Below are 70,430 nucleotides of genomic sequence, written 5' to 3'. Positions count from 1 at the left end.
CTACTCCTTTCTATCTCCTTTTCCAAGTTTCTACTTAGTAAATCTGAGATAAACCTCCACATTTTACATTTCTAACAAGTTGCCAGACAATACTGATGCTACTAGTATAGCAAACAATGCCTTGGCTACGAATGGGTCTGCATATAATCCAATCCAGGTGTCCACATAGAAATAAACATCTGCATCAACGAGCTCCCACATTTATATTCAAACTATGTAAAGTGACCTGGAATCCACCTTCAGTTATTGTAACCACACTAAATATTTTCCGTGGAAGCAGTGTTACTGCGTTTTGGGATGCTGGAGTCTCCTTCTAGAGGTGGTTTCCAGGCTCTTTCTGTTCTGAGCAAAGAACTGGTCAAGACAAGCACAAATGGTAGCAAAGTTTTACTAATGGTAGGAAGAGAAACAGGATCTGCAGAGTAAGTTTGGGCCATGTAAAAGTAGAAAAATAAGTATGCTGTACAGGAGGGAGCAGGCTACCATAAGAGAATACAGTAGTGGAGATTTCAATGTGTACCGTCCTTTTTGTATCACCCACTCCTCAGGCCAACCTACCCCAAACTGCTGAAGTTTCATGGGAAGCCCACGTGCAGGGCTTTAGGAACTGTTCTGCTCATGTGTCCTGAGATCTTGTAATTAACAGTCACACCTACTTCCCCAGCCAGTTTTGCTGTGCCTCTGCAGGGTTAATTCTGATGTCTTTCAGAGTTTACCAGGAATGATTATAACTAATCAACAAAGTCATTTTTAATATATATATATATATTATTGCTTTAATTTGGGTTTTCTTGGCCAAATTTTGAAGAAGGAATGGAAATAAAACATACTATGCAGTGGGGAACTTGTATTCTTTTATTCTCTACAAAGACACCAAAAAAAAGGGAGGTTATACAAAATAATACCTACTTAGTAATTCATAAGTTCTCATCTAAAGTAAATATCACCAACAAAAAAGGGTTGTCTCTCACACATTAGTATAAAATAATTGATTTTTTTTACTATGATACCTGATTTTTTGCCATGAGAAAAATAATCTCAAATTAATAAAGATGGCACATGGTGTCTGTCTACCTTTGGGCATATCCTCCATCAGGCTGGTTTGATTTGGTGAATATTGGTCTTCACACTGAACTGTAAGTTCCGTAGGAACAGAACTCACATCTGTGTTCTACAGGATATCCGCTCACACTCAGCACAGTGCCTGATAGATATAAAGATGCAAACCAGACTCATTGGCTGGATGGAAAAAAGGAAGAGTTCATTTGGTTTTCATCATAGCTCATTTTCAAGAAAATTTTGTTCTCATCCGTTTCTCTTACTTCACATATTTCTCTCTGCCCACAATACTCCCACTTGTTTTCATGAAAATCATTATATCTAGCAAGGATAAAGTAATTTGGCAAGGCGCTAATTAAAAGGATGGTGATGACATAAAGCTATTAAACTGGGCTGTATCTTGGAGGACTTGTAAAAGAGCGCAATTGTATCATTCCCCAGACTAAAATAAGATACAATCTAGGAGTTATTTTTGATTTCTCTCCACTATCCTCCATTAGCAAGTCCTATGATCTTGTTTTTTTACAGATGTGTCTTAAATTAGCTTCACCGTGCCCTCCCACGAGGGCTCAGCTACCATCTTCTGTGACGTAAACTTCAGCCTGTAATCCCTGCTTCCATTATTGCCACCTTGAAGGGTTTTTTCCGCCCATATAATATGGGCAAGATGATCTTTTTTTAAAAGAAATAAAGGGGGCTGGGGATGTAGCTCAGTGGTTCCACCACCTGCCTCATAAGTGCGAGGTTCTGAGTTCAATCCCTGGTACCACACACACACACACAAAGGAGTAAAGGAAGGAAGGAATTTTTAAAATACGAAAAACATCAGGTCATGTTATTTAGAATCTGACCAATAATTTTAGAAAAAGCTCCAAATTCCTCACCCTCCTCCACCACATTCACCATCTCCTGCCCTCATCCCCTCCTCTTTCACTGGGTTCAAGTTCCCAGAATGCACACAAAGCATTCCCAGCCCAGTTCCTTTGCTCTCATATTCTTTTCCTGGAATAATACTTCTCAAAATCCATTTATTTATTTCTCTTTTTTTAGCTTACATATTTTTTACATCATTCAGGTCTTTGATCAAAATTTAATTCTGCAAAACATTATCTAAAATAATGCTCCCAGTCTGGGGATGTAGCTTGGTGGCAGAGCACTTGCTTAGCATGCACTAGGCCCTGGGTTCAATCCCCAATACCACAAACACGACAGAAAGCAAAGAACAACAACAAAAAAGAATATATTCGCCATGCAGGATACTGCTGACTTCTTCAAACAATATGTATGTTTAAATAAAATATTTTTAAATAAATAAAATAATGTTCCCTTGCCAGGGATTTAGCTCAGTGGTTTTACCACCTGCTGCACAAGCGCAAGGACCCGAGTTCGATCCTCCGTACCAAAAAAAAAAAAAATGTTCCCTTCACTGTGCTATGCCTTTTTCTATAAATATACTTACTCTATCTGAAATTACATATTTATTTATTGGTACTTTTTGTGATTTCTTTCCCACAGTAGCGTGCAAACTCCTCAGGGGCAGGGACATGACGTGGGGTGTTGAGGTTGATATCTAAAATGTCCCCACAAAGCCTCATGTGCTTGGAAGGGGATTGGATCAAGGTGGTGCTGTACTCATCAGTGATTACACCACCCTGAGTTCACAGCTAAATGTGCAGTCAGGAGGTGGGGCCTGGTCAGAAGGGCCACTTCCCTTGGGCTTGACCTGGAGGTGTCTATCTCCATCCTGGGTTCGTCCCTTCTCTTTCTGCTTCCTAACTGCCCAGGATTGAGCATATCCCTCCAGCAGGCCCTTCCACCACACTGTGCCTTTTTGCCTTGGAGCCAACAAGCTATGGACTAAACTGTGACTAAAATAAACCTCTTCTCCTTCAAGTTGTGGGTGTCTACTATTTTTTCCCAGAGACCAGGACAGACGAGAATACAAAGTCCTTGAGGACAGGCCTTTGTGTGTCTGGCTCACTCCCAAGTCCCAGAGTCTGCCTGGCAGAAGGCAAGTGTTGTGTAAGCATCTGTTGAATGAATGAAATACTGTATCCAGCAGAAAATATGCTTTAATCTAATTGAAAATAAAAGAAATTTACTTTTTCAGCTTCCCTTTTCTTGCCTCCTGAGTAGACAGCTGCCCATACCCACATATATACCATTTTATTGACTCAATAAATTAGCGTGCTGCTGTCTCTTGTGCCTCCATGAATAAAAAGACTATTGTTCTAGAATTCATTCCCAGTGTATGATATAAACGACTGGAAATCACATCAAAGTGTTATAGTTTCTAGCCAAGAGGGGTGGAGAACGATTGTACCCAGCACATGGGATGTTACCAGGTTTTCGGGTGCTGGAGTCTCCTTCTAGAGTTGGTTTTTAGGTTCTTTGTGTCCTGAGCAAAGAATTGGTCAAGACAAGCACAAAAGATAGCAATGTTTTATATTTACTAAAGGTAGGAAAAGAAACATGTTTTGGGCCAACTAAAAGTAAGAAAATAAGTACATTCTACAGGGTGAGATGGAACCACTGTGCAAGAGAACACATTGTTGGGGAGCTCAACAGACACTGTCCTTTTGTAGCTCCTGCTCCTTGGGCTGATATCAGGTCTAGGCCATCAAAAACCTGCTGGAGTTCTTGCGAGAGGAATTGAAGACTGCGCTCTCCGATTGGGTCCACGAGCAGGATTTTGGAACTGTTCCTGGGATTAACAAGCCTGGCCTACTTCCCCAGACAGTCCGCCATGACTTTATCTCCTGCCTCAGGGAGACTGAGGTAGGAGGATCCTAAATTCAAGTCTGATCTGGCCTACATAGTGAGTTCCAGGCCAACCTGAGCTTCCTAGGAGATCCTGTCTCAAAACAAAACAAAACACAGAGTAATAGTTTCCGGGCTTATTCACATGTTAATAAGGATTGTAAACTAAAACAATTAAACTCTTAAAATTTAGCATTTAGTACCACTTTAATCCCAAAATATTGAAAACAATTTAAATGTTCATAGATAGTAGATTAGCTGAATAAATTATGGTTCATATACTCATACCATGGAGTACTATGCAGTTATTAAAGAAATCTATGTAAGTTAAAGTGATTCTAGAGTATATTTTTAAAAAGCCAAAAAAATGCTGTTTTGTGTATAGAAGCAAGAATAATTTTATAAATGCTCATACATCTGGGTTTTTTTGTGCAAACAAACAGAAAAAAGAAGGGTAAATCATAAACTAATGAAACTTTGTTTTTGTTTTTCAGTTTTCTTTTTGAGACAAGGTCTTACTGTGTAGTTTAGGTCATTCTTACCCTCGCTATGTAGCCCAGGGTGTCTAGAACTCACAGCAGTCCTCCTGCCTCAGCCTTCTGAGTGCTGGGATTATAGGCGTGCACCACCACACCTGGCAGAGATTAATGAAATTTATTCCTGACAAAGGAAATCCTTTGAGAACTTTACTTCTGGATAGTTTTTTAGTTTTAGAATTATGTTAATATTTTTCATTGTAAAATTTAAATTAAACCAACAAGAATGGGGGAACAATGTCAGACATATATAAGCAGACACAAAGGATCATAACTATAATTCCAAGAAATAACAAATCCAAAGAGAGAGAAAAAAAGAAATAACAAATCCACTTTGAAGAAGTGAAAAAAGATCATTAAACCAAGTAACATTTGAATACGGAACTTTAATTATAAGTCCTCATTTTAAAAGCAAAAGAAACTTCAAAATTTGAACACTAGACGGTTTTGTTTTATTGACAAGATTAACCATCACAGCCAGTCATAGTGGTGTATGCCTGTAATCCTAGTGTTCAGGAGGCTGACGAAGTTGCCATGAGTTTGAGGCTAGCCTGGGCTAAATAGTGACTTCAAGTCCAGACTAAATCACATAGTGAGACCCAGTCTCAAACAACAAAAAAAAACCCAAAAGATTAACCATCACAGAAGCCATGAGAGGAGTTTGATCAGGAAAGTGACATAATCTGACTTGTACTTTGACAAGATCCCTGGGCTGCTGTCTCAGAAACCACAGGCCAGGAGGAGTGGAAATCAGGATCAGAAGAACTGTGTCAATAACAGAGGAAGATAATTGCACCTAGGACTACTGTCCTAGTGGTACAGGTAGCATGGAGCCAGGTAAATTACGACACACTGTACTTTGGAGCTCACAGGATCTTCTGGAGGAAGGAATAGGAGTAGGAGATTAAAAAAGAAGTCAAACACAACTGCAATGTTTTTGTACTGATTTACCAAAAGGATGGAGTAGGAATAAACATCAACAGAGAAAAGGAACACTGTGGGAGGAATGAGTCTGAGGGAGTTTGCTTATGAATTTGAGATGCAAGCGGAGAGGTCAGCGTGAGAACAGACAGAGGTGCAGTGAGCACGGAATCCAGGGACAGTTCCTCAGCCATGCTCCCCCAGAGCAGAGGCTGGTTCTCTGCTCTCTACCTCTGTGTCCCGCGTGGTTCTCTACATTTCAGTACACAGCATTTAAAAATGGAAACTAATGCAACGTGCTCTAAGCACATACAAAAATGGAAAGTTTAAAATGGATGTTCTCCCTGCACAATCTAATTTCCTGAGGAAATCAGAGAGAAAATATTTAAGCTATTTACATTTTCTGCTATCTAAAATTGAGTATAAATGTCAAATAGAAATCAACTACCACCACAACAAAACAATTACTTGGAATAATAGTACTCTAAACATTATCTGGAAAATGTTTATTGTAAACAGCATTGCATTCTCTCTCCCTCTCTCTCTCTCTCTCTCTCTCTCTCTCTCTCTCTCTCATCTCTGAAGTTCTGGTGACCATACAGGTGGCAAAATATCTGCATGTTGGGGTCAAGTGTGCAAACACTTTATAATGAAATTGATACATACATGTTTTAAAGCAGGATATGTTCTTTTTTCACTGTGAGATTTTTTTTCCTAAAAAGGCTCCTGCCTTCCCAGCTCAGTGGCTTGAGAGATGATCAGCTGTGATGAGGGAGCAAAGAGTGCCAGGTTTCTGGTGTGCGCGTGCACGTTGCCTTTGCACATAATTAATAGCCCCCGTGCTTGCGAAGGTTTTGGAAAGCAGCTAGAAGCCTACCCAGGTAATGCCTTCTGACAATGTTTTAAAGATCAGTTATGTCATATGGCTGCCTTTTAGAAAAAAAAAGTCATAATGCATAGCTGTGCCATATGGCATCTCTGAAGAATTTGCCGGATTGGACAGACATTCATTGGATAGGGTCCCACAGCACTTGGAAAAGAATGTAGTCCTGTTGCCAAAATGTGGCCTTTGTTAATCTCCTAACTATTATTGTGCAGAAACCAATTCATCTGTATTAATTATAAACAAATTTTAATTACTTCAGTAAAAGCCCATTATACCGATAACTGATGCCAAACAAGCTGTATTAACTCTTTGTAAGTCTCCAAAGCAAACACGAGGTGTTGGAACGTAGGTGTCTCATACGAGGCAGGAATTTCTCTGGCTGTGTGTGGAAAGGCAGTTCTGACATTTAGTTTTCCAGTTCTTTTAAGAGATCCCATGATGCTTTTGCTTTCTGCAGATGATCTCAAAAGGCAACTGATGCATGTAAATTGTTAAAGGCAGATTATTCCTAACGTCTGAGAGTGTTTAACTGCACTCTGTATTCTGTCGCTAAGATTTCAAAGTTATTTTGTCAAAAAAAAGCATCTGAATTGTAAAGTAATGATTTGTAGTAACACAAAACAACTTGACAAAATGTGACCTGATTTTGCTAAAACGTGTATCCACCAGCCATTTCTGAGGGTGCTCTGGGCCGAGTGGGACAAATGTATCTTGTACATCAAAGTAGAATATCCTTAAAAAACATGAAAATCAAAATCAGTTGTGTACTTTTTGGCAGCAGCTTGGCCAGGAAAGCAGGCCGGTCCTTCCTGCGCAGGGACTCTCTGGTTTGCAGATGACACATGGTGGCTACAGTGTGCCCAGCCGTTGGATTGGACGGAATCCAGCGGGAAGGCTCATCTGTGAGCAGCCACGTTGGAATCATCTTCGAGCTCGGTTTCACTAACGTGTAGTTTTATTTTATTAGGCCAACCATCAAAAGTTTCTGTTCCTCCTGGAAGTCATTCCTTTTGGTATTCATATCACTCCTTGGACCTAGAAAGTTAAACAATTTTAAACAAATAGAACCACATCCTGCCTTCTTCCATGAGTCTTTGAAGTTTCTCGTGTAAACCTCGTTATTTTTTTTCTTGTTTTATACAACAAAATAATTTATTTTTATATTCATAATGGGTGAATTCTAGAAGGCACTGTCCTTTGTACATTTTCATTGATGGACACATAGAAAATAGCTTTAAACTAAGTCATAAACATAATATGGGTCCAGAGCTGGCTGAGGATGTGGAAATGGATGAACATTTAAGTGAAACTGATTATCTCAAAGTCTGGATATTTTATGTGTACCAATTAAATGCATTATGTAATTGAGGATTTGCTAAGTTTTCTCTCCTACTCAAAGGCCATTATTATAAGTATCTGTCATATCCCTATGAAGTTTTTATTTCAAGTACAGTCATAATATTTTTCGCAGGGTGTGATGGTGCAATCCCAGAACTCAGGAGGCTGAGGCAGGAATATCATGGGTTCAAGGCCAGCCTGGGCTATGTGCTGAGATACTCCTCAAGACAAACAAATAAAGTCACAACATTCTTTTTTTTTGGATACCATACCAGGGATCGAACTTGGGTTCTTCAGCTTGCGAGGCAGGCAGCGGAACCACTGAGCTAAATCACCAGCCCAGTCACAACATTCTTAATTTTGGGGTCTGAAAATCTCCATAGAAATGTTTTAGGATATCTCCCTCACCGCTCACTTTATGGATGAGAAAATTCAGGTACAAAGTAAAATGGCTTATCCACAGACATAGAGTTAGGATTGGAAGCACAGGAACATATTTCTTAACTCCACTGCTAATATTATCTCCATTGTAGTCCATTGTCTCAATTTAGTTATTATTGATCAGCAGAGAATGGATTTACCTTGCATACTAAAAACGTGAAATGATGGCCATAAACTGCAGAGCTTCTGTACCTATAAATTGTTTTTAGCAAAATGTACCTGTAAATTAATTTCATGTTTTGTTTAGTTTTTTTTGTTTAGCTACTGTAGAGGTTTATTTCCTTCATTTGTGTTAGGCGTTAACACAGCAGATCCATGGGTTGGAGAGGATCTTGTGGATGGGATGGACGGAGTTTGGGATGGACGGAGGGCAAGATACTATGTGTCCTCGGGCACAGGACTCACCAGAAACTTACCATTCAGAGGAGCTACTTGGCTTCTCCCTAAATTAGAATTAAAAAGGATAGCTTCAATCTAAATTCACACCTGTAAGTTATCAGCCCCATACCATCATTATCATAATTATTAAAATAGGAAACCCTCAGACACAGATGAATAAATAAAGGGCAACTAAGCTCCAGAGAATACATGCAGAGCTTGTCCCTGTCGCAGAGCCTAAGTGTGTCCTGGCTGGAGCAGACCCTGCCGTGTGACTGATCATCACCCGTCATTAACTGTGGTACCTTAAAAGTGGGTAAATCTCCTACTCCCCTAACTTCTTAGCTGATATCATCAAAAAGTAAGGCTATCTGTAGAAACAATAAAAAATAATCGTGAAGAAGCTTGTTTCCAAATAGCACATTTTTATTTGTCCCAGAGGGATTCAAAAACACCATTTCTCCTCATCTTTAGCATTTTTAAGAACTCGGGATGATAACAGGAAAATACTGACAAAGGTATTCTAAATGCTAAAGCAATGATATAACTGTAATACTTACCAACACGTAGCCAGTGACCTGTCTGTAGTTGAGATGGCTCTGCCTTAGTCAGAACAGCACAGGGCTGTCTCCTTGAAAGGTTGTCTTCCTTTGCTCCAACCTCTGTCCACTCTGCAGGACACACAATTGAGGAATAGTGGGCAGAGGTGAGGGATGGGGTTAACCAGATGGAGACAGAATGAGGAGACGGAGTACAGGATGGAGCACCAAAGGAATTATAAAATTATGAACCACATATACATTTCTCTTTTCCTTTCTTCACTTTTTGTCTTAGACCATTTTGTGTCACAATAACAAAATATCTAAGACAAGACATTTTACAAAGAAAATAGGTAGCCAGGCATGGTGGCACACACCTGCAATCCCAGCACTCTGGGAGTCTGGGGGAGGAGGATCACAAATTTGAGACCAGCCTGGGCAATTTAGGGAATTAGTGAAATCCTATCTCAAAATAAAAAATAAAAAAGGGCTGGGGATGTAACTGAATACAAGGCCCTTGGTTCAATCCCAGTACATGCACGCATGCCCGCACAAACACATACACACTTACACACACACAGATTTATTTTGTGCCTGACTCTGGTGGCTGGAAAATCTAAACAGCGCAGAACCAGCACCTAGCAAGATCCCCTTCCCTCTCCTGCTGCAGCACCACATGGTAGAGAAGTGGAAAAGAATGGTCCTGAGAGAACTATATGAATCCTTCTCCAGGGTTGTAAGCCCGTGACGATATCACTTTCCAATAGGCCAGTGTTAGTCGGCTCTGCCCGTATAACAAACACCTGAGTTCATCATCTCATAAACACCAACATTTTCTCTTGGCTCAAGGTGGTAGAAGATTCAGTCCATGATTGTTGGCCCCGTTGCCTCACATCTGTGGAGGAAGACGAGGCAGGAGCACGTGGTGAGAAAAGCTCTCACCTCATAGTTCAGACATGAACAGGAATAGACAAGGGCTCCACAGTCCCTTTGATGGCACAAGCCCAGTACCCAAAGACCTCCCCACCTCTTAAAGGCTCTGCCATCTCCAGTAGCATCAGCTGGGGAGGCAAGCTCTCACCACGAGGACCTTCAGGGACACAGAAGATCCAAACTACAGCAAGGCTCCACCTCTCAGAGACCTGCCACTGGTGGTTCTATTGCCCTGGGACCAGGTTTCCAAAACAGGAACTCAAATCACATCCAGACCTCAGTACTTCCCACGTTGGATCTGAGTTAGAGTGCAAGTTGGCTCTGGGAAGCTAAGCGGAGTCATTGCAGGCTCCAGGAAGTAACAGAGAAGAAAGTTGGGAATGTACAGTAATGCCAAGGCACTGCAGGACTCAGGTTTTCCTTTTTAGAATTGATTTGGGTTTGGTGTTCACAGGATGAATGATGAGTGATTTAATTCATGAGATTTACGGAGGGAAAGTCTTCCAAGGAGTTAGCAGGACTGTCTCCTGGTCAAAATCTCTCAAGACCTAACTGTGTCTACCAACAACCAGAGGTAGAGAGATGTCAGTCAACATTGCTATTAATGATGCTTGAGGTTGGATAATTCTGTGTGTTTTTGTTGCTGTTTTGTCTTGATTAGTATATAGTTGCAGTACATAATTATTAACATTAATCATGGGGAGTTGGTACGTGTACATAAAGCATCCTGACAGATAATCTGTTTCAGAGCTCTGCTCTATATACTGAAGGGTGTTGGGGCATTCCTGACCTCTATGCAGTGACATCTCCCTTCCTCGTTGTAGCAAATAGAAACATCTCCAGACATTGCAAGTGACTGTTGAGAGGCAAGATTGTCTCTACTCACAAGTCAGTAGTATGGAGGTGTAATCCAGAAAAGGTGTCTATTGAACAGCATGACATGTAACTGTCATTCTCTGTCTTGCCTGCCCCCATGGCATCCATGATGACCTCCTGTTCTCTCGCTCCACTTTGCTGCCATAAAGATGGGGCAGGTGGTCTCCATCATTTCTCCGAGTTGGCATGGGCAGTTGCCGTGCACTTTTTAAAAATTGCAGACCCTCCTACTGGGCCACACTGCCTTTCATGGAAGAGACAGTTGCCTGGCTGGGTAGGGTATAGAGGAGAGAACATGGATGAGAGCTTATTAAAAGGTGTTACCTGTGCTGTGGTAAGAGTAAAAGGTTCCATATTCTAAGTAGAATCTAGGGGGACGATATAGGAACTACTGGGCGCAGCTAGAGGTGATGAGCATGGAGATGGCAGACCAATTCCCAGCTGGAAGGTAAGCTGAGCACATGCAGGAGCAGAGATTTAAGGCAGAACTTTGGCCAAGAGCAAGCCCTTCAGATTTCATTCCTTAAAAGGGCAGTCTCCACCGCCGAACATCCTTCCCATCCCACCTAAGATGCGCTCCCTGTAAGCAATGACACTGAAGTGTATGAAAACCAAGTTGATAGGAAAATGTTGCTTGTGCCTTTACAATCAATTCAGTCTCATTTTGCATCCTCTACGCAATTTCCCCTTCCCCCACCTGCTGCACCCCTCCCCTCAGGTCTGTCCCACATGGTGTCTTACAATTGGGCCTTGGAAAGTGGAGAGTTACAGCCAAAAGCAGCAAGAAAATGCCACAAACCTGGTGATGTTTGCTGTAGAAGCAGCCAGGGCATCTGCTTTCAAGCAGAGCTATGAAGTAGAGCCACAGGGGGAAGAAAGGCTATTAGGCCACCAGCAGCCAAGGGAGGAAAGCCACAGGAAGGCAGATTAAAAGTCTGAGGAGACTTGGAAATGGGTGTAATGGATCAGCGGAAAGAGGAGGAAAGCCAGGGCCGGCATATGGAACTACTTGAAGGACACTGGTTGGCAATCCAGCCAAATCTTTCACAGAGCCTGGGGTAAGGACAGCTGGAAATGGGTGACACGAGGGTCCTGAAGCACCTGCCCAGGGCCCATGGCAAGAGTCCTCAGAGGGGTCAGAGGCAGCAAAGGAGGCAGCACAAACTGCCATCGATGTCGGTTCATGGAGCTTGCTCTCCTGCCAAGCCACTTCCTAAAATACCCTCTGGGTCATTCAGCAGGTCGTTTTCAGAGGTATGCTCTGCCTCTCTTTCTTCTGGATTACTTGGGGATTGAAGCCAAGGGTGCTCTTAGCCCTTTTCATAATTTCTGATTTTGAGATAGGTTCTTGTTAAGTTGTCCAGGCAACACTCATGCTCACAATCCAGTCCTCCTGCCTCAGCCTCCCAGAGTGCTGGAAGGCATGTAAAGGCATGCACCACTACACCCAGCTTCTGTCTTATTTTTAAGAGGTCTCATTCACATTTCTCTGCCCTTACACACACTGAATGGAGAGCTTCCCAGACCCAGTAAATGCTAAACAAACAAAGCAATTATTGGTCCACTTGCCTTCTATTGGGAGTTGGTCAAGTCCCCTTTATTGATCCTTAGTTAGTGTACAGACTGGCTAATGTTCTCTAAATCCTGGTTTCTAGCGTCTCTTTTTTTCTTCTGTCCCCATTGGTGGAGTCTCTGATGCTATAAATTGACTAAAAGACAATCAGTAATTTCTAATTTGTAGAGCTTCAAGTATTCTTTCTGAGCCTTCCCCCACTTACAACACCTTGTTTATGGGAACTAATTTTCCAGTGCAACAAAATGAAGCAAATTTTCCAGAAGCTTCTTTGAAGGACTTCTTCCTTCTAAACGAACACAGTAACATAGGGGTGGGAATCAGTGCTGTGTGTAAGCTTCTCAGAGACAGAGCTAATGCAGAAGAGAGACCAAGCTCTTGCCTTCTCCAAACCCGGATCTTTGGGTGTGGGGCAAATACTGGGCGTGATCAGCCATGCCTGTTTAGCTGCGCTGAGGTGGTTTCTGATTCATGCAACAAAATTTAGCTATGCTTTGAGTTCAAGCAAAATGAAATCTTTTTCCCCCTCTCTGGGTAGTGTGTTTTCATTTATTTCTACAGGTTGGAAGAGAACTAATTGGGGTTCCTATCTAGCTACTATTTTAAACTGAACATCTTTGTAATATATATATATTTTTTTCTTACTTTTGGTTTTTTGAGACAGGGTCTTGGTATGTAACTCAAGCTGGCCTTGAACTTGCAATAAAGCCCAGGGTGAACTCAAACTCAAGAAGATCCTCCTGTCTCAGCCACCCAGGTGCTAGGATTACAGTTGTGTATGTGTACCACCATACCCCCCAGCTCATGTAAAATGTATTTTAGACATGTTGTTTCCTTTATCCTTAACAACCCGAGAACACAGTTATGGATATCTTTGTAAACGTCTGGGGCCTCCTGAGCTCATATCCTCTTCTTTTGTCAAAAGAATTGTGATTTCCTTTGACTGTAGTCTCAGAGGTGGGCATATGCCTCAATCAAAGTGCTCTGTTTTACCACTGAGTCCAGAGATGGTACATGCAGCCTGTGCTAGCCCAGCCATTCCTCTTTGGATCCCTAAGTGGAGGATAGGAAAGTCCCTGGAGTTTGTTTGTTGCTCGGCCATGCCCAGCTGAGACTCAAAGCTGTTTCATACTCTGCATCTTTAGTGCTGACCTATTTTTGTCATTTTTTTGAGAGAGAATTTTTCATGCCTTCCCTTTCATTCTTTGAGACCTATGGCTACTTTTCTCTAAACCCATTTCTCAAGATGGAGCCAGGATCCAGACCCAGCGTGTCTTTTTGTAATGTACCATATTGGTACTCCCACTCCAGTAAAATAGAAATCGGTGGGCAAAACTGTTTAGTAGATTTACAGGTCACAGGGATCCTCTTGCCACAGCCTCCCCAGGGCCGGGTGTACAGGCGCGCACCACCATGAGAGGTTTAGGAGGAACGTCAGGATGCAGAGCTGACAATGGCACCCTCGTTCAGCACAGTGGCGCTCCGGGTTTCCGAGAGAACTGCCATTGTGCCTGGGCTGGAATGAAAGTCTTCTGCATAAACCAGTGGCTCTTAAACATTTTGGGGCGCAGAGTCCTGAGAGAATCTAGTGACAATCACAGCCAGCCACTCTCCCAAGACACATTTGCTGAAACTTACATGCCCTCTACACTCCACACAAATTCCAGAGCTCATGAACTGCAGCATATTCAAACATAGACTCTAGGTCATGAGACCATGGCATGAGTTTGGAGTTAAACACTGAAGTGTTTGCTGTTGTTTTGTGTTGTTGCTGTGAAGTTGTGATCACACACCAATAACTAGTTCTCATGAAAAAAAATTCAGTACAAATCTATTTGGATCAACTATTCCCAGCATACAAGGAATGGGTGGTAGTTGCAGTTAATTTCTGATTTTAAATGTGCAGACTTGGGCCGGGGATTTAGCTCAGCGGTTTTGCCGTCTGATGCGCAAGCGCGAGGACCCAAGTTCGATCCCCGGTACCAAAAAAAAAAGAAAATGGAGTAAAATGTGCAGACTAGCCAGGGGCAGTGGCACACACCTGTAATCCCAGCACTCAGGAGGCTGAGGCAGGAGGGATTGCCAAGAGTTCAAGGCCAGCCTGAGCTACATAGCAAGGCCCTGTCTCACAAAAAGAAAAATTTAAAAACAAACAAAACAGGGCCAGAGATTTAGCTCAGTAGTGCCACAACCTGCCTCACAAGCTCAAGGTCCCAAGTTAGATCCCCGGTACAAAAAACAAAAAACAAGCGCAAGCTATAGATCTTGATAACTTTTTATCTAAAGTTACTTGTACTAATAGTGATTTTTTTCCTTTTTTTAATTGTGACTAAAATATTTATTCTTTGTGTCCCTCTGCATACATCCCACATTCTATATCTGCCAAGGATTTCCTTTGGCTTGTTGCTGAGACGATGGATAATAATGAGACTGACAGTGATGAAGTTGTTAACTGCAAGGACTCTAGAGTCAAGCTAAGTTCAAATCTTATTTTCCATTTACCATCTGTGTGAATCTGAGCAAGTCAGGGAAATATTTTGTGCTTTAGTTTGTTCATCTAAGTGAGGACAATAGTTGTCATCTTGTATTTATTGCTGGTACCAGGCACCAGATTCTGTTTCAGTACTTTCGTTTTCTCTGGTGTAATCATCACAACCCGGTAGGACTATTCCAATTGTCAGATGAGGAAACTAAGGCAGACAGCAAGCATTTTGTTACCACCAACAGTCACGTAACTACCAGTGGGTACAGTCAGGCTTTGGATCGTGTGGCCCAGATATAGTCCCTGCCTTTAATCACTCTGCTTCCATAACTCCCAAAGTATGCTTTATTGTAAAGACTGACCAGCTAATCCATATAAAAAGATGCATCACAGGACTGGATACGGATGACCCCTAGAAATACATGTAACTAGGCTGCATGATCTGAAGACGAAAATAGTCAGTGACAGTTTTAGCACAAAAGCACAATTTCAAAGGATCAAAAATAACAACAAGGAGCACACATGACAACTGCAGGAGATTCCAAGGGAGAATCCCTGTTCTGCTCACTGGAGTGGTGCCTTGTGTTGGGTAGAAGAGTGTACTTTCTGCAGTACGCTCATTTCCAGAAAGCATCCATTCCTGTCATGAGAAGAGGGCAGAAGAGGCATTATAACAGTCCTAGGTTAACTGGGAAGCCCATTCATTACCTTCCCAGCCAGTAATTCTGTTCCAGTATTAAGGTGGTCAGAAATTACCTTGATGTGATGATGCATACTTGTGACCCCAAAACTCAAGAGGCTGAGGCAGGAGGATTGCCATGAGTTTGAGGCTAGGCTGGGCTACATGATGAGTTCAAAGTCAGCCTGGTCTATATAGCAAGACCCTGTCTCTGAAAGAAAAAAAAAGCAGTAGAAGAAGAAGGAATCCCATAGAATAACATTGACACAATAGGGATTGAGATAAATGAACCTATTTCCCACTGATTATTGCCAGTTTTACTACTTTGGTCTGTCTTACCATTGTGACTCATATCTAGATGTCCTCAAGAGCCTCGTGCACTCATATGCAGGGCTTTTGGGAAATGATTGGATTATGGGGCTTATAGATGATGCCCTGATAGAAGGTACGGTCTGGCTCACAGAGCCAGGTCACTGGGTGTGACCTGGAAGAGTTTATCTCCTTCCTTGATCTCTCTCACTGCTTCCTGCCTACCTTGCCATGGACTGTTTCTCTTCTGTGGTGCTCCTCTGCCATGCCACCCTGCCTGTGAGCCAGCTATGGACTGAAACCTCTACGAACCGTGAGCCAAAATATACTTCTCCTTTTGAAAATTATGCATGTTACGTGTCGTGTCTCCACAATGAGAAAGTGACTAAGACACAGCAATTTTCGATTTCAAATGTTAGCTATTGTTCATACCTACTAAATGACACCCCCCGCCAAAAAAAAACCAAGAATTGTGGGTTGTGGTAATGTATTGCTGTAATCTCAGCAAGCACTCTGGGAGGCTGAAGCAGGAAGACTGCAAGCTCAAACCCAGCCTGGGCAATTTAGCAAGACCCTGTCTCTAAATAAATAAATAAATAAATAAAATAGAAAAGGGTTGTGGATGTAGCTCAGAGTGAAGGTCTTGGGTTTAATCCCTGGTGCTGAACCAGAAAAAGCAAAGAAAAATAAGGTTTAAAATATTAATAAAGCCAAAAAACCAAGCTAGTGCTCCAAATGTAGGAGGAAATGTTCAGATTGATCTTTTTTAATATTTCACTAGGGTATAAATACCCATCCAGCCTCATTATTTGTAGCCATCAAACTGCAATGCAAATCTGAAGCACTGTGATAACTGCCCTTGCTGAAGTCCTAACTCTGATTGGACTTCTCACACAGGGATGATGTTTTCTAGCAATGAAAACAACATGAAAAAAGAGGCAAATTCTGTGAAGCAGAGACAAGGGCCAAGAGTTAGAGTGGATTGTAGCGGATCAGAAAATCAGAAAAATTTAGATTGTCGAAGAGTTTATTTGAGGGTGCTTCCAAGGCACTGAGAGCTGAAAAAGAGAAAATAATTTCCACTAATCCTTCAGGTCTCAGTTTAGATGCCAGTTTAATCTCTCCTCCTTCCCAATCCAGATGAGGACCTTGATGTACAAGGACGTCACCACCCTTTACTTATTCTTTACTGTGATTATCAGTTCACCACCAGGTAAAGTTTATTGGAATGAATCTTTGTTAATATCTGTCTTTTCTTTTAGATCAGAAGTTGGTAAAATAGGGCCCATGGGTAAAACCAGGCCCTACACCTGTTTTTGTGTGGTCTGCAAATTAAGAACATCTTTACATAAAGAAGTGGTAAGAACTAGGTGTGGTGGCACATGCCTGCAATCCCAGCACTCTGAGATTGCTCCAGTATCAGTGGTTCCCAACAAATGCTATGCTTGTGCCACAAAATGTTCCCTGCCCTGATCTTGTCCTTCTTATTTGATTGATTGATGATTGACTGATTGATTTTTTAAATAGCAAAACATTTTTGGTCCATTTTAGGCATACATAATGCCAACACGCACCATAGGGAATTTGCGCTTTTACGTGCTCTTACTTGATTCAGCCGCCTTTCTACCCAACCCTGATCTTGGTTATCTTTAAGGACTCCAGCCTTAGACCAGTGCCCCTCTTCCAGTGGGCTAGCAAAGCCAGCTGGGTCTACAACCTGGGGTCATCTCCTTATACCCCATTATGGCTGGACGGGAAAGAACCCTGATGCTAGTGAAAATAAGTGGCCCCAGCACACAAGCCTGTGCGCACACACACACGTATGGAGCTGGTTTGTAAGTGGAGTGCGTGCTTCTCCTATTCTTGGCCAAGAACAAGTCTCCTTCATTGCTCACCAGTGCTCACTCTTGCTACTCGCTCTGCAGTTCTGAGAGAAAAAGGGGCACGGTTTGGGGTCAGAAAGTGGTAGCAGAGTCACTGGGAATGGTGTTAAAAGTTCAAAACGTCAGGATCCAATTCTTGAATTCTTGAAGATTTTAATTGAATAAATCTGAAAGGAAGTCAATAAATCTGGGGGTTCTGTTGTGTGTGTGAGTTGTTTGTTTATTTTGAGACAGGGTCTTGCATTCTTGCTTTGGCTGCACAGGTACTAAAAATGAGGCAGGGTCTTGCTGTAGCCCAGGCTGACCTTGAACTCTTGACCCACCTGCCTTATCAGGTGCCAGAGTCACAGGTATGCGTCACCACACCTGGCTCAAAATCTGTTTTGTTTTTATGCAGTCTTGCAGATTGAATCAGCCTCTTTGTAGTGAGCCAGATCACCAATCCTTTTTTATTTTTTATTTTGAGACGAGGCATCACTAAATCACTAAGTTGACCAGGGTAGGTTCTCCTGCCTCAGTCTCTCAGAATGCCAGGAGTACAAGTGTGTGGTACCACACCTTAAATCTATATTTTTAAGTACATCAATTGCCAACATAACTTACTTTAGTGTCTAAAAAGGAAGTTGAGTTGCAGGTTATTTTAGCTGCTCTGAAAAGTGAGACTATGGACATTACTCTTAATTTTCTTACCTTCTGAAGACAGTGCCTTGTACTTCTGGGAGAAGCAGCAGGCCAAGCCTTCTACCCATCTTTCACTGAACAGCTTAATGACAGTCAGTACATATTTAGCCAATTGACAGATTATGTGTGAAATCTGTAATTAGGCAGTTAATTTTTTTTTTAAATGCTATATTTTGAAGTACTAATATGTACATTTTCAAGAGACTAAATGGTAGGTAATATCTCTGAACACATTTTTGTCTCTTATCTTTTTCCCTAGAAAAGGCCCTTTAGCTAGAATAGTATTATAGAAGAAAATGAAAATGACTGGTTTTTTTTTATTTTTAAAACAGTCTCACTATGTGGTCCAGTCTGGCCTTGAACTCTTGGCAACCCTCCTGCCTCAGTCTCCCAAGTGCTAATATTTGATACTTTAGGGAAAATAAATAACACTGTAGAGATGAGGAATTATAAAAATACAAAAAGAAAATTGTGTTTAAAAATGTGTGTATAGCCAAGCATGGTGGCTAATGCCTGTAATCCTAGCACTTGGGAGGCTGAGGCAGGAGGATTGCCTCAATCAAGTTCTAGGCCAGCCTGGGCTACATAGTAAATTCAGAGTCAGCCTGAAGTACAAAGGGAGACCCTGTCTCAAAAAAAAAAAAAAGCAGCAAAACAAAAAATAATAAATAAAATATATGTATATAGCCTGGTGTGGTGAAACATGCTTGTGACCATAGAACTCTGAGAGGCTGGGGCAGGAGGATCCCAACTTCAAGTCCAACTTGAGCAGTTTAGCAAAACTTGATCTCAAAAGCCTGTAATGTAGCTCAGTGCAAAGACCTTGGGTGCCATCCTCACTTCCACCAATAATAATAATAATGACGATGATAATAAATATGAAAACAAAATAAAATGCCTGTAAATGTGGTACACATCCCATGTGCTTCTCGCTCTGCCTAACTCCCACACTGAGTAACTGTGTCACTTCCAAGGTGCCAGCCCTGACTTACCCTCAGCCCTGGGGAATGAGTGAGGCTGCCCTAGGGGAAGATCCTGAGGTCCCCACCCTGAAGCCCCACCCTGAAGCCCGGCTCAGGGTCTTGAACGAGAACAAAAGGAGCCAATGACAGAAGTCATCAGACTTCCTAGGGGAAGTGTTGTGCAGGGCAGGTCAGCTTCTGTCCAGAAACAAGCTCCAGAGTGGAAGCATCTTCCCCTCTGGCAAAGTGAGACTTGGTCACCTCGGAGCGCTGTTGTGACCAGGTAGATACAATGCCTGCATCTGCATTAAACTCAGCCCAGTTCTTCCTGAAAACCTAAGCAGAGACAATTGCACTTTTTTTTTTAAAGTGAAAGTAACTTTTTTGTTGTTTTTTTGAGCCAGGGTCTTGCTATATAGTTGAGGCTGGTCATGATGGTCTTTTTTTTTTTTTTTTTTTTTTTTTTTTTGAGGCAGGGTCTCCCTTTGTAGTTCAGCCTGGCCCTGAACTTACTATGTAGCCCAAGCTGGCCTCGAACTTGAAGCGATCCTCCTGCCTCAGCCTCCTGAGTGCTGGGATTACAGGCATGCACCACCACTCCTGGCAAAAGTAACTGAAAACTCCTAAAGCAGGGATCCTTTTCCTTACAAATCCCTGAGAAAGGGGAGACACTGCCTCTGCTATTGGAAGACCCCAAGTGTTTCTCTCTTCTGGTGAGCAGCCATCAGTGAACAGTTGTTTCCAAGCATTCTGCCAACGCCTTTTTAAGGAACTGAGACAGTTTCTAGCTGGGCACGGTGGCACATTCCCATAACTCCAGGGCCCTGGGAGGCTGGGGCAGGAGGATGGAAAGTTCGAGCCCATCTTGGGCAATTTAGGGACTCAGCAAGACCCTGTTTTAAAACATTAAAAAAGCCTGGGGATGTAGGTCAGTTTAAAGGCCCTGGGCTCATTTCCTGGTACCAAAAGGAAACAAACAAAGAGGAGGAAGAAGGGGGGCGGGGTGAGAAGGGCTTTAAAAGTCCATTGTTCAGTTTCTTGCCTTCACCGAGAGAGCTCCCACACACTGCCACGATCCTTTGCCATTTGATTCAAGAATGGCTTGCTCTTAGAATTAGATCTCAGGGGAACAGAGCTTGGAGACCTTCAAGTCTTCCGTTTTGCACTCACCCTACGGAATTGAGGGAGAGACAAGATTTCCAGGGGTGTTTACCTGCAACTCCGACCCCAGAGAGGAGCTCCAAATCGGGGCAGAGCGGCCAAGAGGGCCCCAGACTCAGGTGCGCTTTGACTTCCAGCTGGCAGGCCCTGCTTGTGGCATTTATAACCTCAGCCTTAGGCGATCACTCCAGCCAGGCTGGGGCCCTGGCACACGACAGTCCCCTCTCTCCAACTGGGGTTTAGACAGGCGACACTCAGGAAGCGCTGCTTAGAACAGGGCCTGGCACCAGGCAGCAGTCCCGATGAGGGAGCATTCCCCGGGTCCACAAGTACTGGAATCTCACGGCCAGCGGGGACAGGTGCGGTTTCCTGAGGCCAGTAAGATTCCGGTAAGAGGCGCTTCAGTGTGAATGAAAGCATGAACTGCCTTCTTCACCCCTTTTCTCAGTAAGTCTCGCAGGAGTCCTTTGAGTGAGACTGCAGAACCCGTAAGTGAGAAGGAAGACTGTCCTCTCCTTTGAGTTTCCGGACAAACCGGATGGGATAGACACTAGCATCAGTATAATGTGTTTTCCAGCACTGTGGATTTAACCTAGAGCCTTCACACTGAGCTGCATCCCCAGCCCTTTTAAGGTTTGTTTGTTTGTTTGTTTTTGAGACAGGGTCTCAATATGTCGATGAAGCTGGTCTTAAACTCACTGTGTGGCCCAGGCTGGTCTTGAACTTCAAGGGATTCTGCTACCTCAATCTCCTGAGTGCTGGAATTACAGGTGGGTACCACCATGCTAGGTTCATTTAAATTTTTATTTTGTGCCAGGTGTGATGGTGTACGCCTGTAATCCCAGCATGCAGGAGGCTGAGGTAGGAGGATCACTGAGTGCCAGTCCATCCTGCGTTACTTAGTGAGTTCAAGGCCAGCCTGAGCCAGGTAGTGAGACCCTGTCTCGAAAAACAAACAAACAACAACAACAAAACAGGTAAAAAATATTTTTGAGACAGGGTCTTGCTAAGTCACTAAACTGTCCAGGCTGGGATTAAACTTGTGATCCTTCTACCTCAGCCTCCCAGAGTGCTGAGGTTGTAGGCATGTGCCACCAGGCCCAGCTCAAATATAATTTTATTTTAAAACTATGAACACATGAAAGAAAATTTATATATAATGTACAAATATAAGCATGCATTAGGTGAACCACGTGAAATCGTCTGGGGGTATTTCTGTTCTTTGCACTTTGACCAAGCTTAATACATTGGCTTGCGATTTTATACAAAATGCTTAAATGTTACAATCGACAATTTATTGTCACTCATGGGGTCCGTCTAAAGACACTGTTCAAGCTGCTTCTATCTTCAAATAATTCTCTGACAAACTAGGTTTCCAAATCTAAAAATATAAAACTACATTAATATAGACAAAAAGGGGTTTAATTGGGTAACTATCAGATTGCATTATCTAAATGAATTTTCCACTCTATTAAAATAACAATGATTTAAACTTCAAAGTAAACTCTGCCTTGTTGTTTACCCTACCACTCTAAGTATGCCTGTAAAATAGCTAGATCTTTTGTTAGACGTATGTTACTGGGCTTAATTTGCCTTTGTTCCTTTTAAAAGTCTTGATTCACAAAAAGGACAGAATCATTTTGAATCTGCTTTCCAACAGAATCTTCATTTATACCTGTGTGCAGAAATGTCTAATTCTGACTGGGTACAAATAGATGGAACATACAGTGAATGTGGAGATGTTAAGAAGAGGTTGGAGGGGATTGGAATACCAAAAAGCTCTAAGGGAATTACAGAATATTTATGAAAATATGTGGCACATTTTGAAATGCAGATGTCTCTGGAACTGGAAATGTAATCATAGGAATGAAAACTGTCTTTAATAAATCTTCTTAATTAAAATCTATTGTTCGGGAAAAAAATATAAATCCTCCTCCAGTATTAGAAACAGTAGCAAGAGGTGGGAAAGGTGTGGATTCGATCAGATTGCAGCAGCAAAGAATTGCTATTAATATTAAGATTCCCTGGTTATGGCCCTTTTTTTGTTTTAAGGCAAAGAAATGGCATTTTGGTAGACTGAACATAAATTGTTTGCCATTATGGTACTCAATGAGGTGAAAACAATGGAGATTTGTAGCACAAAAATATAGCCAATTATTAATGGAAATAGAGAGTGTGTTAGAGTCACTGTCAAATCACATGAACTTCTTTCCCAGTCACAAGGGCTTTGAATGGGTGTTGCTTCTGTTCAAAAGACTGAAAATCAATTACAAGAAGTAAACTTGGTCTGGCCTTCTTCTCAATATTCAAATACCCTCAATCTGTTCAATCAAACAGATTACTTAAAAATAAATATTTTTGAGACAAGGTCTCATTGTACAGTCCAGGTTGGCCTTGAACTCACTATGTAGCCCAGGCTGGTCTTCAACTCATGGTGATCCTCCTGGCTCAGCCTCGAGTACTAAGATTGCAGGCATGTGCCATCAAGCCTGGCAAAAATAATCCTTTTTTTTTTTTTTGAAATAGGGTCTTGCTATGTAGTTCAGGCTGGCCTTGAACTCACTGTGAATTTCTGGCTTTGTATTTGTGGTGATCCTCCTGCTTCAGCCTCCCAAGTGTTGGGATCACAGGCATGCTCCATCACGATGGGCTTAAAAATCAAAATGTTTACATGACTACATTTATGAAAAAATATGCATAAATATTTCTCTTCTTCTTAGTCTTCAATTATCATTAAACTTTTTTTTTTTTTTTTCTTTTTTGGTACCAGGGATCAAACTCAGGACCTGTGCTTTCCGGGCAAGTGGCGGAACCACTAAGCTAAATCCCCAGCCCCTATCATTAAACTTTTAAATCACTGGATCTTTCAGTTAAGCCAATGTGGCCTAATTGTCATAACACATCAGTAAGTTGAAATAAGCTAATTCTAATTTGGGGGGTGGGGTAGGGTCCATGTAGTGTAGGCTGGCCTTGAACTCAGTATATAGCCCTGGCTGGCCTCGAACCCACAGCAATCCTCCTGCTTCAGCTTCTTGAGTCCTAGGATTACAGGCATGTGCCATCATGCCCAGCTAAAATAAACTAATTTCATAAGTAGGTGAGCTGAGGCAACCAGAGGTTGAGCCTCATAAGAGATGGGGCATAGCCAATCTCTGAAGACCCTCTCCTCAGTACTTTGGTGCATTCTGGAGCATAGGGTGGCCCCTGGTCATGAACGGCACACCTTGAAATCATTAGTATGCAGGGCCTTTTCCTGCTTACTTAATACAGGTGACAGATGTTCCTACACACAAGGCAGATATAGGCTTGGACTAAGGACAGCAACCCCTGACTTTGGGGGAAAAGTCACAAGGGAATGAACTATTCTACAGTAACCACCCACTCGGGGCTTGGTTTCAGAGGCGCTTCCAGTCTCCTTCCAGAGAGCTCCTTAGCTCTCCTTCTTTAGCTTCCAGATAAACAGTTCTGTGGGTGTTTATTTTATGTCTGTCAGGGAGGGGCCTCCATTGCTGATTGCAGGTGCCTGGACAACAGGTGGGGACGTTAGTTAGCAACCTCACTCCTGTGTGAGCAATGCTTCTCTCCTGTCGCCAGGACAGGGTCTGGGAGGGCGTTCTGCACATTTTGTGAGCACAAGGCTGGGAGTCTGTGTGCAAAAGACAGGTGTGGAGTTCTGTGTATAGAAGGAGGCTGTCACGTTCTCAATTCGCCCAGCAGCCTCTGCAGCCTCACTCCTGCCCGTGCAGAACAAGCACACTGGTGTTCTCTGGATGCTTCTTAGAAATGTAGATCCTCAGCCCCTAGCCCAAACCCCCTGACCCAGAGTTTGAAATTTAACACAACCCCCAGGCAGAGTATCTATGTGAAAGCTTGAGATGCACAGCTCTTAGGTCATATATTTGTGCTTCTCTATTAAAAAGAAGATCTTGTTTCTTTGAGATGGATCAAGAGTACAAACAACCCGTTTGCCATATACTGTATATCTTGTGATAATATTATATAGGGAACATGCTATCAAAAATAAAAAATAAATGTGAAGACATGAGAAACATTTTAGTCTAGAAATGACTTTTTTCCAGAAAACATGAATAGTTAAAATTCAGTGTCTTGTAAAAATTGTGGAAATTTTTTTCCTTTTAAGGAAGTTGGTTCGAATTGTTTAAGGCATGTAGAGCACATTGGGTGGTTGGCATCATCGGTCCCTAAAGGGCACACTGGACAGAAGACTCCCTCAAAGGCCCAGCAAGAGGCTGGGGAGAAGCTTGGGAAGGAGGCCTGAGCTGTACCCGGGGGTGGACATGCCTTCCTTTCCATGTTGCCCTCCAGAGGGACAATCAGACCACTCACCTGGTGGCTAGCCTACTGAGGAGAGCTACAGAAGAAAGAAAGAACTGCAAAAACCTTCCTACTGAGCATGATTAACAGCAGACTATATTTGCTACAGACTTGTTGGCCAGAAATTTCTTCTCTTGCTACTGCTGTGCCATGAGCCAGTTGGCTGCTGTCTTTCTTCCCAGAGGTGCTGCGGTGACAGGCGATCCTCCCATGAACACGCTGTGCAGAGGTGACGTGGGAGTCCAAAGACTGCAGTGCTCTATGGAGTACATTGACATTTATGAAGAATTAGGACAAATGAGATGATTAAAATAGTGAAGCATATGCATCTTTTAAAGAGTAGATTTAATGTGACCACAGATACACGAGTCCTGCAAAGTAACTAAGGCAAACATTTCTAAATAAAAATGACTCTTTAAGTATAAACACTATTTAGAAGATCTAGATTACATAAACTATTGATATAATAATGAAATGGAAGTACGAGAGCATACCCCAAATTAAGCAGCTTGTGACTTTTTCCTGTGTATGGTGTGTGCACTGAAGAATACATGTTTCAACTACTATACCGACGAGGAGAGGAGGAAGAAAGAGTTATCTCTGAGAGTTCCCGGGACTGAAGTTCCTTTCCACACTTTTTTTTACATGCCTACCTTACTGTAGAAAGTAAACTAAATTTTCAGGTAAAGTGTGGTTTATTGTAGAATAGAAAACAATTTTATACACATTTAAAAACAATCAGAATGTGTTTTTCACATCAAATTCATCACATATCAGGAAATATAAACATACCCGTATAAACAACACAGAACACTGTTCTCTCCACATTTTCATCATTTAAAATCTTGGTGGTGTCAAAATCTTTGGTTTCTTAACACTTCAGTCAAAAAGAAGTCCATTGGGTGGTACTTTTACTCATGTAGACAATGCATCTAAGTGTAAACATTTTAGCCTTTTATTCATTCATCATTCAACAAATATTTATTGAGTATGTAATATGTACCAAACACTGGGCAGTCAAAGATGCTTATCTTTCCACAGTTACAACCCAGTAATACACACCTGAAAACTGCATAGACAGAATGCTCCCCAATTTAAAAAAATAGCACAAGATAAACAGCTTCTTCAGTGGGCACATTCAATCAAAAAATATGGAATGTGGAACTGTAGTGTGGTGTCATATAATTTTATTCATGTTTTTGTACCTTAAAATCAACTCACCAAAATGGTGTAAGAAATACCTGATTTAAGTGAGAAGCATGAATAAGATATGGTATTTGGTACCACTTTTTCATGAATTAATTACAACAGGTCAGATGAGATAATTCCCAGATTACACACACACACATATATATATATTATATATTATATAATATATATATGCACACTTATAGATGTTTGGCAAATACGCAAGTGCTTTATTTTGCACAATGATTCCTGCTGAACTTAATGTGTTAAATGCTGCCAAATACAAATATTTAAATGTTTAAAGAACAACTCACATTTTTTTAAAGAAACATCAACATGAATTATTTTCTAAAACTTTCCAGAATTACTTTTTTTTGTAAATTAACAGAAATTTTTCAACTTTGCCTTTTTGGATGCAAACTGGTTTTGAAGTAGTACAGAAAAACATACGTGAGTGTGAGTACACGGGGTCATACGTATAAAACACTGTCTGCAGACTCGCAGCTAAACCAAACTGCCCTGATCATCTTATTTGCGGTGATGAAGAGAGCCACTTTTAGTTTAATTTATACATGTTTTATTTTTCAAAAGTTGTCTAGGGTAAAAGTCTCCAAACGGTATATGCCGAACCTATACTAAGAATATGTGGCTCAACTATTATGGAATAAATGATCTCTTAAAGTTATTCTTTTCTTTTTGGTTCACATTCATTGTTAATATGAAACATTAAACAAGTCAAATAAACAAAATTGGAAAGATTTGGAATAAAACGTGTTCATGCAATGCTCAAAGCATTACATAAAATTATACAGGAACAAGAAGAGAAACTGCAAATAATGGGTAAGTTTAAATTTATGAAAACTTAATTATGGCTTGCCATTCTTTATGTTTATCATATTCTATTTTTCTCAAATACAATAATGATTTTTGTTAGAAGTAAGTAATGTGGTAATTAGGGATTTTCCTCAACCTAGGCAAACAGGAGGACTATTTCAAGGGATAGAAAATCACAGCTTGGGAGTCATTTAAACTTTAAGATCTATAAGAAGGAATTTTAAATGTGCTAATTAAATACTTGTTACCATTTTGTGTAGGAATTCCTTTTTGTGAGAGGTGAATCACACATCTCTAAAGGAGGTAATAAGCACCCATCTGAAATTTGTATTGAAAGCTCTGCTAATTTTTTTTTAAGAGTTGGTTTAAGGGGGAAAAAAAAAAAGCATCCTTGGGCAGCACTGCTGAAAAATTAAACCTGTAAATTGAAAGAACTCGGTACCTTACAATAATGAAAATTTAATGATGTGAGGAAAAAAATCTAGAGTGTGCGAAGAAAATTGCCAGTAAAGGGTTTATACAGTTTAACACCTTATTGTGTATTTTTTTAAATGTAATGGTTTCCTTAGAGTGAATAAGTGCCTACATTTCTAACCATCTTCTAAGTATTGTTTTTCCTAATACTTAGGAAACTAGTCTTGAAGGGACAGAAACCTGACCTCTCCTGTGTGTACAGACAGGAAATTTATTCAGCCTATCTCCTTAGATTGGCTAAAAACAATGTATCAATTAATAGTGTATTGTGTGTTGACCGTTATGTCATATGTGTGCCCACACCAATGTTAAGGTAACCAAATAGCTCACGGACTTTTACTGTTTTCAGGTAATTCACACTCTCTCGCCACACAGCATGAATGAGTACCTCTCTGTTTATTTAATGTTTTATTTTCCTAGGTTTTGCAATTCAAGAATTATCTCATGCTTGAGTTGACCCCTATATAGTTATGTTTCCTCCAAATAAAGCAAGTTAGGATATCATATGAGGATAAACCCTACAAAAAAATATGTTCTATGTTTTCTAGAATGCAGGCCTTTCAAAAGAGTGGCAAATGGGATTTTGGAATGTATGCTCTTTGGTTGCTATCATTACAAATTTTAAAAATTTTCTTTGATTTAATGATATATTCTGATATAAAGCCAAATAAAAAACTTTCTAACCAGAAGTATAAGTAAACAATAACCTATCATTTTTCCAGAAGTATGACTGGCAAAAGGGAAGATCTCGTAAGATTTGTAGAATCTTGTAAAATATGCATTAGTGTGAGTATAGACTGAATGTGTAAAACTCTATTTTGATTTCCTGCAATTTACTTACCATTGGTTTAGAAGTTTAAAATTTCCATTATAATTTCACACTTACATTGGCACAATTTCCAGAAAGAAGAAAAATATGGCACAATATGTATGTTTTCTCCTCCTTCCACTTTTATATACCATACATCCTATTGTTGATTTACTTTAATTCTAAATTTTAAAATATGATTTCAGAATTAATACTATTTCACAAGAATCACTCCTAATCACATGTAATTTTATTAATTTTCAAATAAAGACCCCAGAATCCAAATTATCCATTTTCAATTTGGGGGACAGAAGAGACAATACAGGTAACAGAATAATAAAATATCAACATATTTTGGATTCTTTAAAGAACCATGCTTCGACAGTTTCCTACACAAAGGAGTTACAGTAGTAGAATTTACAAAAAACTTTATGTTTTAAGATTATTAATGGTGGTAAGATTAGCAAAAAAAAACTAGTGTAGAAATTACTATAGAATGAACACCTTGATAAAATCGAAGACTCAAATTAAGAGCATCATAATATCTAATACCAAGACTTAACATTACAGTTCATTAATCCATTATAATTCATTAGACAAATGTCCCAAGGAGAGGGCAGAATGTACAATGAGTATTTTCTGGAAATGAATTGCTAAAAATTAGTAGAGTCTGAAAAGACTTGAGAATTGGAAGCTCCAGCTGGGTTTAAAAGAAGGGGGGAAGGGATTTTATTCACTGTTAAATATTTGAAACACCACTTCAAAACATAAAACCATGACTGTCTCATCAGTTCTTAGTGCATCAGGCAGACTCTGACTCTCTCTTTAGGTATCTTTTTCCTTTCTAAAGATGTGCTTTAAAAACATGCACACAGGACATTTTACGTTGATTTAGGTAGACTGGAGAGGACTTGGTCCAGAGTAGGATTTCAAATTGTTCCACTAAATACAATAACATTTGCACCCATGGCAGCGGTCCATAATAATTTAAAAGATTTCATTTTACTTATCATTGCAAGCCATTATCTGATCATATTTGACCTACATATTAATATTTTCATTACCATTCAAGCCCCTTGCCCCCCCCCCCTTTTGCTCTGTATAAACTGTCAGCCCTCTTCACAGATACTATTTATTTATTCTGGAAATATCTGGAATTCTTTCACCCTGTCTTTTCTTTCGGGACTCCCTCTCTTCCTCCAAAGTATTGATATTAATGTCTGGGGGAGGAGGACACATCCAACCAAAGCCATAAGACAGGGAAAGAGGTCCCTCTTGATGGCATAGTATGCGAGAAGTAGAAAAACAGAGGGGAAAAAAAAGAAAATGATAATTGTTTTCTCTAAGGCTATTATCTAATGCGAAAGCAAATAGTCAGTCTGGAAATCAGCTAACAGAAGGGGATTAGAGAGGAGATCTGAGAGTGGCTTGATTCCTAGCAGAGCTGTCTCTCCAGCCAGTGATGAGACGCAGGCAGGGCAGCTAGGAGCGCTCCAGATGGCCTGGGAAAGTGGTCGTCTTGGGTTACTGCAGGGCACTGGGGCCACCGGAGCACAGGCGACCGGGGAAGGCATCATTAGGGAGCCGGCCCCGGGTCCAGTCTGCGAGAAGGCGAGGCCAGGAAGGAGGCCGCCCGCCCGTGCACCCCGCTAGCCGGGCCTGCCCATTGTTAACATATACTTGACCTCCGTGACCCCCGCGCGACACAGATGTCTCCCACCTCCGCCGCCCCTCGCCCGGCCGCGCGCCCTCCCCCCTGCACCTGGTAGCGGGCGCGCGCGGAGCCAGCCTGGCGCGGGCGCTCTCGGCGCACAGCGCGCGGCGCTCCTGCTCCCCGGCGGACGCCCGGCCGCCCTGCAGATAAATGCGTCGCCTTCCTCGAGAGTGAGCGAGGGCGGGCGAGGCAGACGCAGACGCCGCCCGTGACAGTGGCAATTCCCTGCGCCCCACATCACATTTGTCTGCTACCGCAGCTACAACAGAAAAGCGGAGGGAGGGAGGGAGGGCGTAAGGAGGAGGGAGGAGGGGAGCGCAGCTCCGCACGGCTCGGGCTCTGCGCGCAGGCTGCGTGAGGCTGGCGTCCCCGACCCGGGCTTCCTGCGCCGCGGCTCGCTGTGCGCGGCGCCCGGGCAGCCGCAGGCGCTGGGCTCCGCGACTCCGCGGCCTCCTGCGAGCGCGCGTGGCGGACACTCTGGCCTCGCGAGGGGAGCCGCGCCGCGCCCTCGCCCCCTGGCCAGCACGGGAGACAGGAAGTTTTATTTGCAGCTCGGAGCCCGTGGCGGATGGTGGGACTCTCCAACCCTGTGCAGTGTAAGTGCCCGCGGGAGGGAGGCGGGGACGGGCCGGGGCTGTTACTGTTAATTACTGTGCCGATGACCGTCATCTTCGCGTGGACCGTTCGACCAAGAGGCTCCAGGCCGTGCTTGTCGCTCAGCTAGAGCAGACCGCGCGCCTGGGCAAAGGAGCGGCGCGGTGACTCCGTTCTGCGGTGACACTCAACTTCGCGGGTCGGCCGAGGATGCGATTTTTACTATTACATCTCTCCCACTGCCTTTGAAAAATATTTTTTCTTTCCTCTCCATGATCGCCTCATGTGAGCAGGAAAAGAAGCATGTTGCCCCACACCCCGACAAAACAGCTGGTCAAGGCGCCCACGGTGTGTTTGGCAGGTGGCCCTAGACCAGCGTCGTGGTGCTTTTTAACTGGAAGCGAAAAGGTTGCTTTTGACGGTGGAAAACTTAGCCCTAGGAGCGAGCGAGGCGGAATCCTAACTTGGCCCTAGCCTGCTGCCACTAGGGTGAGAGTGCTCATCGAGCTGCCCGAGAACTTTTCCGTCACCCCTGGGCATTTGGAGTGCCCGAGTGCGAAGCCCCTGGACAAACGGTGGGCAGCTGCTCTCGGAGTGCCGGCCGGCCGCGCCCGCCTGGGACAAGTCTCGGGCTCCGCAGCCCGGGACCCCGGGGTAGCTTCGCCCCTGCGGGAGCTCCGTGAGCCCCGGGCTCCGCCGCCTTGGCCCCCTCACTGTCTGCGTCGCCGCCCCGGCCGTCGGCCTCTCCTGGGCGGAGAGCAGAAGCCCAGATGGAAGCCGCGTCCGAGAATTCCTTTCGTTTTGCAGAAATCCCTCTGGTGAAGCCCCGCACCCGGCCGCTCTGCGACCCCCGGGTACCCGAAAGGGACTGGATGATGGGCACATCCGGACCCCTCTGGGGCGGACCGGCGCTGAGCCCGGTGCTTTCAGCCAAGACGTTTATGTCAGAAGAAGGCGTTTAAATCCGTTTTTTGGGAAACTTTTTTGTTTTGTTATTTGGTAAGAGCGGTCGACCCTTGGAAAAGTTTGAGGATTATGATTCCGGGAAGTAGGATGTGAACCACGACTGTTACTAAAAATAGCCGTTTTCTCTCCTCCTCTTCCCGCAAAGGGCCTTTCAGTTGGGAGGATTTGGCTGAAATGTCCTGCAGCCTTGGTCTCCCTTATTCCTTGCACAGCGTAGAGGAGAAATCTTTTTCGAGTTTAGTTTTTCTTCAAGATTGAACAACACAGATCCGAACGTGTGCCCGCCCGGCTGCTGCTTCCCGGGGAAATCTGCAGCAGGTCGCTCGGAGGGGGAGCTGGTACTCCCTGGGAGGAAGGAGATCCTGCAGCACCGGCGGGGAGGGCAGGGCCCAGGGAGTGAGGACCCGCAGAGCCAGAGAGGCCACTCCAGACCAACTTCATGTGCTTAATGTAACTCTGAGCCCTCTTGAATTTTTAACTTCGCTTCCCTTAATTAATCTGCCCAGGGCCTGTGTATAAATGGCTGTCTACAGCTGCTGCAAATTGATTTATCTCCTGATAAAGGTTGGGTTGCTGACCAAAGCATTCTTTCTACCTTCTGTGTGAACTGAAATGTGTTTTACAGGATTTTTTACCCCTCCTAGTCTCCTTTTAAACATCTGGACCATTTTTAAGTGCACTCAGTGGCTTTTATTATCATTCCCCTCGTTTGCATAGACCGGGAGTGGAACTGGGTCTGTACCCAGTGAGTCCACACTCCCTAGAATACAAATTGACCAGCTTCTCTGTGATAAACGGTTTGTTAGTGTTGGGGCCTCCTTTAGAGTTTATTGCAGCGTTTTGCCATCACCATGTGAGGCTTCTGTTGTGTCCAGTTTCTCCTGTCACACAGTTCCTTAGAAAAAATCAACAAATACCATCATTGTTTCTTAAAACAGCATGGTCCCAATTTAGCTTTGATATGTACAAACAGAAGCAAATTCATAATTCTGTGCATTTCCTCCGTGTTTATCCTTATAGTCTACTTTCAACATTATGGTGGCTGTCAGATAATAGAAATAGGGTGCTATGATTTAATTTTGTTTTATTCTTTAGAATAATAAAATACCCAGTATTTATCAGAGAATCTTTGAGCCAGGCTGTTTTGTTTTTTTTTTTTTTACAGCAAGGATGGATGTAGAAGAAGTTGAAATTTATCCTTTTCTGTGTTAGATGTAGCATTTGACATCCATTAGTTTATTTTTTCAAAAGACAGAATTCCAACAAAATAACCACAGAATCAGTCTTGCACACAAAAATTGACTTTGAGATTATTCTGAGAATTACTTTATATTAAATATCTTTGTTTAAACATTGATAATTTAATTACAAACCATTTATACAGCAGTCACCTTATTTGCAAAGCTAAATATTGTGTGGGAGAATTTCAGAATGTAGCATCTCCAGTGTCCAGATCTCCATAGTAAAAGCAGTGGAGAAAACTATTTTTTCTGTAATGCTTGAACAACTCAAAGCAGACCAGAAGTCTTTGAAATGATATTCTTCTTTGTAGCCTAAGTCTCTTTGACCCACTAATACCTGGTAATAATTTGACTTTAAAATGATCTTTTAAAGGACATTCTTAATAAGTCTTGGACCTGCAGAACAATACAAACCTCACTATTAAATTGCAAGTTTCTGGAAACAGTAGGACAGTTAATGTTTCAGTTACAGGGCTGCAGTTTTTTTTAATACTTTCACAATTTTTCTTTTCTGAGAGAAGCAAAGTATTGCTCTTGCTGTTAGTATTTGATATGATGAGCTCTCCCATTGAAGTGTTAGTCTAAATATTTTCAGATGAAAGAACACTTCATAAATTGCAAAGAAATACACAAAGATAAGGTGCTATTATAATTTATGTTATTGTAAAATTGAAGCTTAGCTAATCTTTTCTCCCCCCTATTTTTTAAACATTGAAAAGGGATCACCAGAAAGAAATGCTTCCAATAGGAATGCTGGTCAGTGGTTGTCAGTTTAGGACATTCTTCACTGTCAAATCCTGTTTCTCACTTCTTTGATATGAACATCAGCTGACAGGCACTGAATGCAAAGCCTTCTTCATTGAGGTTTTATACAGGCAACATAGCCCTTCATAGCAAAGGAGTCTGAAAAATTGGCACCTGCAGGATTTGCATGTGAAAAAAACCAAGTCAGTTGCATTTTGCTGGAGTCTATTACTGTAAGTTATGTAAGTTCAGTGAGAAAAAGGGTATTTATTTGTTGCAGTTTGGACATTTAGAGGTTCTTTGTTTTATGGACATCTTATTCATCATATAGTGATGCACAGACTGTTGATAGCAGAAGCAGTGAGAACTGAGCTGTGACTTTATAGAAGTTATTTATTATGGAATGGAGTTGTTTTTAACCATATGTTTGTAGAGTGCACTTAGATTCATAGTTAATTTTTAAAATGTGACTGAAAAAATGAACTCATTGAACTTTGAGAATAATCAGAAGTTAAATACATAAAATTAGGTTAACACAAACATCCTTTGAAAACAATCTGGGATTTTAAGACTTACATACTTCAATAACAACTCAGTGTATAAGAAAAACATTTAAACCTCTTGTATTTATAAACTTGAGAAAAATGTTAAGTTTCCCCCAGTTTTACTTGTTAAATTATGTTTGTCACCTAAATACCCTTTGAAAACTTATGGTTGACCCTATTTATGCAAGCTAACCAACAAATGTTAAATCAACTAAAAACCTTTGTGACCCATTAGTGGGGACATTTACCCAGGGTAAGCTACTTACTATTATCTAACGAGACACCTTCCAACTTCACTCTTTTACAGCCATTAATATAAGAGTTCCTAAATAATGTTTAAAGAACAGTGAACATTTTATTAAAGCAAACATTAGTTCAGTTTAATGGAGGTAATTGTAAGTGATAAGACAGAGCAGGTTATCTCCGTGTTGTTTAAACAGAAGGAGCTACTTCGCACCATTTCCAGTAGCCATCTGTAGAAGAGAAGGGTTTGCACCTGTCTGTCCACACTAATTATAGATTAGGGCCAAAGAAATGAAATTCCAGGAGGTTTTCAGCTAATGAAATCCATACTGATTTTATTGTAAATGTGTTTTATGTAAAGAGGATGATGGTTGAGTTATGAGTGAATAAATCACTATGTAGCTGCTAGGTACTTGGTTTGGAAGCACAATACTGCTGCATTAACCTTTGATATTAAAGAAAAATGACAAACAACTTAGACATGGATGCTAGCCTTTGTTTGGCATCCATGCTACAATTTAGTGAGCAGCAGTGAAGTTCAGTGTGCGATTTAGAAATGTGCTAGAAAGCAGCTTAAACGGTAAGAATATTTTGATACTCAAATTCAGATGAAGTAGAAGGTAGGCACTGTTTTAACTTATGCATGTAAAACATCAGAAAATTAGAAAGCTGTTTCCTTTTTTCTGCATTTCAGCTTCATATACATGAGAAATTAAAGCAAAATGAGTGAGGAATGCATTCTGCAATAAAAGGTCACATGAATGTCTACCACATCTGTTTATAGTAATTATGAACATAATTAACATAAGAATTACAAATGAAATAATGACAAGCTGAGCAATGAGGTATTATGCCATCATGGTCATATGTTGGAATTCTCACATTATAGCACACTAGAATTCACATACTCAAAGAAAGAAAGAAAATGCTAGATTTATATCTGAATTAATGCTTCAAAACTTATCTGCCTGGGGCAGATGGACTTCTTGCTTTTGTTGGATGGTAACCTATTATTGAGAAAAGAAATAGTTCAAATTAAGATTTCTCATCTCTAGCCTGGACTTTTAAGACAGCTGTGATTCTAGACACCAGTTTCTAGTATACACTTATTCTGGGATTGTACCTCTTGCTTATTGTATTGCTTTTTTGTTTTTAATCGAAAGCTTTGAAGCAAAATGTTTGCTTTGGAAGAGTGTCATGGATTTGTCCCATTTGAGAATTGGTTAATCTTTTCTATAACTGTGAGCCAAAAGTCAATGAACAAACAAGGTAGTGGAAATACTATACTTTACACAGTAAGCGCATTGGCAGATTAGCTTTTGCTCTTTTCTTTATGTCTAGTGTTTGGATGCCTTATAAAGGAAAAATTGTTCTGGGTTTGAAAGCAGTGCGGTACTATGGATTTTTTTTTAAAGTAGCATTTCTGAAAAGAACATGTAATGGAAAAATCAGTGGGCATTTGTGAGTTGCATTTTTCCCCCTACAGTTCCATTGGATTTTGGGGTGTTCGTATGTAGTCTGTGCCCAAAGTGATCTAACTACAATGCAGTAAAGGGGGATGGTAGTTGTGTCTGCTTCTGGTTACAGAGTGCAGCTTTCTATAACAGCGAGAGAAAAGGTGAAAGGGGACGTTTTATGAGAACCAAAATGATACTCTAGAAATGTTATTAAATTTAAAACACGTAGGAATGACAGATTTTCGTCCATTTAGAGCTCACTTGAGTTTGTAATGCAGCCTGACAAGTGGTTTACTTTCTATGCTTGCACCCTTCTCTAACCATTGAACCTGGTCACTTTTTGAAGATTTATGGAGAAATATTACCTTGTTCTCGTCTCAGGGATACCACGAGGTTTTCCACATTATTGGATTACTGAAGGATTGTAGCAGACCCCGTTTTATCTGACATTCATTGCATGACAAGATTTTCACACGTGCCCTTCCCCCACCACGCCCAGCTTTCTTCACTTGTTACCTATCCAGTTTCCCTTGCTTCTTTGCTTGGGGTGGGAGCATGAGGGATGGAGGAGGGGGCTGCACTGCACGTAAAACTGATTTTTGGCTAAGTGATTTGGAGGAGGACTGTTTGATTAAACAATGGCCCTCCTTATTTTCTAAAGGGCCTCTTAAAAATGTCTCCCCTAAAAGGCAACTGCTGGTTTTCTTGCACATCTAGGGGCTCATTAGCCCTATTCCCCTCTCCCTGTATTTTTTTCCCTTTCTTCTGAGATCCCATATTTTATGACCCCAAGTTTCACAGCAGCTGGGGCTCCAGTGTGCGCCATGAAAAATTAGGTAGTTTATTGGCTCCTCCATTCTGAACTCACTTTTTCCTGCTGCACTCAGAGCTCCTTAACCAAGCTTCAATGCCTCAAAACCCTACATAACCAGATACCCCCCTCCCCCCAGTAAAAAAAAAAAAGCAACAACAAACCCCTCTTTGCTGCATTATCTGCACTCCATTAAGGATCTGATCAGATGTTCAGATTGTCTGATGGGTGCATTTAAAAGTGAAAAGGGCCCCCCGAGGGACTACTCAGGTGTATCTCCCTCCGGACCCCAAGGAGGAGGAGGCTGAACTCTGGTCTGACGGTGGAGCCTTAGCCCCTGCTTGTTCTCTGATTGATTCCTGGGCCCTGGGTGGGTGAAGAGCTGTGAGGCAGCTCAAGCCCAGATTGATTGCCTCAATTTCAAATTTCCACTTTCAAAATAGACTCTCAGACGTACACAGGAGGAGCCCCCTCCCACAACAGTTTCTGGAGGTGGAGCAGGTGTCTCAGTCACCTGTAGCTACCAATCACAAGTGGTCCTCCTTATCGCAGTGATGCGGGCTTCCCGGGTCTTCAGCTGGGACACATTAAAGCCCCCGGGAAGGTGCGGGTTTCGATCTGCCTGTGTCCGTGTCCATATGTATGGGTGGGGGTTGGAGTGGAGGAGTCTCTGGTGAGCAGGGAAAGGGGCAAGGATTCCCACTGAGGAGGTTGGTCTGGAGGGCTGCAGGAGCTTGTGCGCCCACTAGGTTTGTTTTGCAAATTGTGACTGTTTGGGTGGAGGTGAGGTGCTGAAGGTATCCTAGTCACGCTCTGCCCAAAGCCAGCTCTAGATCCCTCTCTGACCTTGACAGAACCTCTAAAATGTTCCCGCAGCCTGGCCCGGGAGCAGAGAGCGCATTGTGCTGGTGCGGTGGCCCGGCTCTGGCTCGGAGGGACAGGCGACCCCCAGCCCTGGCTCTCACCCCCAGCCGGCCTTAGGGTGGCTCTAGCCCACTTTGCAGCCCCTGAGCCCCCCCGCTCCTCCATCCCTTTTGAGTCCTTCCCTCCTGCCCGCTTCTCTTCCCTCTCCCCCCGTCTCTCCCACTCTTCCTCCCTCTCCTGCTCCATCTCACAAGCACCCTCTGTTTATTTTCCTGCCTCCATCTGGGCCCTGCTGATATTGTAATCACCCTGATGCACGTTGGCTTCTCTCCTCTCCCTCCTGTGCTCACACACTCACTCACACACAATGTGCCATCCTGACAAGCCTTTTACTTCTGATAAGCTCCGATGTGTGTTTAATGAATACAAAGCCGTGGTCTGGGTGCCGCCTCGGCCAGGGCCGCCTGCGCTGGGCTCCTTTGCCAGAAGGTAATCTCCGCGCGCGGGGGATTCACGGCACAGCCCCCCCCCCAGCCAGTCCTCCCTGGTCAGCTCCACCCTGCATCTGAGCCATCGGTGCTCCAAGGGAACCCTGTCCCTTCCCCACACAGGCTCCTGGGTACATATCCTCCTGGGGCCTGCAGAGGTCCAGTGAGGGATCCTGGGGTGACCTCTTTCCTGGGCAAGAGGCCGGGGGAGCCTGCCTAGGACTAGGGTGTGACCTTGAGTCACAGGATGACCTCAGAGCAGATGGAGATGGTCCATGGCTGGATCATAGGCTGCCACATGTCCCTGTCCCTTGGCAGGAGGGTGTGTGTCTGACCTCAGGGTACACTTACCTTGTGGCAGCTCAGCTGGTGGAGACAACCAAGAAACAGCACCGCCAACAGCAGGAATAACCCAAGGGGTACCAAGAAGAACTGCTTATTGCTCTCGTTCACCTCTTCGGGGAGTAGGGGAACGGGAGGAACCGGAGGACTCTCAGCAGGTGGTGGTGGTGGTGGAGGCGGAGGTGGTGGAGGTGGAGGACTTGTGGTCTGTGGGTACAGAGGTCCATGCCAGCTCAGCCAGGGACAGGACAGACAGCAAGGCCTCAGGTCCCACAGGGCCTGTTCCTGAGTGTCTGCCATGCAGGTTTCCAACCACCCACACCCTCTTTTGAAATTTGTGTGGCATGAAGGACACTGTGGGGCAGGGGCCAGCCCTGGTTCCCAGGCTGCAGGGTGCACCACCACCCTGGTCAGGGCTCTGCACTCAGCCCAGACAAGGAGGCCCAGGAGCCCCCGTGCGACGCCAGCCTCACTGCCCACCTCAGGGCCAGCACAGCTCGTCCTGAGGACACAGAGAGCTACAGGTGCCACATTGGGGAGGCTGGGCTGCTGGGGACCCTGAGGAGGACAGGAAACATGGGTTCCCCCAGGTCCCGATGCCCACCTCCTGGCTCTGTGTCCTGAGCTCACCTCGTTCTCTCTGAGCCTCAGTGGGCCCCTGGGCACAGAGGTGGGAGCCCCTTCCTGCCCAGGCACTCAGGTGTCAGAGGGTTTGGGGAGCCCAGCTCAGGCCCTGTGCATGTGGGTGAAAGGAAGGGCTGTCCCTGGTTGTCACAGTGAAGGTGCACAGGCTGCCTGCCTGTCCTCCCCCGAGTCACACACTGGGTGAGGAGAAGCTTCAGAGGGCACAGGGCTGAGAGCACAGAGGGGATGGTGCTGGCCATGGGCTGGCAGAGCTCAGGTCTGCTCTTGCATTCTCTCCTAGTCATGTGCACAGCTGTGTGGGGTTGCCCATGTGGAGGGGCCAGAGCCCTAGAACCCTGGACAATCTACAAGCAAAAGCCTCTGGTCTCCCCAAGTGCCCCAGGGGAAGCCCAGGATGGGCCCAGGATCTCTCTGCCCAGCTGCTCTCTGGGCTGTGCAGCACACTCCTTCTAGACCTCCCCAGAAGCACATGTGTCCAGTGCAGGGCTCTTCACCCCCTGGGAGGTGCTCCAGCCAGTTCCCCAAACCCCTAGTACTCACACAGTCCATGCTGGTAAACATGAGGTCATTGGCCCGGTAATTGCTCCCACTGTCCAGGCTGACTTCCACGAAGACCTCTCTGACATAGAGAAAGGACAGATGCTGGGATACACCTGATAGCTATCAATCAGCCCCTCGGCCAGAGCAGAGCCCCCAGCTCTGCTCAGGACAATGACTCTGAAAGTCACACATTCAGGGTGACCAGAGGGAAGTCACGTGGGTCATGAGAGCTGGTTCCCCAAGTCACTGTGAGGTCAGCCTCAGCAAGGGCTGCAGCTCAGGCAGTGAGTGGCCCTCACGGCAGATGGTGCCATCCTGGCCATGGCTGAGGGACCAGGGAGGTCTGAACAGCATCACCGTCACACTTCTATCACGTGCTGTGTGGTCCTAGCCGGGAAAGGTGACCCGGAGGAAAGGCAGGCATGTCTGGCCCAGCCTCTCCTGCATCTGCCCTCAGCAGTGCCTGGGCCTCTGTGCTTCCCTGGGCACCTTGAAGGTCACCCACAAGGGCAGGTGGGGAGGGCGCCTCAGCCCAGAGCAGGCCAACCTGTGCTGCCTGGCATGGGGACACCCACATTCACAACAGGAGATGGTGGTGGCAAACAGAGGGCACATTGTCCCCGCCCCAAGGACCCAGAACCATGGCCTTTACCGTCCAGGCTGATCTATCCTCGGCCCAGGACACGTTATGGAATCTTCTTTCACATCGGTGGTGTTTTTATCTAAAAAACAATGGCACCCAGGTGTCTGTGCAGCCGTCCTTCCCCTGTGCCCTCCACCTGCCCTGGGCCAGCAGAGCCAACACTGAGCCCGTTTGACAGGGGGAGGTGACAAAGGCTCTGAGCTCCCAGGCTCAGCCTCAGGGACAAAGGGGACAGAGAGGAAACACTGCAAAGAGAGCAGCCCAAAAGGCAGGTGCATGGTGCTGGGGGGTCCAGGCCACCTGTACCGCCTTTGGAGATGCAGTTGCTCTTTGAGAGACACTGAAATATCGGCACTGAAATGGTGCCAGCCCTGGAACTGGATCACAATGCTCTGTGGTGTGTGTGGGGGAGCCCCGAGGGCACAGATGGGCAGCCGGAAGAGCAGGCATCAAGAGCTTCAAGTTCCATGCAAGTCTTGTTCCCCTTGCAGGCAGGGGCCTGGTCTGTCAAGTCAGCTCTGCCCGAGCAGCAGGTTTCAGCTGAGCCCAACCAGAGCAGCAGCAGCTGGGAGTGATGCATGGGACCGGAGGCTGGGCTGTGTGAGTGGCAGGTGCCAAGGCCTGTGGCAGGAACTGAGGGGCTTGTGGAGGAGGGAAGGACGGGAGTCCAGTGGTGGGTGTCAAGTGGAGGACTGGGTTTTGCTCCTGGTGCAGTGAATCCTTGTGGGTGTGCAGATCCTGGGCACTGGGTGGACAGCAGTATTGTGGGACTAGCTGGGGGACTGGGTGTGAGAGGACTAAGGGTGACCCTGGGATTTGACCATAGGGACCAGGTGGGGTCATCACTGAGCTGAGGCAGCCTGTGGAGGGAATGGGGCTGTTTGGTGATTTCTCCTCTGTTTCTGTCCCTCCCTCCCTCCCTTCCTTCTTTCCTCCCTTCCCTTTTTCCTTCCTCTCCCCATCTTTCTTTCTCTGTTTCTATAAGAGTTTGGAAACTCAGGAGAGTTTCCTAATGTTCAGCCATGGAACTGGAGGGTGGAGCAACCACGAGAGAGGACGCCCTGCCAGCTCCACAGCGCCCTGCCCAGCACAGGGCCATGCTCCAGGGACACTGAGAAGAGTGGGCTCCTGGGTAGCGAGACTAGGTCTAGAGTGAAAAGTTAACTTTTATAAAAACAGGCTTGTTGTTTGTTGAGAAATAGCCCGTGGTTTTACAGGGCTGGTGGGTGGGGTCAGCACTGCACACTGCACTGTAGAGCACACACTCTCAGGAAGTTAGACTTTTTAGGGTATATTTGAAAGTGCTAACAGTACTTCACTTTGAGCTTGTTGTTAAGGGTACATTTTTATTCTTTATCTTTTCTATATTTCCCTGTTTTGTACTGTATATCACTTGTTTAATTAAAAAATAGTTAACTTTAATTAATAATTTATAAGTTTTAAATTATAAAACCATATGATGCAAAATCTAAAATGCTCTTATGATTAAAATTTTATTTTATTTACAAAGTAATTTCTATTGTTTTTTTCTACTTCTTTAGGTCGATGCTAATGCTCACAAAATGATTCTTTTCCATGTGGGCCTACTCCATGATCATACTAACCATGGGTTGTTGAACCACTTGATGCCCTCATTGATAATGACCATGAGACTGAGTGGTAGAGTGGTCAGTGTTATGGTGTAGATCTAGAATGTCCCCCAAAGTATCATCTGCTCACTGGTGGGGCTTTTGGAAAGTGTTTGGATCATGAGGGCACATAACTCATCAGTGGATTGGTGAGTTTGTAGGTAAATGTGCTGTTAGGAGGTAGGGCCTAGTTGGAAGAGGTGTGCCACTGGGGGTGTGCATTTGGAAGGCATATCTCCCTCCCTTGATCCTCCCTTCTCTCTGCTTTCTGGCTGCCATGAGGTGAGCAGCTTTCCTCCCCCCATACTCTTCCACCATGATGCTTTTGCTTTAAGCCAGCCAACCATGGACTGAAACCCCTGAACTGTGAGCCAAATTAAACCTCTCTTAACTTTAAGTTGTGGGTGTCAGATATTGTGCCCCAGCAGTGGGAAAACTGACTAATTTAGCTGGGATTACCCTGCAAAGATCCCTCCACTTACGTGACACAGACACCACAGTGTGAGAATGTGAAAGGTCCAGATATACCCCGTCCACTTAGGTTGGGACTGTTATGGCTTGTGCTTACATGTCCCTCCGAAGCCTCATTTGAATGAGGTAGACCTTTTTTGGAGTGGCTGGATCTAGAGTGTGTGACACTGGAATTGGTTCATGGTGCAATGCTAGGCTCAAAGGCACTAGAATTAAGAGTGTGAGTGCTACCTTCCCTAAGTAGTCTGGATAAAATGGAAGGGACAGGAAGATGCTGTTAAAGTCCCTTACTGCTTTTGCTTCCATGTAGGCACAAAGAGGTGTTTCTCGGGCCAGGGATTTAGCTCAGTGGTTTCGCTGCCTGCTGCGCAAAGGCAAGGACCTGAGTTTGATCCCCAGTACCAAAAGAAAAACAGAGGTGTTTCTCCTCTGCAACACCCCTCTGCCATGTGCCACTCTGCCTTGGAGCCAGCCGATTATGGACTGAAACCCCTAAAAACTGTGAGCTAAATAAACCCTTTCCTCTTTAACTTTGGGTGTCAGGTATTTTGTCTCAGTGATGAGAGAAAACTAAGACAGGGACCCTCCGTCAGGGTGAGCAGAGAACCTAGCACAGCCTGGTTGATGGGAGAAGTTTTCAAACCAAGACTAAGAGATTACACTGACTACTTTGGTTGCCATCAACCAAGCATCTCATGACAAAGGTGGAAACCATAAAGCATGTGGAAATACTGTTTGTTCCATTTGTTTTCTTTACTTTCCATTTTCTATAATGGCACCCCAGTGTTTTTGAGAGCAAAATGAAATTAGGCACCAAGAAAATCCTTGCCACATCAGACTACCATGGATGGTCGCTTCTAGCCCCACCACCCACCAACTTCACTATAGCTATCAGGAGCCACAGGATGGCAGCATGGGTCTCCTGACCTACTCTGGTCCTGACCCCTGTAGGACAGAAAACCAGTGACCTCCAGGTGGTACCCCAAGGGGTCTTCCTTGAGGAGCATCTGAACCTCTTCCCTGGGGGTGGACTACACCCCACCTTCCCCATGATCTCATTGAGCAGAAGACTCCATCTGGGCCCTCATTTCCTGGGTTCTCTTTCCAGTTCCCCCACAGCCCTGTGAGGCCATTTCCCTGGGCCTGGTTCTCCATCCAAAACCAGGGCTACTGTGAGGCTGTTTGGAGGCTCCAAGGAGAGACTGTAGGTGGGGCACTTGGCAGAGTACCTAGGATAGAAGTGCTAAATAACCCTCACTTTGGCAGGAGAAGGCCAGTTCAGATCCAAGCCACTTGGCAGACACTGAAGCCAATGGAAACCACACAGCCTTGCCCTGTTGGAATTGTGGCTGTGATAGCCACATTCAGAGGAAGGAGGAGAGGTAGACCAGAGCCATCCCCAGAGAGGGGAGTCTCCTGGGTTTCCCCAATGGCCCTGGAATAAGATGACATGAACATAATACATTTGGATCAAGTCAATGACCCCGGGGTTAGGTAGAGAACAGAGGTCACAGGAAGTCCAACTGTGCCTAGGCCTTTGTGGGATGACCACACTACCTCAGCTGCAATGGAAGCCTGGTGGGACTGAGGGCACTCCCAGTCACAGAGGGACATGGACACCCAAGCATGGCCAAATAATAGGAGGTTGACCAAAAAAAAAAATAAATTATTTTGGTATACATGTGATGCAACCACCATCTGGGCTCCGTTTTGTGAGAAATGGCACCTCAGTAGGAAATACCCATGTAGTCAGATTGAGCCCTACCCTGAATTCCAGGGCATCCTCTCAACCCAAGGTAAGCACAACACTTGGAGGGTTCCCTGAGAAGCTGGCCAGGCTCAGAGTGCAGATGCTGCTGCCCAATCCACCAGCAGGGTCAGGGGCTGGGTCTTCAACTTTCAAGAGAGGAAGCTGGGGATGGGGTAGGAAAGATGCTGCCCTGAGGACACCCCAGCCCCAAACCCAACCTTTCAGAGGGAAGAAGCCTGCTCCACCATGCTCATGTAAGGCTGGGGATTTACAACCTCCCCACTTTGCAGACCAAAGGAAAGGTGAGTGCCCCCAGCAGGGTCCTTGCTCCCACTTGTCCACCCTGCAGTCTCCTCCAGGAGCAGTCAGCAAGGGCTGGGGGCTCAGCTGCAGGAGAGAAGGGTAGAGCTGTGTAGGATGTAAAAGACATTCAGGGACTCCTTACCGATGACATTGCTGTCATTGAACTGAAATCTGCAAATGACTTTGTCTGGATCTACATCTTGAAAGCCTCGTCCATGGACGATCATGTCATAGGGTTCTGCAAAGACACATCCCAATGCATGAGTGAGGGGCACTGGGCTCTGTGGTTACTCTCAGCCCAGTGCTCACAGCAGTCACACTCAGGGCACTCCCAGGGCCCCAAAGAGGCAGCAGGTGTGTTTGAACATCTGTGCATCCCTCAGGCCAGAGGTGCGTCTGCTGTCACCAAGGGTCCATGTGGATGCAGTAGACCAGTCTTACACATGTGGGAGCCCCCTCCCACCATCCCCAACCACAGCACCATGACAGACACCCAACTTCCAGGGGCCACCTCCGCTGAGGACTCCCACCGGAATTCCCATGGTTCCCACTGGAGAACCCAGGAGCAGGGCCAGGATGGGGGCACTGAAGGTGCCTGTTCCCCCAAGAGGGGGACTCATGGGGGTCGACACCTCCTTCCACACCCCAGCCTGTTCCTGACCCAGAAGGCACACAGCCCACTGCCCTGTGGACCCACAAGCCCCTCCCTCCACTAATGTGGCCCTCCCTGCCCCTCAGGCCAAGCCACAAGGGACAAGAGAGGGCAGCTGTGTGGCCCCATAGCACCCAGGCTGGGTTCCTGTGGGTCTTCCAGTTGCAGTTCCCTGCTCCTTGGCCTGACAGCAGCTCCTGGCCCAGGCCTGGCTCCTTCCTGTCCCCATGGCCCTGGAGTGGCCCCAGGTCACCCAGCCCAGGACCCTGGGCTGCAACAGCCCTGTCTCTCAGCCCCTGCACTTGGACTGGCTCTCCATGCCGGCCTGAGCACCCAGCCCATTCTGTGTCACCTGGGCCCGGCTCCTGCCTCAGCTTCTCCCCCAAGTCCCTGTCACTCTGTATGGCAGCTCTGCTCAGGATGCCTGGCAGTGTAGCAGGTCAGCGGCAGAGCTGGTGTCTGGAGGCACCTGTCACCTCAGCTCTGTGGCTGGGAGGAAGCAGTGACAGCTCCTGTCCTCACCTGGGGTTTCCCTGGCTGCCCAGATGTCAGAGCCTGTGTGTCACGGACACATCAGGAATGTGCAGAGGCCTGGTGGACTGCACAGCTGAGCTGCTTCACACCAGAAGCAGGAGAGACCTCAGGCTAGGGTCCCTGACCCAGCTCCACCCAGCACTGCAGCCCTTACTCTGCCCAGCATCAGAGGGGCTCGGGTGCAGAGCCGAGGTCCAGGGTGGAGAGGTCAGGACCAGGTGCCATCTTCAGCTCCTACCCACCCTGATGCTATGCCATCACACTCTCTGTCCCCCAATGTCCCCACAGTGCTATTTCTATCCATCGAAAGCCACACTGCAGCCCAGGTGTTTGGCACCTTATCCCTCCCCTGGGCCATGGGTGGCAGAGTTCAGAAGTGAGCACAGTTCTGTCTTCCCACAGCCTGCAGCCATGGTGCCTCCCACAAGGGACACGGAAGCCAGGACCCAGCACCTGTCAGCCTGACCCTCTCTGTCTCCTCCACCTAGGTGTTAGAAGCCAACCACATGAGGACCATGCAAACGCATACAGAGCCCATGACAGAGAGGTGGCCTCCCCACTTTGCCATTTAGGAGCGTCCTCAGTGCACCAAAGCAGGGACTTGGGCTGGACTGGGGCCATCCTTGGCACTTCCAGCCCTGGGGACAGGTGCTGCTATTTTCCCACAGAGGTGGGGTGGAACAAATGGCTTTTCCTGTGGATGTTGGGTCAGGCATGGGGGTTTCCTCTCTGCCTCCCACAGTGCTGTATGCTGAACTGGAGCAACACTTTTGCTTCGGCCCAGGAGGTAACTGCCTTTTGTCTGTCCCCATTTGAAGATGTGGAAACTGTTTATATTTCTAGTGCTAGATCTGCTCATCCCTTCCAGGCTGAACCCTGGCTGCCATGTCTGTTTTGGCCTGTTTAGAAGTTCCTCTATTCCACTGACCATGTTTCCTTCAGCATTTTTAGCATACATTTTTTCTGTCTTCGTTATTTTGCTCTTTGTTGTGACATAAGTAAGCACTAATTGTACATATACACACACCAACCCCACAGCATCCCCACCACCGCACAATGACATAGGCACCCAGTGTAGAATCACATTGCTACACAATCAGCCACACACACACACACACACACACACACAGCTCCATAAACCCCACACATGCTCCATGCATGCACAAGTATACACAAATACTTAGCAATATATGCTAAGCATATACTATATACTTAGCATGTACTGCACACTCAATCAAAACACATTCACGTAGTCACCACACAAAATTGTCACCCACCACACATGCAGGACACACAGTACAATACATAGGCATGCATCATGCTCCTCCTTGTACTGCACATGACCCAAACACAACACAACACACCGTCACCAAGGCTGTACCCGTCACACGCACACCACAAGACAACCTGGCACACCTCCCTGCCTGGAGTGACGGCAGTGATCTCCTACCTCCTGCACACACAGTGTCTTCTTCCAAGGACGAAATGCCAGCACACGTCTTGGAGGCCAGCTGGGACAGAAGGAAGGAAGCAGCAAGAGGGTGAGCATCCGGCACCAGTCAGTCGCAGCCCACTCACCGGTCACACACAAGCCACTCACCGGTTCTACAACTTCCTGCAACCCCTTGAACCCAAGCTTCACCTCAAACACGCCTTCCTCCTTGTCTGAGAGTCCCAGTAACTGCAGAGAGAGAAGCTGGCTTGGCCCCCAGGCAGGGGCTCAGGAAGCACCAGGGCCCCTGACCCAGGACACAGTATCTTGCCCTTGGGAACAAAGGAGAGTCAGAGGGCCCCAGGTCATCTCAGCGGAGTTACCTGATCTTTGTCAACTGGACTCACACCCACAGTGTAAACGGATGCCCCCATCCTCCGAGCCTTGTCAGCCTAAGAGAAAGGAAGGATGAAGCTGAAAGGGCCAAAATACACAAAATGGAACAAACTGCAGACAGGCAGACTCACTTCCACCTTTGCCTCCTGGTACAGGGTTTTGTTCATCGTTCTGATCATCACAGAGATGATCGTGCTGGGAACCCGGACACCTGCAGGACACAAAGGAGGGGCCCGCTGAACATGGTACAGGAGCAACCAGCAGAGGCCCAGGGTACTGTAAGCCATCAGGGCCCAGCACTGCCCAAGGCAGTTGGGTCAGGTGCTCCCCTACACCTCAGGCTCCTGGCACAGGAAGCAGCAGCCCCTCCTGCAGAGCAGCCCAGAGAGGGGTGGAACTGGTGCCTGCTTCCAGCACAGCCTGCAGGCTTCTGCTTGGGACAGCAGCCCAGCTGCTCAGGACTCCCAGGCAGGGTCCTGGACAGGGGACCCCATTCTTCCCCAGTGCTGTCCCCTCCACTCCCACACAGAGCTGCCAACCCACAGTGCAGCTGTTTGCATGGTGGGAGATGCAGGTCCAGGAGCAATGGGCCATGGAGGAAAGGGATGGAAAGGGGGAGGAAGGTCTGGCCCTGGGGACAGAGTGGGTGCCTCATGCTGGTCCTCAGGCAGCTTGGGATCTGGGCTTTCTCCTTTTGCACATAGGGCCCCGTGAAAGTCCAGCAGCTCAGAGTGACCAAGCTCCCTACATGGACCCGCGGGACCTCCTGTCCTGTGAGAACCCTGCTGGGGTGGGCGCTCTGCCCACTGCACAGGGCTGGGATGGGACAGGGGAGCAATGGGCTCTTCACACAGAGCTCTCTGGAGGGTGGCTGGCTCCGTGCAGCCACCCCCAGTGGGAAGGCAGGGGCTCACCTCCAGAGTTGGCTCTTTCAATTTGTAAACTTGCCTGCAAGGAAATTAAGATTCGTTGGAGAGAGGAGTGAGATGATGCAGAACAGTAGGAACTGAGAGGAAGCACTGACCCTTATGGTTTTGCCATCCGCACCTTTTGAAATGCCTTCTCCAGGTTCTGAAAACCTGCAGGGAAACTGTACTTCAGTCTGTCCAGACCCCTCTGAATTTCTTCTCTGAAAAAAGGTGGAAAAGAAGATGACATGAGGAAAGTTGGCCCCAAGCTGTTCCTACAGCCTTGTCCGCTGACCCTGTAGAAGGGGGATGTGAGCAATTTGCCCTTTCACCCAGCTCTGTGCTGGGTCATTGCCAGGTTTGTGCCCTTTTCTGTCCCCATCCTGCTGAGACCTCTGGCAGGCGGGGTGGCCGAGAGGAGGTCCCACATCAATGCCTGGCTTTCAGGCTCCCCACCCTCAGGGACTTCCAGGTGGGGTGGGACCCAGGGATATGCAGCTTGAGTCCAGGGCTCCTGGGGGACCCACATGCCTAATGCTGACCAGAAGCCCAGGACAACCTGCCTGAGGCCTGCTCTCCAGCAGGGAAGGCTGAGTCACACAGATCACCAGCTCAGCCTGCCCTGCGCTGCTCCCACTGCACAGACCCGATCTGCCCCTCCTTAGCCACCAAAGGAAGGAGCCAGGCTGCTTCATGAGCAGCGAGGCCTGAGGACCTCATGCTCCTGACCCTGAAAGCCTGAGGTGGAGACACGGCCACAGGCTGCTGAGGTTGCTGAGCTCTACGCCCAGGCTGCTGGCCCCAGGCTGTCAGGAGCTGTGAGGGAGACAGAGTTGACTGGGGCAGGCAGCACTGGCTCCAGGGGCAGCACTGGGACAGGAAGAGAGGCTGGGCTCAGGCTGATTGGCTGTGACAGGGCTGAGCCCGCACAGCAAGGCCACCTAGAGTGAAGACCCTGAGGGCGGCTTCCTCCTGGGGCAGAGACACTGCTGTGGGCCAAGCTCTGAGGGCCCTCGACCCTTCCCTGCCTGAGCTTTCCTAGGAGGAGATACAGCCAGCCCTGCCCAGGGGAGGCCCAGCCAGGTCCTGCCCAAGCCAGCCCTGCTCTGTGCCCAACCACTGCCCCTCTGAGCTCCTCCACCCCTCATGCCCACGGAGGTCTCCCCCAACCCCCAGCACAACATACACCATCGTATACCACACCCCTCCTTTGCCCACTGAGCCAGCACCTCCCTGCTTCTCCTCGCAGCTATACCCAGCCACGCCATGTGCATGGGGCCTGGAGCCCCCACCCTTCCACCCTGGGGTCTGGCCTGTCCTGCTTCATTCTGCCCCTGGCTTCTCTCTAGACCCTCCCCATACCAGCTCCCCTACATTTCCAGACAGCCCTCCTCCTTTCCTCTGAGCTCCTCCTCTCTGAAGGGGTCCTTGGCATTGTATGCAAGGTGACCCTTCACTCCCAGACCCCGGACAGTCAGCTCCTCCCCAGCACCCCTACTTGGAGTTTGCTGGCCTCTGGGCACAGGTGGGACACCTTCTCCCCGCCCCCCCATGCTTGTTCCTTAGGCCTTGTCATGGCACCCAGACCAACCAGGACTCCACAGCCCCCAGGGCATGCCCTGTCTGGGACCCACCTGAGGACCCCACTGTCCTGCTCAATGTTCCCAGCTCCTCCCCTGGTCCCTGCCACACTGGCCCAGGGCAGACTGTGACCTGTCTTAGGAGGCTCCAGTCTGTCCACGGTACCTGTGGGACCCACAGACCTGCTCTACCAGGCTTCTTGTATGCTGAGGTCGTCACAGACAGCCCCTCCTGGGCCTGCCTGTAGACTCTCGGGGAGAAGAAGCCAGTCTGAGGTCAACGGTAGCACGGAAGTGTCCCCACCTAGCCCACCCTGTGCCCCAGAGAGCGCCTTCTGGCCATCTCAGTGAAGCAGTCTGCCCCTGTGCTCTGAAAACCAGGCTTGCACTGGGATTTGAGTCAGCAGCTATGTTACAGCCTGTACCTAGATGTTCCCCCAAAGCCTCATAGCTCACAGTGGGGACTGTGAGGAGGTCGCTGGATCATGGGTGTGTGACACTGGGATTAAGTATGTCTGGTACTGGATTACCCACTGATGGGTTTAGCAGAATTCTGGAGGTGGCTGAATGGATTTGCTGAAGACAGAAGCCCCACCCTGTGTGTGAGCGGCACCAACCACTAGGCTCATACCCTGGATGTAATCAAAAGGGAACAAGAGGCTGCTGCTTCACTGCTTCCAGTCTGCCATAGACTGTTTCTCCCCTGTGATGCCCCTTTGCTATGTGACCCTGCCTTGGAACCAGCCAACTAGTGACTGAAACCTCCATAAACCGTGAGCTAAAATAAACTTCTGTTCCTTTAAATTTTGAGTGTTGAGTATTTTGTCTCAGCGAAGCAGAAGTAACCAAGACAACCTACCTGTCAGAGGTGAGCGACAAGATGATGTTGCCATTACAGGAGTAGGTGATGAAGGACATGCGCAGGTTTGGGCTGGGAGGAAGCAGGGCCGTGAGAAGTCACATATGCACAACATGCTGCCACCCAGGCATCAGGGAGAGGTTGGGCCAAATGACTCCCTCCCAACCCCTTTGCTTTCACTTTGGGGCACACCTCGAGATGCTGAGGAATTGAACAAATACAGGACGATTCTGAAGCCTACGGCAATGAATGGTCCCAAGGAGGGGAGAGCATCAGGATGGCTCCAGGCCCCACCCCGGTGCTCCAACACCCACCAAACACACACATGTATATGAACTAAACAGGGAAGATGACATCCACACTCCTCATGGGGCCTCCCCCCACCTGGCCTGTCTTCTACAGTCACCTTCTTTCTATCCTAACCCCATCCCTCTTTCCCTCCATTTCCTCCTCCCTCCTTCCAGCTCAGGAAATCCCACTCCCTCACAATGCCTCCCCTTCCTGCCACTGACCAATTGCCCTTGGCCCAGGACCTCTGACCCTCAGCAAAGTGGCTGCAGCCTTCCTGGCTGAGCTGACCACTGCTCCTGCTCTTCTTCCTGGCTCTGTTCACCCACAGTTGCCAGGTTTTTTCCTGGAGCACTATATCATTCCCCTGCCTGTGAATCTTCCATGGCTCCTTGTGACACAGAGGAAGAATTCAAGGCCCTCCTTGGCCTGGAACGATAAATCCTTGTGACATTGGCCCCAAGCAACTTGTGAGGATTTGTCTCCAGCCCTCCCCTGAGTTACCCACACTCCTCAGCCTAAACAGACCACCCACTAGAGGGCACCCTGAGGGTTACTGTGACCCTGACTTTTCTCCAGCCTTCAAGGTCAAGTTCACTTCCCACCTCCTCTGGGAAGCTGCCCAGGACCACTTCCCTCTAGGAATCCTTGCTTTCCCCTCTAACCTTCCTGGCACACTCTCTGTCCCTTTCCTTTGGCCCTGAGCACCCTGTGTCCAGGTGGCAGCTACTGAGTTGCTGTCCTGACTTCCTTCCCAGCCTGGGGGTCTGGAGGGCAGACAGTGTCCCTGCAGGTGCCCAGGTTCCCAGGCAGGGCAGGCACACAGCTGAGACCCAGAGGACCAGTGCACCCTGTCCCCTTTCCTGCCCGGTCATGCTGGGCTCTGTGCCCCCACCCAAGGGACCCCACCAAGTCTAATGGATATTCAGGTTGCCTGCAGCATGGAGAAGCGTACTCTGGTAAACTGGCCACCATATTCTCCATAAACTGGTGAATGTGACTCCAGCAGTCACCCACGAAGATGGACCTGAAGACAAAAAGACACCAGTCAGAGAATGAGGTACCCCTTCAGGAGGAAACATTCTCTGCCTTCTCCCTTCCCACAGGATCCTTAATAAGGCACTCCCCCTCCCAACACCATCAACCGCAGTGGGTCATCCTGGAGGAGACTGTCATCAGGGCCGCCAGTGGGCAGAAGCGAGCCACCCAGACCATCTACTGAGACTGAGGGGTCTCCCAGCACAGTGGATGCTTGGCTGCTGTCCAGTGTGTCTGATCACAGTAGGTGAAGGCGGTGTGGACAAGAAATGCAGGAAGAAAACTTGACTGGATAGGGTCCTGGGCACCCCTGCTTTGTGGGCTCTCTAGGTCCCCACTCGCCCACTGTGCTGCCTTCCCAGGTTCCTATGGGTGAGGACCTTGGCACCACAGAAGCCTTGGAGAGCCATCACCAGGTCCAGAGCTGACCGGGCATGGCCTGTGGTTTCCCTGCTGGGCTCCTGGGTTCCAGGTGTCAGGCCTGTCCTTGGAGTGAGGAACCTTTTGCAGGCTGTGTCTGCTCTGCACCTCTCCTCGCCACGCCCCAGATTCCTCTCCCTCCTCACATTTCCCAGCACCATGGATGCAGAGAGAGATGTTTCCTATGGGAACCTGGGTCTTGGCAAGGGTGACCAGTACCATAGACTGTGACACCCCAGCTTTGTCACCAGCCTGCAGTCCCAGCCACTGTGGGCCCTGGACGCCTTTTCCAGTAAGCACTCTATGGGAGGGGGACAGCCCAGCCACTGCTGCTCTGGCATCAGCACTGTGGCCCAGCAGGTACGGCTGCAGGCTCTTCCCATCCCAATTTCTGTATCCTGCTCCCCTCTTTTCCACTCTGTCCCTGGACAGAGAGTGAAGACCAGGAGGTTGTTTGAGCTGCATGAGCTTCTATCCTGTGGGAATCAGTCACATCTGCTCTACATTCCTGGAAATGGTCTCTAGAGTTCCACAGCTCTGCAGATATGAGCATCATGAGGCAGAAGAGAATTGTGCCCAGTGTGGAGGGACACATGACATTCAGGGCTGAGCTCCCACCCCAATACTTCTGACCACAGTGGGGTATCCAGGAGGTGACTGTCATCAGGGCCACCAATGGGAAGAGGGTGGCCAACCAGACCATCTGCTGTGATTGAGGGGCTTCCTAGCATAAGGGACATTGGTGGCCACCTAATGTGGCTAGTCACACTAGGTGAGGGCTATGGGGACCTGAAGTGGAAGAAGAGGACATGGTTGGAAAGGTCCCTGAGCACCTCTGATTCATGGGCTCTCTGGGTCCCCACTGGCCTTAGTGTGACCTTCCCAGCTCCCTGTGGGTGGGTGGAAACCTTGCCACCATGGCCATCAGAAGCCTTTGAGAACCATCAGATGTGGCCTGTGGTTCCCTGCTGGACTCCTGGGTTCCAAGTGTCAGATCTGCCCTTGGGATGGGGGAGCCAGCCTTGCTTTGTCACTAGCTGTAGCCCAGCCCCTGCAGGCCCAAGGGGCCTTTTCCAGCAGCCACTGCCAGATGGACTTATGACAAGAAATATCAGACTTACAGATAACCTCCATCAGTAGTGCAGTCTAAGAGCCAACTGTTTACAATTGATATTCCAGTCACTTAAGAGCAGGGTCTGGATGTGGCTCTTTCCCCAACCTGCTTTTCCATTCTAATGCTCCTGTTTTGATCATACATGCTTTAATTTCTTAAAAAATTTGTTTATTCTTGTCTGGAGGCTGCCAAACACCAGGTGATCAAGCATATGGAAACAATGACAAATGTGACAGACTCCTTTTACTAAGATCCACTAGATCAACCTTGTGAAAGGAATTCATAACTGCTAAACTGCAACATGACTTCTATCCAAGGCCCATTAGATTAGCTAGAATCTAATTCTAGATTAAGGGACACTAAGCCCCTTCTCCCTAAGCACAGTTAGTGATAGTTCTTCAGAGGGAGAAATAGTATAGACAGCTAAGTTAGGTAGAAATATTATAGGCAATCAGACAGGGCTAGTCAAGGGAGTCAATGCAGAAGATGAGAACACATAGGAAGTGTGGCTACAGGTACATCTGAAGAAGATTAAAGTCACAATGGACAGATTTGCATACTTCCCTAAGGGATAAACAGAAGTTTGATATTATTGCTACCACCCTTTTGAGATTTCCTATATAAAGAAGCCATTATCTCATTAGGGGTAGGCCATCCTTTCCCACTCACTAAGACTAAGACTAATACTAAGACTACTAAGACTAAGACTGAAACTAAAGCAAGACTAAGACTATAGATTATAGGTTAATGATGTCATCTGTATGCCCTTGCTATTATTGGATCAATACTAGCCAAACAGCTATACTTATAATCATATTGGTTGATTATAGCTTTGACCCAGGCTGTACCCACTTCATGATTTTGCTCTATAAAACTTTCTCAGTGGAGTGGGCTCATTCACAACCCATTCAGGATCTTTCCTGTCTCTCACAAGCTATTCCTATTCCTCATTCCTATTCCCCATTCCTATTCTCCAGTAAATTTTCTTACTCTTAAAAAAAAAAGAATAAATTCAAACCATGAACTTACATCATTGCAAAATTTAATTTTTAGGATAAGACAACCAAAGCACAGGCCACAATAGAAAATAATTTTAAAACTGGACTTCATCTACAATGGTAGAGAATGTTTATAAATCATCTATCTGATAAAGGATTAGTATCCAGATGCAATTAAAAAATTGGCAAAGGATGTGAATATATAATGCATATCATACCGTCACAAAAGCAGCTTATAAATAACAGCAACAACAGAAAACCTCACAGCATGGGCTGGAGACCAGGAAGGCTCCAGTTGGAAGAACCAAGTTCAGCCTCTACTGTGTGTCATGGACATGCTGCCTAACCTCTTCAAGCCCATTCCACCCTGACTCAGAGCTGGCCCCATCTCAGGGGCAGTGGGGATGCTAACACCTACTGTGCACACACTCGACCCACAGCTCAGGTTAGCCTGAAGTCCAAGGCCCAGGCTGCAGGAAGGAAGGACCAGAGCCTGGGGACGTGTAAGCCCAGAGCAGAAAGTATTCCTGGGGAACACACTGAAAAGCAGAGCAAAGCAAGACAGCAAAACATCAGGCTTTGTCAAAGACACTGGAGTCTGGAGACATTTGGTGGCAGTGTGGAAACTGGTGCTCGGCACATGCAGAGCTCGCTTCAGAGCGGAGAGCCTAGGTAGCAGGGGTTGAAGATGGTGGACAAACTGATGCCCTTGCACACCATCTGCACACCAAAGGGTGCAGAGGAGGCAAACAGCGTTAGCCAGTGCTGACAGTCCTGGTACTTGACGTGCCCGTCGCTGGGGGCCTGGAGACAGAGAAATAACAGGTCCCTGCTGCCCAGGAGGCCTGGAAGAGATTGACCTTGCCCCTCAGTGGGCGGAGGTTTTCTCAATCTACAGCTCTCTCTGAGCTCTGAGTACCCAACACCTAGCCAGTGAGATAGAACCAAGGAAACGCCTGCCGACAAAACTCAGAGCCACACCCCCACCTTCCCTCAGCTGTGTTTACTGAGGTCCAAACACAGAGCCTTCTGGGTCACCCCCAAACAGGTGTCCAGTGAGCTAGCAGGGTCCTCACCAGAAGCAGGGAGGTCCGGGAGGCTCAGAACACTGACCTCTTAGACAAGGGCAGCCTGGGCAGGCTAATGTTGCCAGGGATGGGAATCAGCACCCACTGCCAAGTGTAGACGGTCATGAGCCCAGGAGTCATGAGTCAGGGCTCAGAGCAGTAACCAGGCCCACCTGTCCCTACCCTGTACCCTACCCAGCAAGCCCTTCACCTCTGACCTGCTGGATAAGCCATGGCTAGCTGCTTGAGAGTGGTTTGTGTGCCTGGCACATTGCTTGACACAGAGAAAGCATCCAATTAATGCTATTCCACATCCCCACTGGTCCCAACAGCCCTGCTCATCCATCCCAGGGCTGGGTTGGACCCTGGAGCCTCACAGCAGGGCCTAGGGAAGCAAGCAGAGACATGCAACAGGGTGGTGGCCAAGAAGGGCCTTGAGGTCATGCCCACTCTCCAGCAGGACTGGCCTGACCAGGCTGTCAGCGCCCTGGGCGCCCATCCTCCCCAAATCTGATGCCCAAAGGCAGCCACCACCCATGCTGTGCTAAGGATCTGAGGGCACCGCCTGCCCAGGGCATCTCAGAGTCCCTGGGCTGGAAGTGAGGAGGGACTTCTCTCACGGTGGGCAGGGGGCTCCTAGGTGGCTGTTTTGGCTCAGGAGCTGGGACTGGGGCCTGTGTTCCCCACCCTCAGTGCCCACAGAGAAGGAGATGAGAGGGCCACACCTGTGACTGTGGAAAGAGCCCAGCTCAGGAAGCCCAGGTCTTGTCACCACCAGCATCCTCCAGGCACCTTGGCCACCTAGGAGCCCACCCTGCCACAGGACATCAGGGAGACCCCTGGGCTACTGTGCATCCAGAGGGGGAGGGCTGAGGGAGGAGGGCTGGGGACCAGGGAGGGCGTCCCCCTGCTGAGGGCTGCACAGGCTCTCATTGGGTCCCAGCCCCAGCCAGCAGGAGGGCTGAGTTTGAACCTGGCCACCTCTCTAAGACCAAGACCCACCTGCCTCCCTCTCTGACAGCCAGCAGGAGCCCCAGGGACAGCACAGCTTCCCCAGGGCCAAATGAGCCCCTGGCTGCCCTGAAAGTGGAGGGACTGTGCCAGGTCTGCAGGGTGGGAGGAAGAGCAAGGCTTAGAGGAGAGGCCACTGGGCAGGGATGCAGCTGAGTTCCCCCCAGAGGCCACAGATGGTCTCTCCCAGAGATCCCTGCTGGGGCTTCTCCCAGGGCTGGGAGGTGGCTCCTGGGGCCCAGTGACTGAGAGCCCTGCAGGACCCAGGGCTGGGCCATGTTGCTGCAGGGCCAGAGCCACTCAGAGCCCACCTCTGTGGTGACACCCCCACTTGAGATAAGGAAGTCACTGAGGCCTGTGCTGGGGGCTGAGCACTGGAGGCCCTGCCAGTCCTCTTACAGACACGGGGTTTCCCTGAGGCCCCATCCTGCCTGCAGTGACCGGGACTGCTTCTTCCTGGAGTTGGGTGGAGGCAGGATCTGAGGGCCACTCACTTGTTCAGGATGAAGTAGATGTCGGAGATGCCTGGGCATGGCGGCTGATCTGCATTCCTCTTATGCCAGCTGTGCACTGAGACCTGGGGTTGGAAACTTCTGGAGCCCAGGCCGAGTCCCTGGACATTTCTCGAGCTGGCAACTACATCTGGGGGCTCCCTGTGCTAAACAGGGCTGAAAGGAGCAGCAGCAGAAGCAGGAGGAAGAGCACAGAACTAGGGCTATGACTTCCCATTTTCTTGGCTGTCTCTGTGACCTCTTTGCTCATGAACCCTGCCCCAGGGCCTCCTGGTTGACAACCTCCCCTGTGCCCAGGGGCCTTGGCTGGCCCCTGGAGCCCTGTCACCAATGCCCAGTGTGCCCACACAAGTTCCCTCTCGGAGCACAGAGACTGGGAACACTGCTGCCCCAGGTGTCCTGCTGCCAGCTGTGCCCAAGGCCCTTCCTCCTGCTCTAGGCAAAACACTGGGATTATGATGGACAGAATGGTTGTCATGGTGACTTTGTGACCTACAGCTCCGCCCAGGGACCTGCATGTGGTCATGATGCTGACCATGATCCTGATGCTGTCAACAAGCAGGTCCCTGGGCAGAGCTGCGGGTCACAAAGTCACCATGCCAACCATTCCATCCATCATAACCACAGGGTATTCTGCCCTGGGGTGGGGGGAGGGCCTTGGGGACAGTCCGTGTCTGGACACCGAGGGAAGCAGTGTCCTCAGTCACTGTGCTCTCAGAGGGAACTGGTGTGGGCCCACTGCGCATTGGTGACAGGGCTCCAGGGGCCTTGGTCCCTGAGCACAGAGGAGGTGGCCACGCAGGAGGCCCGAGGTGGCTGGTGTTCGGCCTCCCTGGGCTCTGGACAGGGTCCCATGAGCAAGGAGGTCACAGAGATGGGCAGCAAAATGGGGAGGCACAGCCCCTGTGTGCCCTGCTCTGTGCTCTTCCTCCTGCTCCTACTGCTGCTGCTCCTGCCCCTGCTCAGCGCAGGGAGATCCCTAGGCCCCCATCCGTACCGCATCATGACCTATAATCTGGAAGCTAGGCAATACTGGCACCAGAGTCAGGACAGTGTTTGTGGGGGCTCCTTCGACCTCTACTTCATCCTGGACATGTGAGTGTCCCCTAGGTCATGCCTCCACCTGACCCCAGGAAGCAGTGGTTCCCAGTCATTACAGGCAGGACAAGGCCTCATGGGACTCCAGCCTCTGCAAGAGGACAGCCAGAGCCCTTCGGGTTCTCTGGGAGAGACCACCTATGGCCTTGGGGTCGGGGGGAGGGTGCGGCATCCCTGCCCAGTGGCCTCTCCTCTAAGCCTTGCTCTTCCTCCCACCCTGCAGACCTGGCACAGTCCCTCCACTTTCAGGGCAGCCAGGGGCTCATTTGGCCCTGGGGAAGCTGTGCTGTCCCTGGGGCTCCTGCTGGCTGTCAGAGAGGGAGGCAGGTGGGTCTTGGTCTTAGAGAGGTGGCCAGGTTCAAACTCAGCCCTCCTGCTGGCTGGGGCTGGGACCCAATGAGAGCCTGTGCAGCCCTCAGCAGGGGGACGCCCTCCCTGGTCCCCAGCCCTCCTCCCTCAGCCCTCCCCCTCTGGATGCACAGTAGCCCGGGGGTCTCCCTGTGATGTCCTGTGGCAGGGTGGGCTCCTAGGTGGCCAAGGTGCCTGGAGGATGCTGGTGGTGACAAGACCCAGGCTTCCTGGGCTGGGCTCTTTCCACAGTCACAGGTGTGGCCCTCTCATCTCCTTCTCTGTGGGCACTGAGGGTGGGGAAGACAGGGCCTAGTCCCAGCTCCTGAGCCAAAACAGCCACCTAGGAGCCCCCTGCCCACCGTGGGAGAAGTCCCTCCTCCCTTCCAGCCCAGGGACTCTGAGATGCCCTGGGCAGGTGGTGCCCTCGGATCCTTAGCACAGCGTGGGTGGTGGCTGTCTTTGGGCATCAGAGGTGGGGAGGATGGGTGCCCAGGGCGCTGACAGCCTAGTCAGGCCAAGACCCCAAAGCCCCTCTCAGCCGCCACCCTGTTGCATGTGGGATGGATGAGCAGGGCTGTGGGCACAGGTGGGGATGTGGAATAGCATTAGTTGGACACTTGCTGTGTGCCTACTGATGTGGACACTGTAGGCCTCCCAACAGCTTGAGGAAGTCAGTTCTGTGCCCTCAACTCAACGAGGGTGAAGTTGAGGCTGAAAGAAGCTTCATGACTTGGGAAAGTTCAGTCAAAACTCTGCAGCAAACTATCAGAGGGTGGGAAAATTCTCCTTTCCCTTTTTCCTAAAGTCGAAGGAAGTGGGAGGACTAGACAGGCCCAAGGAGATGTGCTCCAGAGCGGAGGCTCCTCATTTCCCACCCCAGCCCCAGTCCACATGCCTCCTGCCTCTGCAAGAGGACAGGCAAGGCATCGTCAAGGCTAGGACGGGCCAAGTCCTTCGGCCACACTCGCCTGAGGCTGGAACCTGAGCTGGGCCCTGAATTCTCTCTGAGGGAGGAAGGGGAGCCGCTCAGCCCCCGTGCCCGGCTGAGCTCCTGGATGGAGGCTTGTCTGCTGGGTGCCTCCCCTCCCGCCCTAGACCTGCCACTTGCCATTCCCACCTACTGGCTGCTGCAGCTAGGGTGAAAGAAGGCACCCTTTGCACCTGTTTCCCATCTCAGTCGGGAGGGCCTGGCACAGACCGTCAGCCCCGGGGACTATAGTACTCCTGGCCCTCGTGGAAGGGGAGCTCATTGCTCCGTTAGCAGTTGTGGGACAGCAAGGTGTCCCCCAGAGATGCCACGTGCAGCGAATAATGCACGGGGTGCGGAGAAAGACTGAGTTCAGATCTAGGTTGGGCGTGGAGACTGTCAGGGTTTTCTTCATGTGTGAGAGACTCGGTTTCCTCTCCTGTAAAAGGGAATGAGCTGATGTGAGTGTTCCCTGGAGGGAGGCACACAGCAGAGGGCCTGGGAGACACATGCTCAGAGAAATCATCCTGATACGTCTCGAATCATCTAGGCCTTCATTTCCTCCTGGTGTCCACACTGATTTAGACCCAGCCTAGCAGAGTAGATGGAACAGGAGGAGGTGGCTCTTGGAGTGTGACAGTCAGCACACATGTGTGTGACCTTCGGGGGTCCCACTTGTGGGCATGATCATCTCTGGAGGGGAGAAGGTGGCCTCCTGGTGGGTGCCTCTCACCCACTCACCATGGAGCCCCGAGTATCACACGTCCCTCCGCACCAGGCGCAGTTCTCTTCTGCCCCCTGATGCTTGACCGGAAGAGCTGTGGGGACCCAGAGACCTTGGCCAGGGACATAGGGCAGATGGGACTGGTTCCCACTGGACAGGAGTCACGAGGCCCCAGGCTCCTCCTGCTCCTCACTCTCCATCTGGGACAGAGTGACACACAATGGAGCAGGATGCTGGAGTGGGGATGGGAAGAGCCTGCAGCCATCCCTGCTGGTCCACAGTGTGGGCACCAGGGCAGCAGTGGCCAGCCTGTTCCCTTTCCCTGGCAGTGCCTGCTGGAAAAGGCCCCTTGGGCCTGCAGGGGCTGGACTACAGGCCGGTGACAAAGCTGAGCAGGTTCTTCACCCCAAGGGCAGCTCTAACACTTGGTACTCAGGAGTCCAGCAGGGGAACCACAAGCCATGTCTGGTCACCTCTGGACCTGGTGATGGCTCTCAAAGGCTTCCCATGGCTGTGATGCCAAGGTCTCTACACACCCACAGGGAGCTGGGAAGGTCACACCAAGGCCAGTGGAGACCCAGAGAGCCCAAGAATCAGAGGTGCTCAAGGACCTTTCCAGTCACATCCTCTTCCTCCACTTCCTGTCCACACAGCCCTCAGCTAGTGTGACCAGCATCTCTTTTCCTAGAGGTTCCTCAATCCCAGGAGATGGCCTGCTTGGCCAGCCTCTGCCCACTGGTGGTCCTGATGACAGTCACCTCCAGGATAACCTGCTGTTGTCCGAGGCATTGGGATGGGAGCCAGTGTTAAGGATCCTGCAGAGAGGTGACGGAGAAAGAAGCTGCTCTGGGTGATGAAGGCATCTCACGCCCTAATTTGTGTCTCCTTTGTCATCAGGTCTGGCAGTGTGGACGACAACTGGAATAACGTTCATTCATTTGTGGCAGAATTGGTGGCAAGATTTAAAAAGTACGCTTCTCCATGGTGCAGGCTGCCTGAGCATTGATTAGACTTGGTGGGGTCCCTTGGGTGGGGACACAGAGCCCAGCGTGACCAGGCAGGAAAGGGGACAGAGTGCACTGGTCCTCTGGGTCTCAGCTGTGTGCCTGTCCTGCCTCAGAGCCTGGGCACCTGCAGGGACACTGTCTGCCCTCCAGACCCCCAGGCTGGGAAGGAAGTCAGGAGAGCAACTCAGTAGCTGACACCTGGACACAGGATGCTCAGGGCCAAAGGAAAGAGACAGAGAGTGTGCCAGGAAGGTTAGAGGGGAAAACAAGGATTCCTAGAGGGAAGTGGTCCTGGGCAGCTTCCCAGAGGAGATGGGAAGTGAACTTGACCTTGAAGGCTGGAGAAAAGTCAGGGTCACAGTAACCCTCAGGGTGCCCTCTAGTGGGTGGTCTGTTTAGGCTGAGGAGTGTGGGTAACTCAGGGGAGGGCTGGAGACAAATCCTCACAAGTAGCTTGGGGCCAATGCCCCCAGGATTGACTGTGCCAGGCCAAGGAGGGGCTTGAATTCTTCCTCTGAGCCATAGAGAGCCATGGAAGGTTCATGGGCAGGGGAGTGATGGGCTCCAAGAAAAACCCTGGCAACTGTGGGTGAATAGAGCCAGGAAGAAGAACAGGAGCAGCGGTCAGCTCAGCCAGGGAGGCTGCAGCCACCTTGCAAGGGTCAGAGGTCCTGGACCAAGGGCAGTGGTCAGCGACAGGAAGGGAAGGCCTTGTGAATGGTGCCCATAGGGAGTGGGACTTCCTGAGCTGGGAGGAAGGAGGGTTTGGGAAGAGGAAAAAAGGCTAGAGATACAAAAGTAGCAGCAGCAGAGAGACAGATGGGAGGGAGGCCTCATGAAGGAGTGCAGAGGGTCTGTCCTCTTTAGGGTGTTTGTGTGTGTGTGTGACTGGTGTGTGCATGAGTGTGTGAGCCTGGATGTGTGTGTGATGTGAGGGCCCGTGAGTGTGTGAGCTTGTGTGGATGAGTGTGTATGTATTTGTGGGCACACCTAGGGGTCTATCATGTGCTTGCTTGTGTGTTGGGGTGCTGGAGCAGAGGTGTGGTTGTGAGGCCACCCTGACCCTCCCTGGGGCCAATGTCCCCATAGGCTGCAGCACCTCTCGCTGAGGTTCTCTGAGCCCAGGGCGGAGAGGGGTGCGCACAGAGACTGCCCCTCATCCCAGGCAGTCTCCTGGGGTCAAATGCATGGGTTTCTTACTGCCCTGATTCCTTGCAGCCCCAACCTGCGCATGTCCTTCATTGTCGTCTCCACAGATACCGAAGTCATCGTGCCTCTCACTGCAGACAGGTAGGTGACCTGAGGAGGGCTGGGGACCAGGCCACAGAAACTGCAGGGAACTGAGGGCTCCACTGCCGGCTCTGTGGGGCCTCATCAGTGCATGGGATGGGCTGGTTGGGATCCTTAGGGATCCACACTGGCCTCCAGCCTGATGCCCAGCCCCTCACAGTCCTGCTGTACTGGTACCCACAGACCCTGCCATCCCAAAGTCCACATGTCTGCCCAGACTCCAACAGACCTGAGTTCTTTCCTGGGCTGGCTGTGGGGACCTGGGGGATCCAGGGGGCTGGCGGAGCAGACAAGACTCCTATAAGCACCTTGGCCTGTGTGGGGCCTACTGTGACAGGTCACCCTCTGCCCAGGGCCAGTGGGGCACAGAGAGGGCTGGGGGGGCCTTGTTGCAGGGCGGCATTACCCCCCAGTAGGCCTCAACAGGGAGACCTGAGAAACCAACATCAGGGGGAGGTGGCTCAGTGTGCCCAGAGATGCAGAGACCCAGGAGGATGCTGGAGAGCTGCTGATCAGCTGTAGGGTGAGGGATAGCAATGGATTCAAACCCTGAGAGGGAGGAGCACAGAGGAGAGGTGGGCACTCTTAGCCTGGAGTTGTGGGGCCCTGGGGAGAAGCCAGGGGAAGACAGTGAAGGACAAGCCAGCACTCAGGGGAGGGAGGGACAGGAAGCCCTGGGGCCTGAGGACAGTGACACTGGACATCAGGATCTTTTGACCCAGGGACAATAGAAAAGAGACTGGGTCAACATTGGCAGTGCACACACTGTGCACAGGCAAAGCTTTAAGGGTGCATGGAGTATGGGGTGGAGACATTCAGCCTAATTGAGGCTTTGGCCAAAGGAAGCCAGCAATTGATTGAGTGAGGGCCAGGGTGTGTTCAGAGAGCAAAGGAGCAGCAGGTGTGTGTTGATTTGCAGGGGTTGGCTGAAGTGCAGGGATTCCCATGCTGGGTGCTCAGTTCCAAACAATGTTTCTTCTTGGGACTAACATGGATCACTTTATGGTCATGGTGAACTCATCATCGAGGCTGTTGAATGTTCATGTACCTGGTGCCATCATCCTGCACAAATCATCCTGGCCTCATACTTGGGGGGCTCACGGGTGGTCAACTGACTCAGGAACTCCTGAGTTACTCTTATAGCTGGTGTCATCATCTTGTATAGTATGATAGGGCTGAAGGACATTCAGTGTTGGAGCTGCTGAGAGTCCAAGGATGGATTGAAAGCACCAGCTCCAAGGGACAACAAGCTGAGTTAACCCTGTAGCATAGTCTTGGACAGAATATTTCTTAAATGACCAACATGTTCCTGTACAGAGCTGGGTAGAGTCTGGCTCTAGGGCTGTGGCAGAAAAAGGGACAGAAAACATGAACATGCACTATGTCAGGCATTTTGTCCCATTGCAGTTACCCATCAGACATCTGTGGACTTGTCTGATTCAGCTAGACACAATACCCAACACCCACTACTTCAAGGAGGAGAGGCTAAGTTAGCTCATGTTTTAAGGAGATTCAATCCATGATGGGCTGGCTGCATGCCAGGAACAGCATGGTAGAAGGGTGTGTTAGAACAAAGCTGCTTAATTCATGGCAGCCATGAGACAGAGCAGGAGAATAGCGCCAGACAGGAAGCAGCCAGACACCATACATAGGACTCAAGGTCACACCTCCGTGACCCACCCAGGCACACCCAGAAAGGTGCTCCACCAATCCCACAGGCAGATGCCAAGCAAATGAAGCAGACACTCAGCTAACCATCACAAGGCTCAAGAGAAGAATCAGTGGTTCTCAGCTAAAGTGCCTTTGAGTCCCTGTGAAGTAACCCAGGAAATTGTTGTCAGACCCATGCATCAAAGGTGCTGATTGTGGGAAGCTATTAATGTATTGCCCAGCTGGGTGACATCCAAAATTAGTGATTATAAGTTAACTAAGAGCAAGTGAAGCTAGAGGGATTATTTAGCAGTTTCCCTTTTTGGGAACAATTCCTCACTTCATGCCAACTTTCTGCTTTTGTGGTTTTATCAGGATCTGTTGTGGTTTCTGATGGATCTGCTGGAACGTGCCATGCTACCAGGGTGTATACTGTGCTCAGGAGCTAAATGTGTCATCCCATCCTTCTGTTCCAACACCATCCCCCATGGTGGCCCATAACTGTTTGTGGCAGGGCCACTCCCTCCTGCCCCGGGTCCAGCTGACAGGAAGAGCAGAGAGCGGTTGGCTCCATGGACACACGAGAGGCCTGGTGCAGGGCGTGGGAGAGAATTGAATGGCCACAATGGGTGGGGAAGTGGTCCATGAGAAGGAGCTGGCAGAATTCTTGAGGGGCAGTGGGACTGTGCTGGGCACAGGGCAGGGGCTGGGCTGGGCAGAACTTGGTTGAGCCTCCCCTGGGTAGGGCTGGCTGTGTCTTCACCCCTCGTGGACAGGGCCAGGCAGTGATGGGTCTAGGGCCCTCAGAGCTTGGCCCACAGCAGTGTCTCTGCCCCAGGAAGAAGCTGCCCTTGAGGTCTTCACTCTAGGTGGCCTTGCTGTGCAGGCTCAGCCCTGTCACAGCCAATCAGCCTGAACACAGTCTTCCTTTTCTGTCCCACTGCTGCCACCAGAGCTGGTACTGCCTGCCCCAATCAACCCTGTCTCTAACAGCCCCTGACAGCCTGGTCCCAGCAGCCTGAGCATAGGGCTTGACCGCCTTAGCAGCCTGTGGCCATGTCCCCACCTCTGGCCTTTAGTGTCAGGAACACTGAAGTCCTGGGCCCACACTGCTCATGAAGCAGCCTGGCTCCTTCCTTTGGTGGCTAAGGAGGGGCAGGTCAGGGTCTGTGCTGTGGGGACAGAGCAGGGCAGGCTGAGCTAGTGATCCATGTGACCCAGCCTTCTCTGCTGGAGAGCAGGCCTCAGCCAGGGTATCCTTGGCTTCTGGTCAGCACCAGGCATGAGGGTCTCCCTGGATCCCCGGCCTCAAGCTGCATACCCCTGGGCACCACACTCACCAGGAAGGCCTCACGGGGCCCATGGGATGTCTCCAAGAGTGGGGTGCCTGAGACAGGGTGAGCTCAGAGAAAATCAGGCCTTCCCATGAGACCGGCTGTTAGCCACTGCACCTGCCAAAGGGCTAAGCAGGCTGGGGACAGAGAAGGAAACAGACCTCCAGGAAATGATCCAGTTCAGTACAGGGGACAGAGCCACCCATCCTGATGGTCAATGGACAAGGCTGTGGGACAGCTCCGGGTGTGTTGTAACAACTAACCTCTTTCTTGATTTTTTTCAGAGGCAAAATCTACAGTGGTCTTAACAGACTCCAATCGGTGCTGCCTGGAGGCTACACATACATGCAGAAAGGGTTCGAAAAGGTAGAGAAGGCTGGAACCCAGGCGCAAAACCACCTAACAGCATAGAATGTGACCATGTCTGTCCAGTGCTTTTCCCAACCCATGTCCATTCCCTTGCAGGCAAACAAGCAGATCATGAAATCACACTTTGGAGGTGAGTGGCCTGCACCCCCTCAGACAGCTGGGTGCACAGCTGGTGGCTCTCAGAGAGGTCTGTGTACAGTCTCCAGGCTCCTCCCAGCCCCAAATCTGGGAACTCTGTGTTAGCTTCTCATTGCTATGACAAAATAGCTGAGAAAAACAACTTAAGAGTAGAAAAGGTTTATTTTGGCTCACAATTTCCTAGGCTTCAGTCCATGGTCAGCTGCCTCCATTGTTTCTGGGCTGTGGTGAGGCAGAACACCATAGTGGGCAGTGTGTGGTGGAGCAAAGCTGCTCATGTCAGGATGGACAGGAGAAGGAAAGAACAAGAAGGAGCCAGGGATAAGGTTCATCCTTCAAGGACTCACCCTATTACCAACTTCCACCAGTGAGGTCCCGCCCCATAAAGTTTCCCGCAGTTCCCAACAGTACCAGCAGCTCTGGACCAAACCTTCAACACATAAGATTCTGGGAAACATCAAGTTTCCAAAATAGAATACAGTTGTCCGAGACCAGCCCTTCTGGTGGGCAGAACGCCCGCCTCGGCATGGTTCTCACAGGACAGGAGGCCCCATGGGTCCACCCAGGGCACTTGGTCACTCTGAGCTCCTGGTCCCTCACTGGGCTCTGCATGCAGAAGGAGAAAGTCCAGATCCTGAGCAGCCTGAGGACCAGCATGAGGCGCCCACCTTGTCCCCAGGGCCAGACCTTCCTCCCCTTCTCCATTCCCAACTTCCATGGCCCACTTGCTCCTGGACCTGCACCTCCCACCACACAAATGTCTGTGTGGCCCGGGACACATATCCCTCTGCACTGTGGGCTGGCAGCTCTGGGCCAGAGTGGTCGTGCCCAGTGGGGACAGCGCTGGGGAAGAATGGGGTCCCCTGTCCAGGCCCCTGCATGAGAGTGCTGAGCAGCTGGGCCGCTGTCCCAAGCAGAAGCCCACAGACTGTGCCCAAAATATGCACCGGCACCACCCCTCCCTGGGTTGCTCCGCAGGAGGGGCTGCTGCTTCCTGTGCCCGGGAATGGGCTGAGACTGGTGGGCACATGGCTGGGCTGTCCTCAGGGAGGAGGGTGTGCAATCCGAGGGACAGCAGGGCTAGGGTCAGGTAAGATCCTGAACCCCTCTCTTCTCATATGTAAAATGGCCCTGGGCGAGGCCCCCTTCTCACTCTGGAGTCTCTGGGTGGCAGGTTCTGTGGTCTGGCCACCTGGCCCAGGAGCCCTAAGTATGAGGAGCACCCACCTGCCTTCGTGGGCAGTGCTGGGTCCTGACAGTCTGCCCTGGTCCTGGGTCCCCTGCGGGTCACTCCTGAGCCTCGCTCACCTGGCCCCTACTTCTTGCTTCCTACACAGGTGAGAAAGTTGCCAGTGTGATTATCATGCTGACCAGTGGGAGGCTGAGGAAAGACTCATTTGAAGAGACAAAGGAGGAGGTGAGCCCAGGTGTGGTCACCAGCACTTTGCCCCACCCATTTCGGTGCATTATCCTAAATGTCTCCTTTCTTGTAGGCGGACAAGTCCCGGCACTTGGGGGCCATTGTTTACACTGTGGGTGTGCTAGACTACGACAAAGACCAGGTACTTCAGACCAGGTGCCCACCAAGGGGCTTGAGTACACGGGGCCTCACAGGGCAGGTAGAGACCTTCCCCCTCCCCGAACCTGGCCTGACACAGGAGCCAGTCTGTCTCTGAGTGTATGACTCTCCACTGTCCCCAAGCCCTGAGGGCAAGGCACTGTGTCCTTGTCCTGGGTCTGGAGACCTGGTGCCTCCTTGAGGCCCTGCCTGGGCATCAAGCTGATTCTTCCCCACATAGATGGTGGCACTCGCAGACACCCCAGGACACATATTCGCAGTGGACAATGGCTTCCAGGGTCTGCTGTACATCGTGGACTGGGTGAGCAGGGTGGGGGGACCTGGGCACATTGGGGACATCACTCCAAGGTCCAAGTGTCACACTCCCATCCTCCTTCTGCCCTGTTACCAGCTTGTCTCCAAGTCCTGTCTTGAGGTGACGTCGGTGGAGCCGTCCAACTTGTGTGTGGGAGGTAAGGGCTGTGGGCTTGGGAACCAGCAGACAGCTCAATCCGTCATTGCAGGTATTTGTGTGTGTGTGTGTGTGTGTGTGTGTGAACAGGTAATTGTGGTGCCATGTGCTTTTGTGTGGGTGCTTTGTGTATACATTTTGTGCTTTTGTTTGGGTAGCCTGTGGCCCTTCTTTGGTGTGTGATGTGTGTATGTATTGTTTGTGGGTGGTTCATGAGCAGCGGTTTGTGGCATATGTATTAGAATGTGTATATGAAATGCATGTAGGGAGTTTGTGTTGTTTGTGTGTCTAGGTGACATGTTAATAACACTTGTTTGTGGTATACTAGGGAAGAAGGGGATGGGGATGTGTGTAGATGTGGTATGAGTGTGTGGTATGAGTGTGGAGAAAGTGTCAGGTTGTGTAGCAAGTGTCCTATATGTACTGGTGTAATACGTGTTGGAGGAGTCTGTGTGCTGGGTTTGCCATGTGTGGTGTGTGTCTCCATAGTGTGTGTGCCATGGGATGTGAGGAAATGGATGGTGTGGGACTGTTGTGCTTGTGTGTGATGTGTGTGGTGTGGGAGATGAGTGTGTGTGATGTGTGTGGAGGGCACTCGGTGTTGGTGGTATGTGTGATGTGTGTGTTGTATGTGTGATGTGTGCATGATGTGAGTGTATTTGTGATGTGTGTGGTGTATGTGCAGTGTGTGCAGCATGTGTGATGTATGTGAAGTGTGTGAGGTTTATGGAGGCAGTGGCACACATGGTTATGGTCAGAGGCTGTCTGGTCCGTTTATATTGTGGTTGTGATGTGTTGTGTGGGGTATGTGGGAGGGAATGAAGTATGTCTGTACAGAATGATATGCTTTTGTGATGTGTGGTGTATCTCTGAGTTTACATGTGGTACACGATGTGTGTGGTACGTGTGTATATGAGTGGTGGTGTGTATGGTGTTTAGTGAGTACGAGAGTGCTGAGTTTCCAGAATGTGTATGTCGTGTGAGGTGGCTGTATATGAATCATGTGGTGTTTTGTGGAGGGTGTGGGGCGTGACTATTTGTGAGTGGTTACGAGGTATGGAATGTGTGTACGGTATTGTGACATGTGTGTTTGTGGTGTGTGGTGCTTCTACAGGGAGTGTGACATTGGAGTGTATTTATGGTTTGTAGGTACATAAGGTATGAGCATATGCATATATGTGCAGTGTGTGTTATGTTTGGTGTGTGGGGGTATGTTTGTCAAAATATGTTGTGTATGAATGCAGTGTGTATGTTGGAATGTGAAGTATGTATGTGGAAAGTATGGTGTGAGTATAGCATTGTGTTCTTATGCCGTGCACATTGTGTGTTTGTAGTATGTGTGTGGGTTGTTGTACCTATGTTGGGAGCACGGTATTTGGGTGCATGGTGCATCTGCATGGTGGTTGTGTAGTGTTCATGGTGTGGTGTGATTGTGCATGGAGCAGAGTACACGGATGGGTATGTTTGTCTTTCTGAGGGTATGGTATGCATCTCATGTGTGGTGTAAGTGGATGTTTAGCCTGACTGTGCACTGGGTTTGTACACTTGTGTGTCTGGTGACAGTGTAGGTGTATGTGTACAGTCACTGTTCAAACTTATCACAACACAAAGTTTAATTGTGAATGTAGGAAAAGTTTGTTTTAGAAATGCTGAAGGACACCCAGCAATGGGACAGAGCAGTGTTTAAACAGGCCAACACAGACACAGCAGCTAGTGCTCAGCAAGAAGGGATGGGCAGATACGGGGTTTGAAATAGAAACAGTTTCCACATCCCCAGATGGAGACAGACGCAAGGTGTCACCACATGGGATGAAACAAAAGCATTGTACAAATTCAGCATCCATCCCTGGGCTGGAGAGAGAAGGAAACCTCCACACTTGACCTAGTTTTCCATAGACAGCCAGGTGCACCTCGAGCCCATGGGGAAATAGCAGTGCCTGTCCCCCAAGGCTGGAAGTGACATGGATGCCCCCAGTCCAGCCCAGGTCCCTGCCTTGGTGCACTGAGGATGCTCCTAAGTGGTCCAGAGGGAGGCCACCTCTCTTTGTCATGGGCACTATGTACGCAGCCATCATCCCCATGTGGCTGGCTTCTGACACCCAGTGGAGGGGACAGGGGGGTCAGGCTCTTCCTCACAAGTGGCATCTTGGCTGCTGCAGCTGCTGGGTCCTGGCTTCTGTGTCCCTTGTGGGAGGCACCATGACTGCAGGCTGTGGAAGACAGAACTGTGCCCACTTTGAGCTCTGCCACCCACGGCCAGGGGAGGGATAAGGTGCCAAACAGCTGGGCTGCAGTGTGGTCTTCGATGGATAGAAATAGCACTGTGGGGACATTGGGGGACAGAGACAATGATGCATAGCATCAGGATGTGGATAGGAGCTGAGGATGCCTGGTCCTGACCTCTCCACCCTGGACCTCGGCTCTGCACCTGAGCCCCTCTGATGCAGGGCAGGGGGGGGGCTGCAGTGCTGGGTGGAGTTGGGTCAGGGCCTCACCCCAGGGTCTCTCCTCCTTCTGGTGTGTGAAGCACCTCAGCAGATCAGCTGCCCTGACACACAGGCCCTGACGTCCTGGGCAGCCAGAGAAACCCCAGGTGAGGACAGGAGCTGCCACTGCTTCCTCCCAGCCACAGAGCTGA

General features: G+C 48.3%; 2 protein-coding genes, 1 long non-coding RNA gene and 1 pseudogene across 3 annotated transcripts; 2 read left to right on the top strand and 2 right to left on the bottom strand.

Moving 5' to 3' along the window:
• Positions 1-20,234: 20,234 nt before the first annotated feature.
• On the top strand, positions 20,235-24,611 carry LOC147828217 (uncharacterized). Its single transcript, XR_015451150.1, has 3 exons — positions 20,235-20,516; positions 21,060-21,167; positions 23,168-24,611. It is a non-coding gene; the product is annotated as an uncharacterized LOC147828217 (long non-coding RNA).
• A 4,509-nt stretch (positions 24,612-29,120) lies between these two features.
• Positions 29,121-32,238, bottom strand: LOC147828216 (uncharacterized; annotated as a pseudogene).
• A 1,464-nt stretch (positions 32,239-33,702) lies between these two features.
• LOC147828215 (anthrax toxin receptor-like) lies at positions 33,703-57,225 on the bottom strand. The gene is made up of 14 exons (XM_087210806.1): positions 56,817-57,225; positions 51,630-51,701; positions 50,387-50,458; positions 48,087-48,168; positions 47,954-47,987; positions 47,171-47,250; positions 47,027-47,095; positions 46,812-46,892; positions 46,662-46,722; positions 44,168-44,263; positions 39,883-39,952; positions 39,231-39,309; positions 38,055-38,252; positions 33,703-35,090 (listed from the first exon to the last, which is right to left on the bottom strand). Exons 2-14 carry the CDS (start codon positions 51,656-51,658, stop codon positions 35,037-35,039), a joined length of 1,005 nt encoding a protein of 334 aa, XP_087066932.1. The 5' UTR covers positions 51,659-51,701; positions 56,817-57,225; the 3' UTR covers positions 33,703-35,036.
• Positions 57,226-57,247: 22 nt separating this feature from the next.
• On the top strand, positions 57,248-69,668 carry LOC147828214 (anthrax toxin receptor-like). Its single transcript, XM_087210807.1, has 9 exons — positions 57,248-57,929; positions 60,872-60,943; positions 62,200-62,271; positions 65,540-65,621; positions 65,721-65,754; positions 67,100-67,179; positions 67,256-67,324; positions 67,562-67,642; positions 67,733-69,668. Exons 1-9 carry the CDS (start codon positions 57,688-57,690, stop codon positions 67,973-67,975), a joined length of 975 nt encoding a protein of 324 aa, XP_087066933.1. The 5' UTR covers positions 57,248-57,687; the 3' UTR covers positions 67,976-69,668.
• The last annotated feature ends 762 nt before the right edge of the window (positions 69,669-70,430 follow it).

This window comes from Heterocephalus glaber, unplaced genomic scaffold, assembly GCF_053883595.1.
Source record: "Heterocephalus glaber isolate CG9 unplaced genomic scaffold, H.glaber_assembly_v1.0 deba00001223, whole genome shotgun sequence".
Lineage (NCBI taxonomy): Eukaryota > Metazoa > Chordata > Mammalia > Rodentia > Bathyergidae > Heterocephalus > Heterocephalus glaber.
This window is presented reverse-complemented; position numbering and strand designations above follow the sequence as displayed.

Bases quoted from the DNA above. Each gene is read 5' to 3' on its own strand.
- LOC147828215 (XM_087210806.1), bottom strand. From the start codon at position 51,658: ATGGAGAATATGGTGGCCAGTTTACCAGA. The intron at 48,169-50,386 runs GTAGGTTGTCTT...ACCTTTTTTCAG, and splicing joins TTGTCGCTCACCTCTGACAG to AGAAGAAATTCAGAGGGGTC. The intron at 38,253-39,230 runs GTGAGTACTAGG...CTGTACCCACAG, and splicing joins TGTTTACCAGCATGGACTGT to ACCACAAGTCCTCCACCTCC.
- LOC147828214 (XM_087210807.1), top strand. From the start codon at position 57,688: ATGAGCAAGGAGGTCACAGAGATGGGCAGCAAAATGGGGAGGCACAGC. The intron at 60,944-62,199 runs GTACGCTTCTCC...GATTCCTTGCAG, and splicing joins TTGGTGGCAAGATTTAAAAA to CCCCAACCTGCGCATGTCCT. The intron at 67,180-67,255 runs GTGAGCCCAGGT...CCTTTCTTGTAG, and splicing joins TTGAAGAGACAAAGGAGGAG to GCGGACAAGTCCCGGCACTT.